A 72,089-nucleotide genomic window follows, 5' to 3' on the forward strand; every position below is an offset into this window, starting at 1 on the left:
ACAAACAAAACTAAACCGATTACAGAAACTGATCTGAGAAACCAATTTAGAGCACCCCCAATAATTTAAATGACAAAAACTAAAAAAAAAACTAAAAACCAACAGAAATACACAAACCTATTGTAACATCGAGAACAACAACAAAACATGTATAGAATTGAACAATAACGACAATCCATTCAAGAAAATCATAGAAAATAAATAAAAGAGGCGATCACTGTTAAACTTACCAAGTTCTTGAAATCAAGATAGTGAGAAAGTTCAAGTAGATAGTTTTTTCTTCTTGCAAGGGAGAGGGAGTGAGATTTGGAGAGACAGGTGATATTAGAAACGATGTCTGGTACCAAAATAAAGTAGGGAGATTTGGGGATAAAGCAAGCGAGAAGAAGTGAAGAAAATAATAGCTTCGTATGTCCTCTCTAGCCTTCTCTTTTTCCATCCTTTCATGCGCTCTTGTTTCCACCGTCTAAGCTATAGGAAGCTATATCAATATGCTTTTAACTATGTATATTAATTTGAGTTCCAATTAATGTTGAGGCATTTAATTATATTGATTCCTAATTAGTATATCACCTCCAGATGTTGCATCGTAGTGAGACCCTAAACCAAGACAACAACACGACCCCTTCAAACACTATTTTGTATCATAACCAAAGCTTTGCAGTACAAATTCTTCTAGTTTTTTGCAGTGAACATATAGGAAGAAATGTGGTTATTAAAAAAGACAAAAACTTCAAGTGTTAAGTAAATATTACCTCGAGAAAAAGAGTGCATACTGCTAAACATACAACATGATGATATTGTATGTTTAGCAGATTTTTTGAATCCCTTTCAGTATTCTTGGCTTCTTTCGAGGTTATATTGCTAACTTAAAGTCAATTGCTTTGTTTATGTTATCCAGTTGTAATGCTATTACATCTGTAAAAGTGACCATATCCGTTCAGAGAAATCTGTATGTTTGAAAGTTCATACGGTAGCTGCATTTGTTTCAGAGCATATGTTCTTATTGGTTCTTATTGTTGTTCATTTAAATTAATGCACAAAAAATTCAAGTTAGATACAACAGGGATGAAACAAACTAAATAAAAAAGAAATGTAACTTACCTGACATTGCTCAGCATCAATGTCACCTGGTCCTAGAAACCCATGAAAAATCGACATAAATCCATCAGATTCACTGAAAATAAGTAGATGTACGTAAATCATAGCCTCCAAACTATCCAGGGGAAAAAAAGGCCAAACAACTAATCAATGACCCTATGAATAATTTGATTAAACAGCATAGGAAACAAATTAAGACTAAAAGCTCTAAAATAAATCAGAAAAAAAAAAAAAAAATTGCTTTGGTGATGCTACATGGGTTGTTGAATCTGTTGCTCAAGTTATGTAAGGTGCATCTACAATTGTTAATACTCTTCTTTTATTGTTCTTTCGTATCATTTAGTTCTGACATTCGGGGAATCGGAGGTAGTCTAACAACTATATTAACGAAGTTGCAACCTTGACGCCATTGAATCTGTTAAGCTTGTTACTAACATAAAGACGTTGCAGGACTCTATCATTTTCCTTTTATCAATGGTGAGAAGCATAGAATGTAGTCACGGGAGAGCACGAATTGAATGGTTGTGGACCTAAGATCAAATTGTGTTTGACCATGTAGGAGCCAAATATGCAGATAGCCAATCCATGCAGGACTCAACTTAAGCAATATTCTAGGAATCTACTTACTGAACAATCTAATCACCAATTGAATTCTCCTACTGGCGATCGATAGACTCCTAGATGAAGATTCAAAATGAGAAAAACATAACGTTTAATTTATTGCCACTATGACTGCTCTGCGATGTCATTACCATCTAACATTGAAACACCAGCAAAGTGTACTGCAATAACTTCTTGTATTGTTATCAAATGTATAAGGTCCCCATGACCCATGTACAATCATTTCACCGGGAAAGCCGATCGAATGCAATGTCACTTTAGAGGCCTAAACAGAGCATGGTTTTACTCTAGGTTCAAATGACTGCAAAATTAAAGTTGAAACAAAAAATAGATCGCGTAAGAGCAAAGAACATAGAACGGCAAGGACTGGCAAGTGGAACTTATTAAATGCAAATAAAATTGATTTGTTTATGACCATAAGATGAAAAGCCTATCACAACCGCAATCAGAACTTGGTTATTTATCTAAAAATCAATTAACTTTTCCTTGTCCATTGGTAAGTTCTCATTATAGCAAGGGAGACACGGTATTCATTGGAAGAACTGAAAATCCGAATTTGGGCCTAAGACTGGACGATCAGGTCTCTACTCTCTAGGAGTCTAGGTACATTCTCAATGCAATGAAGACTAAGTGTTAAGAGTAATTGCCTCACACTTCTCGCATTGGGACTCAAATCACGAGGTAAATGGCTTTTCTTCGATTCCCACACACTCGTTATCATCATGCTCCATTTCATCTTTGAATATATATACCCACCAAGTCTCATCGACTAATAATCAATTTGAATAACTCGATTGTTGTTCGATTCTGACTATAGTTGGGTTGTTATGCCGACTATAACAATGATCATATGAATGGTACAAAAGATTCATTCTTAGCGTAGTCCAAGCGAGCCTCATAAAACGCTCTGAGCCACACGTGCAAGTTTCCTGCAAGATTGAATGTTGTCGTCCTTTCAACCCACTCCCTGGGTTAGGGATAGGGAGGCCTCTTAGAGACAGGCAAGGTATACTGATGAGTCACACCCTTAAAAAGAAAGAAAGAGTTGCTCGTCACTGAATAGGAAAAAAAGGAAATCCGCCGTTCTTGACGTTAGGAGCGAATGGCGTCAGGGCAAACCCTAACCTACAGGTGCCCGCATAAAAAAAACAGCTAATATCATTTTACAAGTCGTAAGATTGCCAAACCTTGTGCCCTCATAATGACGTGAGCGCCTAGTGATTTGCGTCAGTGTGAAGTCTCTCCCAGATATCGAAAGTTTGGGCTGCAAGTGGATTCAACAACGAAGTCGGTTAAAAGTTACACTTTTCAAGCTCAAGCAAAGAATAGATAGAGACATCCGTAATGCCCTCTCCTCCATGCAAATCGAATCGAACAAACCAATGAGCTTATTTACCACGATAAAATAGTCTATTTAGCCAGATATGTTGATATGACCGCGAAGCTTCCTTTTTAACAGCTAAGCTGGACTTTAACCAATGCACATGATTGCAAACATGCAATGAAGTTTGCCAACCCTTTTTAGCTAGGGATATGTCTCATAACTTTCGGATAATCCTACCCGCGTAGCTTCTAAAATAAAATTCTTCTTAATTTACTCATGGTGATTCCATTGGGCACTCATCAAATTGGATTGGGCAACCCCTCAAAAAAAAAGAAATTTTACAAATTTGCCATAAAGCCCAAGCCCAAAGAACCAATTCAACCGTATTGCCAAAACGAACCCTCCGGGTCGTTTTACGTTTTTTCACTCAAACGACACGACCATGTCGCCTAAGTGTAATACGGTCAAACGACTTGACCAAGTCGTTTTCTTACACTCAAAACGACATGGTCGCGTCGTTTGAGTGTAAAACGTAAACGACATGACCATGTCGCTTCGGTGAAAACAGATACGACTTAGCCAAGTCGTTTGAGTGTACACTCGGGCGACATGACCATGTCGTTTGAGTGTTACTTTGAGTTTGAGTTACACTCAAACTAGATGGCCAAGTCGTTTGAGTGTATACTCAAACGATATGGACAAGTCGCTTGAGTGTTACTCACACTAACACTTGAAACTATACGCGGCCATGTAGTTTTGAGTGTACACTCAAACTACGCGGCCATGTCATTTGAGTGTACACTCAAACTACGCGCCATGTCGTTTGAGTGTGCACTCAAACTACATGACCAAGTCGTTTGAGTGTATAGTCAAACGACATGGTCACAGTAGTTTCAGTGTTACTTACACTAACACTCAAACTACGCCGGCCATGTAGTTTGAGTGTACACTCAAACTACGCGGCCATGTCGTTTGAGTGTACACTCAAACGACATGGTCACGTAGTTTGAGTGTACACTCAAACTACATGGCCGCGTAGTTTGAGTGTTAGTGTGAGTAACACTCAAACGACGGGTTCATGTAGTTTGAGTATACACTCAAACGACATGGCCGAGTAGTTTGAGTGTACACTCAAACTACATGGCCGCGTAGTTTGAGTGTACACTCAAACGATATGGCCGCGAACGATATGGCCGCGTAGTTTGTGTGTTAGTGTGAGTAACACTCAAACGACTTGTCCATGTAGTTTTTGAGTATACACTCAAACGACTTGGACATGTAATTTGAGTATACACTCAAACGACTTGTCGCGGTTTGAGTGTACACTCAAACGACGTGGACACGCACTCAAACGATTCCAAATGCACTCAAACGATTTCAATTGAATTAGAAAAATTGAAATCCGATTTAAAAAATTGGGTTAGAAACAACACAATTACATCAATAAAACTACATGCACTCTACACTCTTTATCTGTTATAACATAGTATCTTTATAACCAAGTTAAAACATGTAATCAAACATGCTATAAAATATAAAATAATAATTTGTTTTATATCTAAACTTGTTATTATTATTATTTTTTCAATTGTGAATCATAAACTAGTTTGGGGTTTAGATTTCAGAGTTCAAGGTTTAGAAATTTCGTACCAACATATTTCACTTAATTATTTGAAATAATAATTTGTTTTATATCTAAACTTGTTATTTTTTATTTTATTTTTAAAATTGTGAATCATAAACTAGGTTGAGATTTAGGGTTTAGGGTTTAGAATTGTTTACAAATTTCGTGCTAACAAATTTTACTTAATTATTCAAAATAATAATTTGTTTTATTTATAAACTTATTATTTTTTATTTTCTTTTTCAAATTTTGAATCATAATCTAGTTTGGGGGTTTGGGGTTTGGGTTTAGGGTTTAGGGTTTACAAATTTCGTACCGACATAAAAAAAAATTTAATTTCAAACATATTTCACTAAATTATCTAAATCTAAAATAATAATCTGTTTTATATCTAAACTTGTTATTTTCCATTTTTTTTATTCAATTGTAAATAATAAACTAGTTCGGGGGGTTTACAAATATATTTCACTCAATTATTCGAAATATATCAAAATTTCAAATATATATAGAATACTCATTCACTCGGTTTAGAGTTTAGGGTTTACATAGAATACTCAAGTTTCTCTACATACTCAAGTTTCTACACACTCAAGTTTCTCTAAATGGAACATGAAGATGAAGAAGAAGTATTTGAGGTAATGTTTGATGTACAACAACAAATTAGAGAAGAACAACAAATTAGAGAAGGAGAAAATAGAAGATATGTTGAAAGTGAAGAAGTGGAACAAAATGTTGAAGGTCAAGGTGAAGAATTTGAAGATCGACAAGTCGAAAGCAAATGAAATTCGAGAAATCGTCGGCGACAAAATGCAAACCTAAATAATGAGGTAACACTTGATTAAAATGAATACAAAACACTTGATTGATTGAATGAATGAATGAATGGATGCAAAATGAATGAATGCAAAACCGAGCCCAAACGACATGGTCGGTCGTTTGGGAACAATATCAAACGACATGGGCCTGTAGTTTGAGAACACTACTGAACGACATGGCGGTGTAGTTTGAGAACACTACTGAACGACATGGTGGTGTAGTTTGAGAACACTACGAACGACATGGCTGGGTCGTTTCATTACACTATAGAACTACATGGCCGTGTCGTTTCATTACACTATGGAACTACATGGCGGTCGTTTGGACTCTTGATGAAACTACATGGTGGGTCGCTTTGAAACTAAATGCATTGTTTGAGACTCTTGTTTTATTCTTCTATATGTAGAATTCTTTGCCGCTATCCGGGGAACCGATCTTCGCAAACTTCGAATGATGTGGATTGTCAACCGATTTAAAGTGATACAACAGAAATTTTACTACTCTGAAGAGGTATGATTGAGTAGGCATTGATTTTTTTTTTTTTTTTTTTAATTTTCTAAATATAATTTTATTAGTGTATTAATAATAGTTGTTGTTTTTTTATGTGTGTAGGTCTTTCATACACGCGTGGCGAGGCAATCGATTGGGCAACCGCTAGAGGAAGACAAGTTAATGTTGTTGTGGTCATTGAAAAGTCGGAGTGTGCCAAAGGAAACCGAAAGTAGCAAGATTGAATTTGGCTGCGAGTGCTTCGGGTGTGTATCGGTCACACAAGAAGGAAGGCTAAGAGAAGGCTAATAAGAGAAGGTCGGGAACCAAGAAATCGGGATGTCCATTTAAGTTAAAAGGTATTTTCCAACGCGGCACTGTCGATAGTTGGAAAATTGTCGTTCTTAATGGTGTTCACAACCATCCATTGGCGAAGACCCTTGAAGGACATGCATTTGCTACTTTCGACTAACCGTTCGAGTTCGGTATTTGTCAGAGATGAGTAAGTGTGGAATAAAACCTAAACAAATATTGGATTCCATCAAGAATAGGTATCATGATAACATCTCTAGTATATCCCAAGTCTACACTGCAAGGCAGAAGGTGAGGAAATTGGATATGAACGGTCTCACACAATTCTGATTATGCGTGAGTTGTTAGCAAAAGAACATTATTTTGAGGAGTTGAGACAGGATGAGAATACCGAGGAGATAACGGGATTGTTATGGGCCCATCCAGAAGGTGTTAAGTTGGCTCGGACTTTTCCAACAGTTTTCATGTTAGACGCTACCTACAAAACTAACAGGTATCGGTGGCCTTCCGTACAGTTTGTAGGGGTGACTTCAACGTGGAAATCTTTCACCGTGTGTCAGTCTTTGCTTGACCGAGACAACGATTCGACTATGAGTGGGCCCCGCATCATTTTAGTGGTTTGCTTGGTGATATAAGCCCATCGTGATGGATCGTGGTCCGGGGGACTTAGCCCCGATGAGTGCGGTGACGGAGTTTTTCCTAACGCACACAAGCATCCGTGTAGATGGCATATCGCTACGTCGTCCCTTTCAAAATGTTACGATATTTTTCCAACTACTAAACTTGTAGAAGGCCCCATTTTAGTGGAACACTATAGTCAAATCGAAGACAGAGGGTTATTTTCCAGCAGATGGGATGCTTTGGAAAAATATTACGGGGTTGAAGTACTCCAATTTTGTTTGTTATTTGCGAGACTTGGTTTCCTCACGGGGATCGATTCATATGTTGTTGGACTGACCAACACATTCACTTTAAGGAGTACAACGACCAATAGAGTTGAAGGGTCTCATGCTCCGGTGAAGCGTGTACTAGGAAATGCAAACGTCATGATTTTTTGAGTATGTTTAGCTTAATCCACCCGATTCTAGAGATCCGGATGTCCGAGATTAGAGCTACCTTCGAGAGAAGTATGATTGTAACTTCGGCACCACCACCGATTCCTTTGTTTCGCGTGAACTTCGGAGGCCTTGTCTCCACGCAAGTGTTTAGACTTGTTATTTGAAGAAATAGATACCGCGCGTAAAAGCGTGTTAAAGATGGAGAGATAAGGTGTTGGTGCTATTTGCCTGCGAAGTCATGGACGCCATGTGCTCATGAATTAATTGAGTTTGAAGAGCAAGAGCGGTCCATCCCTTTGTCTGCTTCTCGACCCTTTTTGGAAAATATTATCCGCTTCTCCCAATGTGTCATGGGTGTTGGTCCCGATGTTGCACCTTCGATGGACTTGTTCATGAATAGGTTTGCAATGGTTTTAAGAAGAAGCGCAGGGGTTATGATTAGGAAGCTTATGGAGATTGCCGTACCGGAAAAGTACATGGCTAGTACCGCCTTGTGAGGAAGCAAAACCAAAGGTCGGCCGAAGGTAGGCTGCAAAGAGAAAAGCTTCAAACCGGAGATGATAACTCTTCAAAGCGAGATCCATCTCATTTTGAACATTCTCAACGCGTGACCATGAAGAGTGGGTCTCCGTCACAACCAAACACTACGCCCACCCAAAACACCCACACTACACCAAGAAAGAAGTCTTCTCCAAAACTACCAACCCAAAACATCCACACCACACTAACAAATAAGCCTTCTCCAAAACACCAAAAACAACCACACCAAGAAATAAACCTTCTCCCAAAAACACCAAAAACAACCACACCACGAAATAAGCCTTCTCCAAAAGTCAGTCACCCACGAAATGTGAGAGATGGCTTAGACTTTGGAAAGACGAGGGTCCTAAGGATTACGGGTTGGATATTCCTAAAGAAATCCATAAATACATTGTTAGAGTTCATGACCACGTTGGCGATGGCAACTAGGTTTATAGAGCTTTCTGCATTGCATTAGGAAGAAGTCAAGAAGAATGGCCACGATGAGAAGGGAGTTGTGCGAAGAGCTTCTTCGACAACCTCCCCTTTATTGTACTTTATACAATCAAAGTGAGGTTTTTATTCGATGAAGGAAATCCTACATGAAGAAGGTTACGCACCCTTAAATAAGTGGATGAGCATGCCTTTTCTTTGGATACTTATTTGCTTCAAGATTTAATGTTGTCCTTATGCATTTAGGAGCTCGTCGGTGCTTCCTTCTCATGCATGCTGAGAACCCAAGCAAATCCTGAGAGAGTGACCCAAGTGTTGGGTAGTGCACATGTTGGTGGAAATCATTTTGTCAATGTTGAACTTGTTGAAGATTGTCCGGTTCCTCGATAGAATCGCCAATGGCTTAGAGCTCGATATGATATTGCTGAAAGTTGGAATTTGGCCTTGACAGTAAGGCAAATTGCAATTTATGGCATTGAACATTCCCAATTTAATATGGGAAAATGAGCTCGTTGAAGACCCAACAGTACATGTTATCGACTAAGTTGTTTGTATGTTGTCGATATGATATTTTGATGTAATTTGTATTTTGATGTAATTTGGAACAAGTGTAATTTGATTTGATTTTTATGTTATCAATGTTAGGGCTTTTATTTGATTTGATTTGGAAATCGAGTAATCGACTAAGTTGATTCGGACGGCAATCGAGTGATTTTGAAATCGAGCGATCGACTAAGTGATATATTGATGTAATTTGATATTTTGATGTAATTTGGAACAAATGTAATTTTATTTTATTTTTTTGTTATTTGGAAATAATGTTAGGGCTTTTATTTGATTTGATTTAGAAATCGAGTGATCGATTAAGTTGATTCGGACGGCAATCGAGTGATTTGGAAATAGAGCGATCGACTAAGTTGATTCGGACGTCAATCGAGTGATTTTGAAATCGAATGATCGACTAAGTTGATTCGGATGGCAATCGAGTGATCGACTAGTTGATTCGGACCGCAATCGAGTGATTTGAAATAACGTTCGTATGTTGTCAATAATGACCCGAAACTACACGGTGAGGTCGTTTGGCTTTAATACAAAAAAAACCCAAACGGTCGTTTGGTCTAAAGGGAAAACGATGTGGTCATGTCGTTTGGCCTTTAGACCAAACGATCGGCCATGTCGTTTGGCCTTTAGACCAAACGATCCGGGCGGGTCGTTTGGGATTAAAAGCGAACGATCTGCCGCGGGTCGTTTTAGGTATAAAAGGAAAAACGATCTGCCGAGGTCGTTTGGCCTTTATGCCAAACGATCTTGGTAGATGTCGTTTGGAAGAAAAAATTTCAAAATTCGTTTTGTTTTACAACACTTTCATATTCATCAAATTCCACTTTTCCATTCAAACATCAAATATCAAACACTCTCATTCATCAAATTCCACTTTTTTCATTCAAACATTAGATATCAAACACTCTCATTCATCAAATTCATCCATACATAAAATTCCATTCAAACATTAAACCCTAAACTTAAACAAATTACATTCAAACATTAAACCCTAAACCCTAAACATTAAATTCCATTCAAACATTCATGCAAACATCATATCCATCAATTCATTCGAAGTTAACAAAATTACAAACCCTAAACTCAAAAACAAATTACATCCATCAAACTAAATTACAAAGTTACAAATCCTAAAGTGAAACAAATCAACTATAAGCCCACCAAATGTGTACTTGCACCTAGTCAAGTTATGCGCTGTTCGAATGAGGACCTTGCTTCCTCCATATCATTCCCACCAATTCAGACCTCTCTCTAGCAAACGACCGGTTTTATCGATGACGCCGTTCAAAAAAAAAAAAAAATCAAGATAAGTTACCAATCGAATGCAAAAATCACAGTTAGAGAAAACTCAATTAAAAATCACAATACTTACAATCGGTGAACGGTTAGGCAGCAAAGTGTCTCCGGGGAGGGATGAATCGAAGAAGCTTTCGGGGTTCACCAAAACTACATGAGAATTCCTCGCGATACCAAGTCATGTAGTTTTGATGACACTCCCATGGATAAGATGAAATAGGTCATCGGTTGCAGAGTTGGATCACGTGATTACGCCCGCGACTCGATAAAGTGGCCCAATATTGGTCCAAATCACCTCATACCCGCGTCTCGCCACGCGGTTCTTGTTCTCAATTTGGCATTGGAGGATCTTTAGGTACAAGTTGCACGTGACCCAACCGACGCGACCACCGCTTGGCGGCAGTAAAAACTCGACAATGTTGAAAAAACATAGCAATCCCTCAAAAAATGCAATGTCATCGATCGGGTTTTGTATCTCGATATTTTTGTAGGGATGCCAAACAACTGAAAACAAAATCAAATGTGTCATTAACAACTCTAATGATCAATTACTAAAAAATAAATATAAACAAACTTAAATACCAAATTGTCATTGAATTTAATACTTACATTGAACTCATTCAAATCATCAATTATCGCCGATAAAACTGCAATGCATACGTTGTTATTAAGTAATAGTGTGGAGCGGCGGGATGTGTCTATGAGCACGCAGGCGAGATATAGTTGAAATTTGGGATTTGTCATGAATACCGGAAAATACTCATAGATCCATGCCTAGATATACACAAATAGTTAACATATTGATAGAGTAATAAAATTAACATTAAAAAAAAAAACTCTAAAATACTCAAATTTTACCCTAGAAGAGTCATATAGCCCAGTAACCCCTTTCACCTTCGCGCATGTGGCTGCCGAGACCTCTATATAAAATGCCAAAATTGCCGCACCCCATGCATAGTCTTCTATCTCACTGAATTTCAACAACGGCCTCGGATAACATATAGGCACTCCAGTCCCGGACTTGTCAAGAAAACGGCCGCGACCAAAAGAAAAAACGAGAATAAAAGCTCTAACGGTCCGTTGAACATCCCGAAACTTCGAGGCCTTCTCTACCACATTCCCAAAGCCAATAGCACATATAGGGCTATCATGAATCTTGTTCGCAAAAATGCTTCCTGATGAATTCTAGCCTTACTTTTGAAGTGAACACGCTAGCTTCCATCTCCTCCCTAATCAAATCAATAGGGAGCCCCGCACCAAGATGTAAGAGATTTATCGATTGTTGTAAGTTCACTCACCGTCCCTTTAGACCGCACCTCTTCCTCCTAATCAGGTGACTCCACGATTTGGACAACATCGTCCAAAGTCACAATCATCTCCCCAACCGCATATGGAAGGTGTTGGTCTCCGGATGCCATCTCTCCCAAAAACGCGAGATCAATGGTGGATCCATATGCTCGTGATAACCTTCCACGAGATCAAACAACCCGATCCTTCTCAACCGCATCGGCAAATCTCGGAGACCTTTCACATTCATTTTGAAATTCCATTGGGATAACCCGGCTAAGTGTGAAACACACTTCAACGCTCCACGATCCTCCTGAAAACAACCGAGCACGATTAGATATATATGAACAAAACAAAATATTTTGTAAAAGAAAATCAAAGTACACAAGAAAAACAAAATATTACCCTTCTCTCCCAAACATCGCGAAGCGACATGCACCGCATAGTCATACAACAACTCGACTCATAACGGGCCTCCCCATACACACCTCTTTGAAACTCCAAATCATCATTGGATTTTCTTCACGAAATCCAATACCGGAGGTGCTTCTTCCACTGGTGATGCGTCTTCTACCACATATTCTTCAACATCATCATCCTGCTCATCCTCTTCCTCACTCTCCTCCTCACTCTCCTCCTCACTCTCACTCTCCTCTTCTACTATATTCTTCCCTTTGTCTAAACCTACATCTAAACCTACATCTAAACCTACATTAGTATCACTATCTACACTATCTATACTATCTTCACTAAACGAATCAACCTCAGGAACCTCAGGAACCTCTTTTTCCAAATGGTCCCCTCTACGCGCTGATGCCGTTAAGCCGTCTGCCCTATGTCTTTTTCTTCCAACTGCATCACCGCTAGAGGAACCGCCACCAAACAATTTCTTAACACCCTTGAATGTAGTTTTCGCTACATTCTTCACATTCTTTGATCGAGGACCCATCGCTACAAAGAAAAATAAAACAAGTATTAGTAAACCATATTTAAATAAACAATGTACAAAGAAAACCACTAGAAAAAGAGATCATCCCAATTAAGTTAAACTAATAGACTTATAAGCTTGCTATGATAACTCCAAGTATATATGAAGAAATAGAATGAGGCGTTCATGCTATCCAAATTCTATCGAATTTTGGGATGAGTTTCCTTTGTTTGGTCAACATTTAGATACTTAAACCTATCATAACCTGAAATCAATAATGACATCCTTCCAACAACCATATGTACATACCACCCTATAAAATATTCAACCCACAATACAATTTCTGTCCCTCGTCAAGCATAGGGAAACCACCCAAAAAACCACCTTGATTGTACATTCAATAATTTGATAACCAAAGAAAAAGCTTCTCACCTATAATGCTTTACCGCTTCAGTTTTGTTCCCCTGTATCCAGACCTTAAGCAAGTACTCGTAAAAGCTGCATGTAATCAAGGTCATTACTCATTAGTCAAGACTCAAGAACATAAGCAATATAAAAGGTGAGTAACAGAATGTACAGAGACACTAATCATAAAATGGTAAAAGTATCTTCTCTTATAACATCAAGCCCTAAAGGAAAATACTAGGTATGAAAGATGAGCACTATGAAAGTTTAGCAACAAGATGTAAAGGAACAAGATGTAAACCCAATACCTACACCAAACTTTCTCTTAAACGGACGATCCATCGGAAACTTATATAGTGTATTTGATTATTAGCTTATATAGTGTCGATTAGTTAAACAAATTAATAAGATCAAACTAAAAGGTTTTGAGACTACACTGTGTAAGCTTATGAAGATATTATATAAGTTTTCGACGAACACGTCCATTTAAGAGAAAGCTTGATACCTACACTATAATATAAACACATATTACAATTTAAAGATTCTCAAATACTAGAACTACTATATTTTTTTTTTATGTCAGCTGACTAAGGAATGAGCAGCATTTTTGTTGCCCATCCCTCTCGAATCGACAATTTTACAGAGAGACTGATATCTATGGAACTAAAACCTAGTACACTTCAGTTCACTTTAGTTCACACAATCGACACTTAGTACACTTTGTACCCTTAAAAAAAAATCTTTTGTTGTTCACTTTCAATGCATTGATTCTCTTTTTCAATTTCTATCGAAGAAAATATATAGAAAATTCGAGCTCATTTTCTCATACTATATAAAGATGAACAAGACAAACATCACATTCCCATAACTCATCACATTCCCATAATATATAGGAAATGCGATTTGGGCTTGGGCGGAGGCTGCCCAATGTAATTCTGGTGGCGCCCAATACAGCACTCAATCGTGGGGCAGTAGGAACGGGCAACCCCTAGTAAGTATATAACAACCCTACTCCAATTGTCGACAGCTACTGTTCCGATGTTATATAGACCCAACGCTAAAATGGCAGTGGTCGTATCAAAATATTCCCACAATAGAGATATTGAAAAAGAGATTCAGGATCTCTGACATCTTCCGTGTGTACTAAATAAACTCCATATTTAATAAAGAGTAAAACTGTAAAACAAAACAATCCCTATTTCCTGGAACCCGTGCTATCAACGAGCCCTTCCTTTTAGACTTCTCAAAGTATTGGATTTGCATTCTGAGACCTACCCTAGTGCAAACCTTTGTGCTGATTCTCCAAGATCGCAAAAAGGCATTTCAATTATAGACCTCTTTTTATCCTTTTTCCACCAAATGGTGGTGAAGGCGACCCCTTTAGCGTTTTCTATAAATACTTTCGTTGAGGTAAGGAAAATAACTTCCAAAATCCAAAGCTTACCCGGGCTATCCACCTTTCTTCATCCCTCTTTTTTAGGTATTCTTTACCTGGTCCTATACTCTTATCTAGTTTTGAGCTATGGGTTCAGGTACCACAAGCCTCCGTGACGGTCTTGGAGTGCGGCCAGTGAAGAAGGGTAGGAAGGTTACCAACCTATCAAAGGATGGATGACAGATTTTATTACGTCGAACATCTCCAACAAGCAAGAGGTGAAAGACCCTTTCTATGTATTGGACTTGGGAATTCTAGTGAGCCTAATGGAGAAATGGACGCTACCATGCCCATTGTCCGTCCCCTTTTATCTTTGTCAAATGCAATCCCCGAGCCCGCCTTCCTAGGTGCACTTGCGGCTCTAGGAGGCGGAGCTTTGATTGTGCTAGCAGCTGAAATTGAAGCCGTCTTAGCACTTGGAGTTTCACCAGATCGAATTGTTTATGCAAACCCCTGTAAAAGTGAGGCTCATATCGGGTATGCAGCTAAGCGTGAGGGTCAACCTCACCACCTTCGACTCACGAGAAGAAGTTGAGAAGATCTGAAAGTGGCACCCCAAATGTTCCCTCCCTAATTCACTCAAGGCCCCGGATGATGGTGGTGCAAGATGCCCTCTTGGTCCTAAGTACGGGGCATTGCACGAAGAGGTTACTCCACTTCTTCAAGCGGCTCATGCCGCCGCGTCCGTGGTATCCGAGTCTCTTTCCATGTGGGCGGTGGAGCCACACACTCCGCGTGCTTACAGCGGTGCAATAGCTGCTGCCAAGACGGTGTTTTGACACAAATGACAAGACTTGGCATGCCTCATATGCACATTCTCAACATTGGTGGTGGTTTCGGTGTTGGCCACCAATATGAGGATGCTGCGATCACCATTACAAATGCTCTCCGGGCCTACTTCGCTAACTATCACGGTTTGACGGTGATCTTCGAACACGGGCGTTTCTTTGCTTGAAACATCATTCACATTAGCCACCAACATAATTGGAAAACGTGTGCGAGGAGAGCTAAAGGAGTCTTTGGATCAACGATGGGATTTACGGGTCAATGAACGCATATTATCACGATCATGCAACCTGTGAAGGCTACTCCTTTAGCATGCTCATCTAGTCGTGCTAACCCAACATGTCGAGGGCTGAGGACATATGAATCAACAGTTTTTGGACCAACATGTGATGCACTAGACAGATTGCTCACTGGATTTCAGCTGCGGAACTCGGGTGAACGACCGGTTAGTGTTTCCCAACATGGGAGCCTACACAGGCTGCAAATGCCGGGATCCAACTTCAACTGATTCAAAACATCCGCTATCTCCACTTACCTCGCCTTTTCCACTCCAACAAGAAGCTAACATATGAAGCGGTTCAAGTAGGCAAAAACATTGTATCGGGTGGCCAAAGTAGCTTTCGGTTTCTTTTTGTCTCTTGCAAGGGAGAAACTCCTCTATAGTGGAACTAATAACGGCATCTATTTTTCTTTAATGAAATCTATTTCTGACTACTTTTCTCATTAACATTTTGACCATCAAAAAAATTAGTTCAATACTCTTTTTTTATATATAGATATTACTTCACAAGATATATACCAAGAACTTAACAGACTAAGAACTCAAGATTTTTTGATAGTTCCAAACATACTAATCTAAAAAAGAAACACACAAAACACAAAAACAAACATGATTTCGAGTCTGTTGTAGATGCTCAGGAAATTCAAAACCACTAAAATATTGTGATCAAAATTCAAAAGGGCTACCTCGAGGAGGGCTAACAATGGCACCGGAGAGTTAGGGAACCAAGTCAAAACAAGCCCTCGACAATCGGCAGTGTTGTAGATGCTCGGGAAATTCAATACTCCATTGACACCAATTCGTCTACCCAATTACTTCATTGACAGCCAATTCGTCTACCCAATTTTCAATATGTGTCTACCCAATTTTCGATTAGATTAGATTAGATTGAAAACCGATCTAATTTGATTAGATTGAAAACCGATCCTGTATGTACAGTCTCCAAACCCACCAGCACCTACATTCTTCTCGAGATTTGACGTAAATCTCTTAAGTTCATCAAGTGAAAATGATTTTGGTTTCTCGTTTGTTAGTTTATACAAGAAATCTTCGATTGGTTGTGAACCGTCATCGTGTTCCATCAATTTATCTCACAAAATATAGGTTGTAAACAACTTTAGTTTATACGAAGATACTCCCGAACTAATTAAAGAATATATATACAATATATCATCCATGAACACGGCTAAATCACGGTCAACTAAAATATTTGTATACAAATACAAATATTTCATTGATATTAAAATATTTCATCCTGATTTAGCCTTAATTTTTTGCTACAATGGAGGATGAGTTGATGACATCAATAATACCATCTATTTTTTTGTTTCAGTTCAACAAGAAAAATTAGATGCTCTAAGTTTAACCTAGGTGATTCTTGTTAATTGGAGAGATTTTGTGATATATTGAAAATGACCAAATTTGAAGATTGAAACGGAGTATGTACAATCGCAATACTCTTTCCTCTCGTTTCTCTATCCGTCCTCCGGATAAACCCGGTTTTGAGTTCTACTTTCGACAATAGATTGAAAATGACCAAATTATTCTACACGGCAAGACTAATGGAGATCTTGACAAGCAATGCTCCTATATATTACTACACCACATACCTTTTAGTTTATACAATTCCCAAAGATGATTTCAAACCTGGCATTTACAGTATTTAACTTTTACATCATCTTCCTACTCTTTAACCAGTTGATGTCCCAAACAAAACCTTGTATGGCCACCTCTGGAAATGAGACTGATCTTCACTCTCTGATCGCTATTAGAGATGGAATTCAAGGCAGCTTAAGCTCGTGGAACCAATCTGCTCATTTCTGTCAGTGGCAAGGCATTAAATGCGGCAAGCGTCATCAAAGAGTCATAAGTTTGGATCTTTCCAGCCAGAGTTTGGTTGGATCGATATCGCCTCATATTGGAAACCTCACTTTCCTAAGGTTCATCCGCCTATGGGATAATCAACTCTACGGTGAGATCCCACAAGAAATTGGTCGGTTGTTTCGTCTTCAAATACTCAATCTATACAATAACACTTTCGAAGGAGAAATTCCAATCAATCTAACCCAATGTACTGAACTCAGTTACATTGATTTAAGTGGGAACAATTTGGCAGGAAATATTCCGGCAGAGCTTGGCTCATTGTCAAAGCTTGAACTCTTGGTTATTGAAAGAAACAAACTGACAGGAGTGCTACCCTCTTCTTTAAGTAATCTTTAGAGTAAACTTCAAGTCTTCTCCACAGCTGAAAATAAATTGGTTGGAAGTATTCCAGCCAGCTTTGGCAGACTGTCAAGCTTACAAGAATTCCTTGTTGCACTTAATAGACTGTCTGGTGAGGTCCCTTTAACAATTTTCAACATCTCATCCCTGAATTACTTAGCAATTTCCGTTAACCAATTTAGTGGTAGTCTTCCATTAGACATGGGCATCACTCTTCCTAATCTCGTCGGTTTCTATGGTGGTATAAATCAACTTTCTAGACTACTCCCAGTTTCATTAGCTAATGCTTCTAAACTTCAACTATTTGATGTTTTCCAAAACAATTTCAAAGGACAAATTCCTAAGGATTTTCAATTCCCTCAAACTATTGAACAGCTAAATCTTGGAAGTAATCATCTAGGAACAGGAGAAGCTCAACAGCATGGACGCCTATTCATTCCACACTTTGCCGTAACTTATTCAGTCCACACTGTTGCCGACTTGCCGTGTCAAACAATATTTGGAAATTCGAGGAAACCCAAATACATATCAACAGCATGGAAGCCTAGAATACACACAATCAGTAAAAGACACAACAGATCCTATAAGTGAACATGCCATGCTATAATACCAGTTTAACTAACTATTGAATTTTTCCTGTTATCTCTTCTTACATTTTCTTCCTTATAGTTTTACTCCATAAACAAACTTTATCTTCATTTTGCAGCGACAATTAGTTGCGTTGTACCAGCTAAACACAGATGGTTTCATATAATTGAACTGTATAATAAAGAAAATTACGACACTCAAGTCCATAGTTGGGCACACAATGCTTTTTGGAGAAATTCAACAAGTACCTCTGTAGATGGGCACAAAGACGATTCCTCCGCAGATGTTTGGTAGTTCGTCTCTATCAATTCTTCAGTATAATCAACACTCTTTATTTGATAGAGAGTGTCTAACAGCTTCTATCAGCTTCTATCCCTTAACTGTCTCAACTCTTCCTCTTTATTTGCTTTCTACGCACAGATACCTGCAGTTCGAAACAACTGTTGATCGGGTCTGGAATTAGACCACAGCACAAGATCAACAAAGGGCACATTTTTTGGCCATCATGGAACAAGACAACCAGCAATTTTGTTCATCAACTGTACCTGTTATTTCGAGATTGGACCGCCTTGATCGCCTTTACTTGAGAACTATACAACACAATGATTAGGATTGCTTACGAAATAGATTTCTGAGCTATCAAGTTTTGGGGCACTCGAATTGTTGGAGATTTGTTGGAGATTTGAAATTCGAATTTGGGGTTAGGGTTTCGAAGGGTTTGGGCGAAAGAGACGACCGGTAATGGTAGGTTGTTGCCGGTTTCGATTTGGTGGGGGGGTGTATTGGGCTTTATTGTTTGGGCTTTGTTGTTTCGGCTTGGGCGGAGGCTGCCCGATCTAATATGAGTGGCGCCCAATACAGCACCCTTTACTCATTAATCCTTATCTTTTATTCTTCTGAAGACTTACCTGTTTAAAGAAGCCATGTACGAGGGCAACTGTCCAGAGAGTATTCTTTAGGTTATGCCCGATACCTCTTGTCAAATACTCATTACACACAAACATTTTCTCATAGAAGTTGCCATCCATCACCTTCACATAAATTCTTTTAAAGGCTCGCATAACATGGTATGAGTAGCTGAAAAAGAAGTCCTTTGTGAGATCCACGGTGCATAGGAGCTTCTTGTATCTATGCAATCAATAACCCCAAAAGAATATACTATTCCAAATATGAAATTAAGCTCTGATTTTTTTATGCTTGGTATGAGAATTCAGTTGGTGTTCCGCGAAATAGCGAGTTACATGGAAAATTAATAGTTAAAAAGGATAGAGAAGAAGATAATGAGATAAACTAACACATTTACCGACTTTCCAAAGAAAAGAGACAAAAAGGGGATATTCCATTAAAATCCCTTATATCGATCTTGAAAGCTTCATATCGTTATTCTCTGTGACAAAAAATCATAAAATCAAGAGAAGATGAGAGAATATAGTAATTAGGTATGAAACATAGTTTTCAATAATGAAATCGCCAATAATAATGGTAAGACGTACATCCTCCCTGCTTTACAGAACCCAAACACTATGTTCCAAGTCGGTTCTTTAAATTCCAGTATACCACAAACCTGAAAATTCACAAGGAAGCCAGAGTGGTTGAAAGACTTCAAGCCAATAGCTACAGCAAGCCAAGCAGATGCAATAGTTGGAGTTTTTGCTCCAATTAAACCAAAAAGCGCAAATTCCGGCCCCAGAAAACCAATAGACTGCACAATAGGAACATAGACAGTAACTCTTTTGGTTCTTGAGCAGGCGAGAATAGAGGAATAAGATCAATTTTTTGTGGCTTTCAGTTTAAGGGAGAGCAAATTATGGAGATTTGGGAGAGAGAAGAAGAAGGGAAGAAGAAAAGAGCCGGTTGGTTTCTTTAATTTAATTTCGGAATAAAAGGTATTTACTTGGGCAATTACTGAAGGTAAGCCGCGAACAATTGAATAAGGGAATAAGGGCGTATATTTGATTTCCAACCTGAATTTACACATATATCCTTAAGTGACTATGTAATCTTAAGGGTATAAAAGGTATTAAATTTTGAAATGACAAAGTAGTCCTTCTTAAAGGCATTGAATAATTGATTTAAATATTTTATCAAGGGTATTTGATGGTAGAAAAAAGGTTGGTTCAATTTAAATGTCCATGTTAATTATAGTATACTCTACTAATAGAGATATTTGTAAATTTTGAATTTGATATATGCTTGAAGTAACCCTGACATACATGATGTACAATCACACACTGCATACTATTTTATGTTTTAATTATTTATGGCTTTCCTGATTTTTTCTGATTTTTTTAATGAATTAATGATTTCATCCTTGCCAAATTAATTCCGAATTCCGAATTTGTAACTATGCTCCCCATTATATATCATCACTATTCAAAATCTAATTTAACTCGATCAGCATCAAACTGATGAAGTTCCTCATTTACACAAAATATAAAAGCTCTCTTAGACTGAGCATCTGCAATCATATTGGCTTGCCTACCAACATATACAAACCTCACACCAAAGAAAAGAGAGAATACGAATAGAATCTAGATACATATTCTCAAAACACCACATACGACTTGATTTTCCTGTCACAAAAATTAATAGCCAAAGTAGAATAAACTTTCAACTATAAGTTTTACGCACTCCATATTTCTTGGCGCAACAACAATGCTTATCTACTTGCCCAGATTTCAGCCATGGAATTAGTAGCTTTACCAATATATTGGACTCTTCCAAAAGAAACTTTTACCCTCTTCATTTCTAGCAATAACAAATATCCCTGCACAATGTGGATTAGAAGCACCATCAATATTAAACTAGATTGGTCCACCCATGGTATCATAATCTTATGCACAATAGATTTCGGTCTTGGATTAATTGTATTTTCTAAATAACTATAACACTTGAGATTATTTGAACAAAATACCTTAGCGAGGTTCAAAAGGATTGCCTTGCAAAGATAACATTATTTCTACTCTTCCATAAATACCACAAACAGTATATGTAAAACAATTTAGCTAAATAAGGGTAATATACATCATAAGTGTTTAAAAAATCAATAAACCACTGGAAATTGGAACAAAAGAGGTTGAAGTCTAGCATATATAGTCCTGAAATCTATACCAAATATCATGTACTTTAAAGCAGTTGAAAAATAAATGGAAAGATGTTTAATTAGCAGTACTGTGACATAAGCCATAATCCTTTCTGATGCAATGCGTGGTGGAGAAATTTAAAATTTTCATTCGAATCATTTGAATGTCACAAATAACATTATCTGGAACTCGATGAACTTCCTTCGAATCAATTGAAATTCACAAAGAACTCACTTCAAAATCGAAAGGCCCATCCAAGACTTGTTGATTCCACTAATAGAATACCAAGACATGGAAGATAAATAAGAGAAAACACTTCTCTAAACAAATTTTCATTAATCAATAAACTAATTTTCGTGTTGCAACTCTGAGCCACATATATAAGCTTCAAAACACTCCAATACATAAATAGAAACATCCAGAAAAGCCCTAAATTGATACTACTACCTTAAAGGACTTAAAACACTTCAAAAACAACTTTGGAAACTTCTTAAAACACTCTAGAATCCTAAATAATGAAAATACATAAAATAAGTAATTTCTAAGATCACATATGGGCTGAAACTTTGGAATTCCATCAACCTTATTGATTTTGACTTGCATCATTCTCCCGATCTTAGAAAAAATTCGTCCTCGAATTTTACTTGCGTAATTACTAATGTAGAATAGACGGATATACTATAGTCTTCCTCAAAAAAATTCGTTATACTTTCTAACATCCATAGCTTGTCAAAAGTAACTATTTTTCATAACTTTCACGATTAAAATTCTTGCTAAAACAAAGCAATGATTCTTTGGCATAACTGCGTCTTCAAAGCCTTCTAGGAATGGATCTTCGAAATCGTCAAACAATACTCTTCTATCACAGAAAAACAACTGCGCAAAACCTTCACAAGTAGATTTATTCTCCACATAAGACAAACTCAGATCCACAAAACTTAAACCAAGAATTTATTCATCATCAGGATATACGTCATAAACTGGTGGTAAATCCCAATTGACAAAGACCACTTCTTTTTCTCCAATAAAATAAATTGGATCTTTATTACCCCTTTTTTTTTTCTAATTTTTTGTTTCTTAGAAAAATTTATAGAAAGATAACTAGCAATACAGACTCACCAGAAATGACCGTACACTCTTGATACCAACTGATACAGGGCGTGGTGGAGAAACTTAAAATTTTCAATTGAATTAGTTGAACGTCACAAATAATGTTACCTAGAACTTGATGAACTTCTGAAATTCACAAAGAACTTACTTGAAAATCCAAAGCTAGGCATCCAAGACTTGTTGATTCCACTAATAGATGGAATACCAAGATAAGGGAGATAAACAAGACAAAACACTTCTCTAAACAAATTTTCATTAATCAATAAGCTAATTTTCGTGTTGCAACTCTGAGCCACATATTTAAGCTTCAAAACACTCCAAAACATAAATAGAAACATCTAGAAAAGCCCTAAATTGATACTACTACCTTAAAGGACTTAAAACTACTTAAAACACTTCAAAAACAACTTTGAAAACTTCTAAAAACACTCTAGAATCCTAAATAACGAAAATACATAAAATAAGTAATTTCTAAGATCACATATGGGCTGAAACTTTGGAATTCCATCAACCTTATTGATTTTGACTTGCATCATTCTCCCGGTCTTAGAAAAAATTTGTCCTCGAATTTTACTTGCGTAATTACTGATGTAGAATAGACAGATATACTGTAGTCTTCCTCGAATTTTTTCGTTATACTTTCTAACATCCATAGCTTGTCGAAAGTAACTATTTTTCATAACTTGCACGATTAAAATTCTCGCTAAAACAAAGTAATGATTCTTTGGCATAAGTGCATCTTCAAAGCCCTCTAGGAATGGATCTTCGAAATCGTCAAACAATACTCTTCTATCACGAAAAAAACAAGCTGCGCCAAAACCTTCACAAGTAGATTTATCCTCCACATAAGACAAACTCGGATCCACAAAACTTAAACCAAGAATTTATTCATCATCGGGATATCGTCATAAACCGGTGGTAAATCCCAATTGAGAAAGACCACTTCTTTTTCTCCAATAAAATAAATTGGATCTTTATTACCCTTTTTTTTTTTTTTTTTTTTTTTTTTTTTTTAATTTTTTTTTTTCTTAGAAAAATTTATAGAAAGATAACTACCAATACTGACTCACGAAAATGACCCATGAGACTCTTGATACCAACTAATACAGGGTGTGGTGGAGAAACTTAAATTTTTTAATTGAATTAGTTGAACGTCACAAATAACGTTACCTGGAACTCGATGAACTTCCTTCAAATCAATTGATATTCACAAAGAACTTACTTGAAAATCCAAAGTTAGGCATCCACGACTTGTTGATTCCACTAATAGAATACCAAGATATGGGAGATAAATAAGACAAAACACTTCTCTAAACAAATTTTTGTTAATCAATAAGCTAATTTTCGTGTTGCAACTCTGAGCCACATATATAGGCTTCAAAACACTCCAAAACATAAATAGAAACATCCAGAAAAGCCCTAAATTGATACTACTATCTTAAAGGACTTAAAACTACTTAAAACACTTCAAAACAACTTTGGAAACTTCTAAACACACTCTTGAATCCTAAATAATGAAAATATATAAAATAAGTAATTTCTAAGATGGCTGAAACTTTGGAATTCCATCAATCTTATTGATTTTGACTTTTATCAGTTTCAAACGTAAATTTTCTGAACATTAAGATTATCTCTAGCGAGAGTTTACTAGTAATAAGAGACCAAAGGAATTATAAGAGGTAAGCATTTGATATGTAGATTTAACATGACACGAAGAAGAATGGTGTGACCATCTAATATCATCATGTAAGTTATGAAATTTAAAGATAGGAATAGCCGCGAACTTTGTTGGTGTATAAAAAGTAGGAAAAAGAGTGGTCAGTAAATGGGTATCCCAATCTTTATCATTATTATTAGCTATAAGATCAGCAACCTTAAGATTCATCAGATGTATTGTTGGGGGATGAATATTGAGTTAGGACTTCCATAAAGTAGAATATGGAGTATAAGGTAAATTATAAGAGGTAAGCATTTGATATGTAGATTTAACATGACCTGAAGAAGAATGGTGTGACCATCTAATATCATCATGTAAGTTATGAAATTTAGAGATAGGAATAGCACGAACCTGTTGGTGTATAAAAGTAGGAAAAAGAGTGGTCAGTAAATGGGTATCCCAATCTTTATCATTATTATTAGCTATAAGATCAGCAACCTTAAGATTCATCAGATGTATTGTTGAGGGATGAATATTGAGTTAGATTAAAGATTTATTTGTAATCCAATGGCCAGTCCATACATTAACATATTCACCATTACCAATCCTCCATAGTATACCTGTTGTGTCTCAAACGTTGTTGCACACGCTCACCCTTTGTTCTCTCTCTCTATCACTATTCTTTTTATACTCCCTCTCTTACATCGCAGTCGTCCACCTGTCCTTCAATCCATCGCTTTCGGCTTTCCACGTGTAGGGTTTCCACTGTACCTTTGTATTCCGCGGTGCGATACCCTACTCCCGCGTCTTCTGCTTATCTTGCTTCGGGACCACACTTCCCAGAGATCCATTACTCCTCGACTCCTACTACTACTGCTTACGCCAGCCCTCAACCTTTGACCCTAGATGTCGAGGACCCTACTACTATAGATGCCCCTTCTCGATGCCGCGGCCTTTGCTGACAGGCTCGAGGTCAAGAACCTTCTCCCCTTTATCTTTATCTTGACTCGTTTGGCCCTTCATCAGTGTTTGCGTGTGCTGCAGGACACTTATTTCGCGCGCCATTTCTGCACCTCCTCGTGTTCTGAACCTCCACGTGTCGATCTCCTGTTGGTTTCTCTATCGTCCCTTCGTTTTCTGCACTTGGGTAATTACCGTTTTACCCCCGCACTATTTAAACTCCCGCTCCCATTCTCTCCCTTATTTTCTTCATTCAGTTTCTCTCTCCCTATACCTCTCTTCATCTCCCAAACTTTACTGCTTTTCCTTCCCTCGAATTCTTCCCATTTGGCATTTGCTCCGGTCTGATTTCATCACCGTTGGGCTTCGGTTCAGGTTCGTTTCTCTTGGTCCTTGTTCTCCTTACCTTATTGCTTGCATTATCTTCTGTTCTCTCTTTATCTTGCAACTGTTAGTGTCTTCTTCTCTCCTCAAGTATGTTCATATTTCCCTTGATGTCAGCGATGGTCTCTGAAAACCCCTCTCCCTCTCAATCCGATTGCTCCTCTTCTTCTCGGTCTACTGAGGTGGCCTCTCCACCCCCTATGACTGTTATGGCGGCCCCATCCACCTCGGGCCGCTTCCTTGCCCCACTACCGCCGCCATCCAGATATCGTAGACCTAATTTAAGTGCAATTAGGGCTGCCTACGGAATTCCAGCAGACATTCTGATAGAGCACGTGCCTTCGGTCACCCATTACCCCCACTTAGTATCTCCGCGGCCCGGGTTCTTGGTAGTGACCGTAGGGCAGATTGTTGCCGGGCTGTGGCTCCCCCTCACCTTGTTGGATGTGGAGGTGTGAACCATTTCAACATCCCTCCCTGCCAAGGCATCGGTAATTTCTGGTGAGTCATGTATGCCGCGAACTACTACAACAGAACCGGGGATCCCAAACTAACAAGTCGCGACATCATCTCCCAGTATTTCATAAAGAAGAGTACCAAGGATGTTGGTGTGGGGTACCAATCCTTTTGTGTCCGTCCCCAAAAGAAAACTTTCTTACTCAGCATCACCACGTCTGATAAACAGTGGCACCACTATCCACTGTACGTTTTCGGTAACTTCTTGCCCGCGGACCTCCCTGCCGAGGTGACACTTAATCATCTCATTTTTCAATCTAGTGGTGGTTTTCATCGTTGCCTCTACCCCTTTCGGCCTGGACTTCATTAACTAATATCCTCCCGTTTGTATTCCCTTGCAAGTTGGCAACCCAACTCTAAATCGAGGATATACGCAGGCTCCATCTGTCCGGTCATAGACTCCGCGAACTTGGTACTGCACAAGCTGATCGTTTGAACATTCACCCTACCACGGGCACCCCTTTGCTTGAGTCTCCGTTGCTTCACACTTTCTTGGGCTTTGTTGTGCCCTTTTACCGTCCATCCCTTCCCAAAGAACGAAGGCCCAGAGCATCGCCTTCCCCCAAAAACCGTTCCTGTTCTCACTCCCACTGCAGCCGACCTACTCAAGGCTCTTACCCCTCTTCCACAACCCCTGCATCCCGTGTCCCCCATCCCCCCTTGGCTCCTGACCCTTTACCTTCCTACCGAGCCATCTCTGCCTGGGAAGACCAATATACCCCTCCACATTCTCCCTCCACGAACATGGATCTTTCACAAATGAAGTTGTTTGATAGTGATGATGAAGTAACATAAATCTCTCCCTCCGCAGTAGCCATTCCTGCTGATGGGCCACCAAGTAAATGCCAGAGGACTACAGCGTTCGAAGCCCTGACTCCCGTCGTCCAAGCAGTGGACACAGAAGCTCCTTCCACCATCGTCCATCGACCAGGTAAGGAGACTGCTCTACCCATCGACTCCAGAACCACCCCTACTGATTTTACCCCTGTATTCAAAGTACGTCACCGCAAAGTCAATGTCGCGGACTCGGCTCTCGAGAATCCCGCTGTGGCCTCCTCCATATTCTACGACTCCTATTTACCAAAGGACCTGGCTTATGCTGAAGTAGGCACCTTTGAACATCATCGCACCTCCCTGTATATGAATTGGGAGAATGTACTTCCCCTCCATTTCGCTCCTGCTCTATCATCTCTCCTTTCTGATTTACCTGGTCTATTCTTACTTAGGTGAGTCTGGACATATCATTCATGATCCGCGGTCTCTTCAGTGCTCGGTCCAAGGTAGATTCCCTGGATAAAGAAGTAAGTGGTCCTGACGGTTTGAGAGCTACTTGCACCCGACTCCAGCAAGAACTAGAAGCCGCCGACACAGCTAAATCCCTGGCCCAAGATGAACTGAAGATTGCGGAAAACAATCACCAGCTGTATATGGACTCTGTCAATGACCGTTTGAGTCAGCAACGCACCTCCCTCCTCCAGCAGCACTAGGAAGATACCGCGGCTCTTCTGGACCAGCATAAGATGGACATGGTGACCCTCTAAAACCACTACCGGTCCTTGGCTGACAAGAGGGTAGCTAGGAAGATCCAGGAAGAGCATGCGTGGCTTCTAAAGGAGGGTCGCCTCCTTCTGAAGGTGCTGCCGACCCCTGCCGATGAGGATACGTTCACTGAAGACTAATCAAAGCCTAAGGGGTCGGCTGAAGCTGGGGGCTGTTGAAGAGGCTGCGGAAGAAGTTTGTGTTGAGGTCGCTACCACTTCTGTTGAAGATATCATCACCGATGATCCCGTCGATACCACTACGGAGATTCCTTTAGATCTCCTCTGAATTTGTCCTTGTGACCTTTGTATCTTGGCTATGTGTGTTTTTAATTTGGTGGTTAACTATCCTATAATTTCATACTGGTTTCTCTCCTTTGGAAAGGAGTGTTATTATGTTGTGTGACATTGCCCATGGTGTGTGGCCCATACCGAGGATGTTTTATGTTATGTTTAGTTAAGTCTTTTGCTGTCTCTAGCCTTGTGCAACCATCTGATGATCAATCATGGAATCCGTTTACCTTTTTATTTCCCAAACATGGGCTTAGTGCCCTCTTCTTTCCTCCCTTATCTTCTTTTCTTTCCTAGCAAATCCCTTATGCTGACCGTGCCATCTCATTAGGGCTGATAAGCCTGCCAGGGCACCGCCATGCCCCCGGGGTTGATTCGAACGTGGTGTCCATGAAGGGATCTTCCCCTGCTCATTCTATAAGGCTGATGAGCCTGCTAGGGCCCTGCCTTGACCCTGTGTTCGATTTGGATGTGGTGTCCGCGAAGGGCTCTCCCCGGCTCTCTCTAAAGGCGATGAGTGGCGGGGCACTACCTTGTCTTTATGTTTGATTTGAACATGATGTCCGCGAAGGGTTTATCCCCCCGCTCTCTCTCTGAGGCTAATGAGCCTGCCGGGGCACTGCCTTTGCCCCTAAGTTTGATTCGAACGTAATGTCCACGAAGGGCTCTTCCCCCCGCTCTCTCTGGGGCTGATGAGACTGCCGGGGCATTGCACTGCCCTGCCCCCTATGTTTGATTCGGACGTAATGTCCGCGAAGAACTTCCCCGCTCGATCTCTCTCTGAGGCTAATTAGCCTGCCGGGGCACCGCCCTGCCCCTATGTTTGACTGTTATTTGTTAATTCTTCATATTCGTTGCTCAAAAGTGCCGTTGTATTATATATGTGGAAACAGCCCAAGTCCTTTGCCCCGGACTGGTAGTACATTTAAACATAAAACTTTTTCAACATTCTTACATTCCAAGGTCTTTCTATCAGCTTTCCTTCCCTGGTCCGCAACTTGTATGTTCCAGCCCCTCCGACCTCCACCACAGTGTATGGTCCTTCCCAATTAGGCCCCAACTTTCCCTCATTTACCTTTTTAGTGCACAAATCCCCTACTTGGTATTTGCGCGGCTTCAATCACTTGCCGTATTGTTTTTGCAAGTGTCGGTGATATTCCTCTTGTTTGATGCGCGCGGTGTCCCATTTCTCCTCTGCCAAGTTCATGTCTCTTGCAAGAATGCCCCAGTTCAAACCACCTTCGACCGCCTTCGTGCGCGTCATGGGTACCACCATCTCCGAAGGGATCACGTCCTCTATTCCATATGCCAGTGAAAAAAGAGTCTCTTTCGTGGAGGTCCACGGTGTAGTATGGTACGCCCACAGTACATGACTCAGCTCCTCGGCCCATGCTCCTTTCCGGTCCTCTAACTTTCTTTTGAGATTGTTCATGATAGTCTTATTAGAGGATTCGGCCTGCCCATTACCCTCTGGGTTGTAAGGAGCCGAGAATCCCTGTTTCACATTATAGGCCTGCAAGAACTCTCTCACTTTCGACCTCGTGAACTATGTGCCATTGTCCGCGATGATGGAATGCGGCAATCCAAACCTATAGATAATGTTCTCCCACAAAAACTTGATCACCTGTTCCTCCTTGACTTGCTGTAAGGCCACGGCCTCTATCCACTTGGTAAAATAATCAGTAGCGGCCAGCATGAACCTTCTCTTACCTCTTGCCATCGGTAGCGGTCCCACGATATCCATGGCCCACATGGTGAATGATCATGGGCTGGACACACAGTGCAGCGGTTCTGCTGGTGCAAATATTAGCTGAGCAAATCTCTAGCACTTTCCACATGACCTCTTGGCAAACTCCACCGCGTCCCTTTTCATGTGAGGCCAGAAATAGCCTTGCGTTAACAGTCGGTGTGCAGTTGTTCTCCCTACCGAGTGGCTCCCGCAGTCCCCTGAGTGCAATTCTGCTAACACTTCTTGTGCCAGTCTCAGCCCTAGGCACCTCAGCAGTGGTCCATCGAAGTTCTTTCAGTACATCTCTCCTTCTACCAGAATATATCTCCGCACCGTTTGTTCCAATCTCCTTTCTCTCTCATCGGCTATCTCCCCTCCCAACAGGAAATGTTTGATTGGGCTCATCCATCCTCCTACCGCCTCCACGGTTTGACACACTTTGACCACTCTCTCGATGCTTGACTTCTCCAACTTTTTTACCCTTATGGTTCTTTCCTCCAACCCCTGCATTGCAGCTACTACGTATGCCAGAGCGTCCGCATGTCGGTTCTCGCTGCAGACCAAATGTACGAATCTAACTCTCGTGAACTTGGCTGCCTTGCGATGCACGACCTCCAAGTATTTGGCCATTCAAGCACATCTAATAATGAATCCTCCGTTTGCCTGACAGACCACTAAGTTGGAATCTGAGTAAACTGTTAACTCCTTCACCCCCAAATCCTCTGCCATTCCCAATCCCGCTATCACGGCCTCATACTCTGACTCATTATTGGTGGCCACAAACCCGAGCCTCATGGACAGCTCAATCCGGTCATTATCTGGAGTGACCAACACGACGCCTATTCCGCTGCCTGCATCGGTTGTTGACCCGTCCGCAAACATTCTCTACCCATTCCTTTTATCCCAGGGATCTGACCCATCTGGTTCCTCCTCCTGTTTGGGCTCCATGAGCATTTCTTCTCCCCACGTGGGATCCTCCGTTGGGAACTTTGCCAAAAACTCCGCTACTGCCTGTGCCTTTTCCGCAGTTCTTATTTGGTATTGCACTTCACAAGAGCTCAGCATCACCGGCCACTTGAGCATCCTCCCGAACTTCTCCACCTTCAGCGCTTGCTTGAGGGGTAGGTTTGTCACTACCACTACTTAATGTGCCTCAAAGTAAGGCTTCAACTTCAACGCCGAGAATATCAGTGCCAAGGCATATTTCTCCACCTTGCTGTACCGCGTCTCCACGTCCAACAGTGTTTTGCTCTGGAAATACACCGGTTTTTCAATCTTGTCTACCACCCGGACGAGAACCGAGCTCACCACGTATTCTGTAACTCCCAAATATAAGTACAACTTCTCCCTTTGTTCAGGCTGCGATAACAAAGGCGCCCGGCCCAAATACCTCTTTAGTTCCTGAAAAGCCTCCTCGCATTCTGGCGTCCACACAAAGTTGGGAGTGAGGCTCAACAGTTGATACAATGGCCTACATTTGTCAGACGACTTAGATATGAACCGGTTTAATGTCGCGACCCTTCCCGCTAGCCTCTGTACTTCTTTCACATCCTAGGGAGAAGGCATCTCTACAAGTGCTCTTATTTGCTCTAGATTAGCTTATATTCCCCGATAAGTCACAATGTAACCCAGAAATTTCCCTGTGGTCACCCCGAACGTACATTTCTCTGGATTCAGTTTCAAATTATGCACCCGCAATATGCATAATGTTTCCTTCAATCCATCCAAGTGTTCCTCTTCTGACATGCTCTTTTCCACCATATCGTCGATGTATATCTCAATCCCCTTCTGTATCTTGCTCTCAAACATTTTCTCCCCCAGTCGCTGGAATGTTGCCCCAGCATTCTTCAAACCGAACGACATTCTTGTGTAGCAATAGGTACCTCCCTCCACTATGAAAGATGTCTTCTCCTGATCCGGCCCATACATAGTGACATGGTTATATCCCATCGAGGCATCCATGAAAGAGAAAATCTTGAACCCCACTGTCCGATCCATTAACTCGTCCACCCGCGGCATTGGATAACTGTCCTTAGGGTACTCGGAGTTGACATCTGTGAAGTTAACGCACATACGCACCTTTCCATTCTTTTTAGGTACTGCGACTATGTTGGACAACCATTCCGTGAACTCTATTTCCCGGATTATGCCCGCTCCTTTCAGCCTTGAAACCTTTTCGCGGATTCCCTCTGCATACTTCGGCCTGACTCCGCGCATTTTCTGTCTTACCGGTTTATCGTCTTCCCTCATGTACAATCGGTGGCATGCGAACCCTGGATCCAACCCCGTGATCTCCTTAATTGTCCAAGCAAAAACGTCCTTATTCTCTGAGAGGAACTGTATCAGTTTGTTCTTCCACTCTTCCAGCAAATTAGATCCCACTGATGTGAACTTCTCCTCCTCCCCTGTTCCCACATTTACTGTCTCGATCTCGTCCAGTGTTTTTGGTACCGCCGACATCTCAGCCTCTTTTTCCGCGGAGGCACATTGTAATTGCTACGCCTATCTCTTTCTAGGTTTCGAGGCCTCTCTTTCGTCCCCTCAGATCAACCTCTTCACTGTTCCTTGATGATTGTTCCTCGCTGTCACTTGATCGCTGTGAACTTCATGCATCCCTGTTGGGGTGGGAAACCTGATCACCTGATAATATGTGGACGGTACCGCCTTCATCTCATGGATCCATCACCTCCCAAGGATGGCATTGTACTGTGAACATGCGTCTACCACCTTGAATCGAGAGAACACTGTCACTAGTCCCGTGGTTATGGGTAGCAGGAGCTCCCTAGTGGCTCGGTCATACTCCCGTTGAACCCGTACAAATTTGTCTGCGAAGGTCTCAGCTGCCACCTATCTATCTTCATTTCTTCCATCGTCCCTACGAACAACAAGTCCAATGCACTGCTGTAATCGATCAACACCCTTTTCACCATGTAATTCCCTATAGCCACTGTGATTACCAATGCATCCTCATACGGGGAGTCGACCATCTTCAAGTCCGCGTCCGTAAACACTATGCTTCCTTTTTTGGTCGCGGTCCATGGTGCGGGCCGTGAGTAACCGGCCTCTTCATTGACCTGATGTATGCTAGCTGTCCACCGTATCCTATCTCTGTGAGCATTGTGGCTCAAGATCTCCCCACTGAATATGACATTTATGGTACCCAATATTCTCCTCTTTCCCTTTCTCTTTGGTAAACTCTTTCAGTAGCCCCTTCCCTATCATCCTTTGTACTAACCATTTGAGGGCGTAGCATTCATTTGTCTCATGGTTCTGTATCTGATGATATGCACAGTACGACTTACCCGGTATTCGTATGGCTTGCTTCGCGGACCTTCATAGCCCTGCAAATTCTGAATCAGCGGCAATAGTTCACTCAACGGCCAGTCTATCGGTGTCGGCTCCATATCTCGATAGGGCTTCCGTTCTCTATTTTCCCTCCGAGCTTCAATTCTCCCTCTTTCCGGCCGCGAAGCGTAACCACGGGGTCCACTGCTTCCCCTATCTGATGCTTCATATCTCCCGCGGTCCTTGCTTCGATCCAGAACCAACACAGCCTTCCCCAGCCTCCTCGTCTCTTTCTGCATTGTATCCTCATACCTTATATATTTTTCCACCCTTGGATATAAGTCATGTAGTGTCGCGATCTTATTCTTAGCTCCGGACTCGTGTACCCTGGTTGCAGCCCCCTCTCAAAGGCAATCACCACAGTCCTTTCGTCCAAGTTCTCCACCTTCAGTGTCTCCGCCTTGAATCTGCATAAGAATTCTCTCACTGACTCCGCGATCCTCTGTCTTACGTTAAATATGGCTGTTATATCCACTACTCGCCTTTTTTTATGTATGAAGTGGTCCACAAAGGCTTGCTCTAACTCAATGAATTTGTTTATACTCTTCGAGGGCAACCGATAATACCAGTCCGAGGCTCCCCCCTTCAAGCTTGCTGGAAACATCATACACCGCAGTCTGCCGTATCTGGGTTCCTGCCACAGTGGCATCTGCTGTCGGAAGTGGTGGATGTGGTCTGCCGGGTCTCCTGTCCCATCATACCTCTCAAATCTAGGCTGGTTGAACCGATTTGGGGCCTCCGCCCTCCAAATTGCATCTGCCAATGGGTTGCGGTTCAATCCTGCCACTACTTGGTTCGCCGTTCCACCTATGCCCTTCGCTTGTTCCAAGCTCACTTTCAAATCATTGGCGATCATCTCCTTCACCTGCTCCCTAGTGAGTCCCAACACCCGTTCTCCCCTAAGTCAGACCTCCCCTCCTCCTCTCTCCCCATCTCTGACACCTCCCTCTCCGACTCCTCTATAGTCTCCCTCTCCCTCAGCAGTCCATCATTCTCTTCCCTCAACCTTGCTACCTCTTCCTTCAACTGTCTTGTTTCTTCTGATGTCGACACGGCCGTCTCTTCTCCTCCTTGCTCTCCCCCATCATCCCCTACCGACTCCACCTCATCTTCTACGACCGCCACCTTCCTTGGTCTTCCTACACCTCTCTTTGCTCTCATTGCCATATATACTAATGTTCAGATCTCGTTTGTCTTCTCCTCCTTGCTCTCCCCCATCATCCCCTACAGACAACGCCAAATGTTGTGTCTCAAACATTGTTGCACACACTCACCCTTTTTTCTCTCTCAGTCCCCCTCTTTGGAATGGAAAAGCCCCCCTTTTCTCTCTCTATCACTGTTCTTTTTATACTCCCTCTCTTATATTGCAACCGTCCACCTGTCATTCAATCCATCGCTTCTCGGCCTTCCACGTGTAGGGTTTCCACTGTACCTTTGTATTCCGCGGTGCGATACCCTACTCCTGCGTCTTCTACTTATCTTGCTTCGGAACCACACTTCCCAGAGATCCACTACTCCCCGACTCCTGCTACTACGGCTTGCGCCAACCCTCGACCTTTGACCCTAGATGTCGCAGACCCTACCACTACAGTAGAGTATAAATCTCTCAACACAATATTACTCTTACCATTGTTCCTTTTGTTTGATTAGTTGAATTCCATTTATGTTTTGGTAGTTTAGGAGTGGAACGAATCCGTACTTTTTATATTACTTCATTATTATTTGAGAGTAAGAATATTGATCTAAGCACTTATTTAGTTAATTGATTATTTCTGTTTATGCATAGATAGTTAGCTAACGTAAATTTGTCAATATCACTAGTCTATGGGGAAACGGTGGTTTTTCTGTATATTTAGCATAAGGGTCAATATGAGTATTGCCCTGTTCTTTAACTTTTGTTAGTTTCCCCTTAGGTTGAGGTTTAACTGATACTTCTACAGTGGTAGGATCTTCAGTTTCAACTATGGTAACTAGTAAGTTTTCTTTATCTTGTTTTGGGAAATCCTCAGGCATTATTACTTTGTTGTCAACCACTTTCCCTGATCGGAGAGTAGTTACGACCTTTAATTCTTCTTGTATTATGCTTTCACTACTAGAACTACCATTTAATTCAAAGGATGTGTTTGTTGATTATGGATTAGGTACAGGTTGACCTAGAAACACGCCTTTTTGTTGTGGTTTTTATTGGGCTAACTGTTGGATGGCTAATAATATATGTTGTTGAGCTTGCATGTATGCATCGAATCTATCAATTTGGTAAGGTTGAATTGCCACAGGTTGTGTAATAGGAACTATCTCACGTTGGTTATTAATGGGTGGATTTTGATAGTTGTTATTAACCGGGACTAAACTTCTATTATTATTATTATTATTATTACTTTGCCCTTGTCCTTACCTTGGTTGATATTGATTGTAGTTGTTGGTGGACCTAACATAAAAGCTAGATGTGCTACTTGTTGGTGATTATTGAGCCAACTAAAATTAGGATTTTGCCTCCAAGGTGCGTTAGGTATATAATTAAAAGCACAGACATCTTCTGGCTGTGATTGTGGTTGTTCATAAGCAAGAGGACAATAATGATCGGAATGCTCAAAGACAATAACAGTAATTACAGCGAAGAGAGTTGATATTCATGACGGGAGTTGGTTTTTCTTTTTGTCTTCTAATAGAAAGGGCATCTACCTTATGAGCGAGGGATTCAATTAAAGTTTTAAGTTTAGGATCTTGTTTAATCTCAAACATACTGACTACCTTAACTGTAAAAGAAGGAATGGAGCGGGAGTAATCGTTACTTCCCCAGTTGTTACTTTTCTTTGATTGATTATCTAGAAAGTTATAAGCATCTGTGGCTTCTTTACCTAGGAAATTATCTCCATTCATGATATATAAAGTCTCTTTATGATGTTGGGATAGGCCAAGAAGGCACAAACTAGTGTATCTTTACCCAGATTATGATGTGGACATTCTACTATAAGATCAATAAAACGATCCCAAGCCTCAGAAAAGGATTCTTGAGGCTTTTGGCGAAAGGAATGAATATTTTGTAGCATCTGATTAAAATTAGAAATATAATCCTCTGACAATAATTCTGAGGATGTATAGAGGTGTTACCTGGAGCGTCCTTGCTACGCGTATAAATAGCGTATTCAACAGCCTTGAAGCACGTCTACGTTACTTGAACAATTATACTATTACTGGTCCTGGTACACGGTGTGGATTGTGAAGTCCTGTAAAAAGATTAACCTTATTAGTTTTTAAAGTTTTAAGAATTAGGAAAAGGCTTTTTACTATGGGCTTCGTGTTGGGCCTGGATGTCAGGCCTGTGAAACAAGCTTTGGTATTGGGTGGGTTTACTAATTTAACTACGATTAATTGATTAATTTTTTTGGTATTTTTCTACCAAACCAACAGTCAGGTCACTTAGGAATTTGAGGGAGATTGTTCGTGCATGCATGTTCCTTAATTAGATAACCCCAAATTCTGTCAGTTTTCTAGACACCGTTTAGAATGAAGAAAAATAATTTTTAAAATTTTGTAATTTTAACATACGAGTATTGTACTGTACTCTTGAGATCTTTTTAGAAATAATATTAAAAAATTGAGTTACTGTATTTAACCCTAGTAAAGTCTTGTAACTTTAGCAACAAGGTAATTTGGTGTGGTCGCTTTCGAAGAAGGCAAATATGAGGTGCTACGTGTATTAAAACTAGGGTTTCAAATTTTCAGGGTTAGGTCACGGGAGGGCAGGGAGTTGGCTGAGTAACTCGTATGCTCTCTTACAAAAGCAGAAAAATTCAGAAAAAGTACAAACAGTGTTTTAGTGTGTGTTTTGTGAATAGTGAAAACAGTGTTTTCTAAACTAAATACGCGTAATGGAAACGAACTAGATGGCAAAAAACGGCGCCATTGATATGAAATGATTGTGATTATGTTTGATGAGTAGTAGATATATGAGATTATGAACAATAAATTATGGTGGAAAAATAATCATTAAATACTCTCAAAATTTGTAGAAATAAAGAGGAGTAGTCGTGTTCGCCAAACTCTAGTTGTACACTACTTGGATGCGAGTCTATAATAGAAGTATGTTTCACTAATGAGAGTCAAAACAGTAGATAGGAAGTCAAAACAGTGAATTTAGAGAATGAATAAAGGTATTAGAAGGGGTTTAATCCGCCACGCGATTCGATTGACTATTAGTTAGTATCGAATCGCTTGTATTGATCCCTAGTGAAGACCAAGTCCTCTCGAATCGAGGTTTCACTAGCATGAGAGTGTAGCTCCACCACAAATCTCTTTGGTGGTGGCTCTATACTCTAGTTCTCCGATATGAGCTCTATCTCTAGTTACTCATAACGAAGAACTTGACGTTATTTTATGCAACACAATACAAACTACTAGCTACTCATCATCACATGGCTTCATAAACCTCCTCTAATGGAGGTTTAGCCTAGTGTCATAGGAATCATTATACTAAAGCAATAATAATGAGAAATAATTGAAAAGACAATAATTAAAATTAAACTAAAGATTTTGATTGATTGGGAATTAATGGTGGCTACAATTCCTAAACCTAATTATAAACTAAAGAAACATAAACTTAATTAAAACTAAGGGTACGTTAGAAGATGAGAGAAAGTGTTTAGCCTTAACCCTCTTTATATAGGAGAGGGTTAGGGTTACATTTTCGTGCATGGGCAGAAAAGGAGGACTTTGGGCCTTTAAAGTGAGTCCAAAGTCCATTAGGTTAAGTCTAAAAAGGCCACAACTATTAGAAATTACTTCCATGCCCTTTTCGTCTATTTTTTATAGCTCTAATTAGGGCATGATTAGGTCCATTGGAAAGCTTATTCCGAGTCGGTTGTTTTGACATAAAATAGGCCTAATTCCGAGGCCTGAGTCCAAAGATATGACATGTTGAAATTCTGCTGACTTTTCTGTCTTTTTTCTACCCGGATTGACTTTGACTTCCCAGCTTTGACTAGGCTTGAAAAAGCTTTTCTCCATGATTCTTGGGCTTTAAATGTAGAACTTCCTTGGCAATCATCTTGACTCGTTTTCCATGCAAAAGTGGTATTTTTAGTCACCTAATCAACTTCAAGTCCTGAAATGCACAAAAACACGTAAAGAGTACTAACTCTTATTTATTATAAACTTAATTAGCCTAAATAGAGTACTATTAAGAGGTTTAAACTATACTTTTTGGTGCTTATCAGAATACATCTCCTTCGGTCATATAGTAAGAGAGAATAACAGGGCAGTAGATTATTTAACTTCTATTAGCCCGGAACATGATGCAGAAAATGTAACTTCTTTCACTTTTGTTCCACCCCTTGATCAGTCCCTTCATAGTATTGTGGAAGAGGACGCTCAAGGGAAAAACTATGTAAGAATTTCCTAATCAATACAACAGATGAGGGCCTGTCAATCCCTAGCTTAACTTAATAAAAATAAAATAAAAAAATCTTCCCAACAAGGATCCAATGTAGTTACAATGATACAATTCATTATTATCGAGAACGACAAAACGTGAACGTCTACGTCAATGAGATAGAAGGCAACGTATGGCTGATGAACATCAGTCCCTTGAACGTGAATGAAAGCGTGCTTATTATCAGTATCGAAATAACACTGTAGCTTATGGCCAAGACCAGTTCCAGTATGATACAGAGCATTCACTGCGTATAGGCCCTGATAAAGATAGTATCTCTATAGTTCTCGAATATTCCTCTCTCCGAGTGTGCAAGTTCTCCTTCTTCGTCTCCCGGCTTTCACTTTATGAATGGATGTTAATGGGTTTATGCAACAACAATTGCAGTTTACTTCGTTTCTTATGGGGAATGAGAGTTTAGATCGTAAAGGAAATGTTCATTTAATTGAATAAAATAGTGATAGTTTTTGGGGATGTAGTCTTCCAACAAATGAGTCCGGTCAGGTATTGTTTCCAACACTTTCTGGTTTGCATTTGATACTGTGTTTATTTCTATTTTGCAATTAATATCGCCTAATCGCTTATTGGTATTTGGTACTTGGGGTTGAAAAGTTTAACCAAATTACTATATAGGAAAATAACATTCTTTTTTTTAGAAAAGGTTAGAGGTTAAGGGTACCTCAACTTTTATAGATCATGCTCTCAAATACAAAGTACTTTTACAGTCTATCTCCACTATTTTAGTTAGCTTATGGTCTAGAGAAGGACTATAAATTACAAAATTGTCAACTTGTGACTTACAAAATTGTCAATTAGTTTGCTCAAATGTGCCTTCAAGATCTGTAATAATTGATGGGTTAACTAGTATTACCCGCCCCCCCCTGAATTTCCCCCTTACTAGATGGGGAAATTAGGGTCTCCCCCCTAAGTACACACACAAAAAAAAATCAACTTGGGTTGACTGTGTTTTTTTTGTGTGTATTTGGGGGGAAGACCCTAATTTCTCATCTAGTGGGGGGAAATCCTAATTGGCTCATCTAATTGGGGGGGGGGGGGGGGATTTGAGCAACTAATGGAGTCTTTACCAGTTTTCAGTTCAACACTAAAACTGGAACAATTAGCTTGCGATACACCTAGGAGTGTAAAAAAAAAACGTTGACCCATCATCCGGTAGGATATCCGGTCTTCACCCGCCACCCAAACTCTCACCGACCTGAAAATAGACCCGCCCCGCCCCGCCACCATTTTTACGCGATCGGGTTATGGGTGTAGATTCTATGCTCAAACCCGACCCGCTCTATGTCAAAAGTATTTCACCCAACCCCGTTGACCCGCACAATTTCAAAACTCTAACTCTAATATTTTTGTATTTTGTTTATATTTTCTTTTAACTTTTGTAGAAATTTGGGAGATATGAACACAAACTTTTAAATTCAACTTTCTAATTTTATAGAAGATTAATCATTCATCTTTGTATTAATTTCGAATTCATTTAGTTTATATTTTATTGTTTTGTACCATAGATCCTTGCTCCCATCTTCATTTTATCATTCTATGGAAAATAATCAATTTACAAATGATAAATCACAAAAAAAAAATTCAAATTTACAAATATGGTTTTGGGTTTTAATTCAAGTTTTTTATTTTTGTTTATTTTTAATTAATTGATTATATATTTTTTTCTCTATGTTGTGAATTGGAAATATATTACTTGCAGAATTAGAAAGTTTTTTTCTGGGTGAAATTGGTTTAAAATTATAATTTTCACCTGACTCGGATGACCTACCCAAAACCCGCCCTGTAAATTGACCCAACAGGTCGGGTGATGGTACTAAGACATGACACTTCAACCCGCCTCGCTCCGACCCGACCCATCACTATTTGACCCGCGGTTGACCTGCCCCGCCCCATATTACACCCCTAGATACACCTTTGGTTGTGTTTATAACAAATGGTAATGTCATTTTTCAAGAAATCCTCTGGAAACAAATGCATTAAACAACTTTCAAGCGTAAATGTTATCATGCTAATCCTAATATTTATGTTAAATGCTAGGCTCCTGGCTTGCTAGCTACATATGTCAAAATTATGCTCACATTTTAATGACGTCAATCCTTTCATGATCCATCCATTGAATGTAATGTATTTTGATCTTAAACTTTTGTTGTTCTCTTTCAATGGAAGGGAAAACTTTCTTTTGATCTGTATCAATGTTTCCAATTCCTCATTAGATGAGATAAATTTGCAGAGAGAGAGTTATGGAGGTGATGTTGTTGATATAATCCAGAGGTCATAGTCTCCCCTGTCTGCTTATGATATATATGTTGTGGCACATAATACTCAATGGCTTGTTTTGTTCATGTTGGGAAAAAAAATTCACATCCGTTTGTCCAACCCAAAAAGTCCAATCCAAAAAGATTTAGTACTAGGTGAGAGAGGTTTAACGATACTTCTTAGATGATAGCTCCAGTAAGTTTCCACAATCAAATTTACCAATTCAAGCAACTATTCTCTACAACTACGCTACCAATTAATATGTTGACACTGACCCATTCGTTTAGTAAACCATCCAATTTAGTTTCCCACCCAATTGAAGCACACCTTGCTTTATATATATATATATATATATATATATATATATATATATATATATATATATATATATATATATATATATATATATATATCTGCAAATAAAAAGAAAGAGATTAGGTAAAACACCTGATTAATGCGGAAGAAGATCAGTCAGCAACAAGAACACTTGATTAAACTGAACTTTTATTTATATTGATGGAAGTTTATATTACAGAGGGGAGAAAGAGAGCACTCTTATCACACTAAACAAAGAGAAAAATGAAAGGTAAAATGGAAGATGTTCCTCAATAAGGGTGAGGTATCCCTTTTATACTAGTCGGAACTCAAAATATAATTTGGAGTCCGCACAGGAAGTGGCTACGTGTGCTAAAGGAGTCGCAGTCGACTGGGCCACTTTGACAAGGCATACTTGTCTTTTACTTCTGTCTTGAAAGGATAAGAATCCTTATAATGCTCAACTTTTGACTTTAAGAAAAGCAAAAGGTAAAATGTCACATTCAAGGGTCCCATTTAGACAAAAGCATTGAAAATCCAGCTGTAAGGATTGAAGCAACATAATGCTGATTCTGTTTCTGGTCCTTATCATGGGCCATAATGTCTGCCATTATATGCAGGAGTGCCAAATTGGGTGCGTAGATTCTCAGCAACTTGGATAAGGATATCATTATCCACATCTTCTGCATCTGTGTAAGAGGAAAGGTACCCTAGATGATTAAGAAACTCATAAGGTCCTTCTTCATTAATAAGCTTGAAAATTTCCATAGCTTTTGGGCTAAGAGCCAAAGAGCTGGTTCTGCTGAATTGTTCATAAAATTTGGTTCTATTAGAATTGTCGAGAGGTTCTGTAAGGATCAAGAATCTATCAGATTCAGACAAAAGAGTGAACTTTGGATACTTTTGTATTGAATTATATCTGATAAACCACTTAATCTGATGAAGACCAATAGCATGAATTTCTGCCATTTCTCTAACTCTGTCTTCTGCTGTAATGGTATAAAATTTCTCCTTAGATTCCAAAAGAGAAAGAGCTCTTGATATATCAAAAGGTCTCTGTTTGTGAATTTGGACTATAAATACTGAAGGATAAGTTTCATATTCTGTGTATTCAAGACAAGCTGTGGTAAATTCATAGTAAATAGTTCCATGCCATTTCATCATAGTATTTTCTATGGCTTTGACCAATGGATAGGCCAGGAATGTTCTGTTATTCTTTCCTGCTTCCAAAGATACTTCTGTGCTGATGGTGATGGATTTAATAAATCCCATCTCTAATAATTCATCAATTAAATACATATCTCCAACCTGAAAATATTGCCAAAATGTGGACGGAAGGAGAATATGGAGATTTGGGTGCATACTGTGGGTTCCTTCAGTGATATGAGCAATTCCTTTAGTAATTAAAGGACAAGTCCCCAAAACAATTGAATTCCAATTAAGAATCCACTTCTGAAAATGTGAAGGAGGGAGATTTTGAATTACTTTTGGTAAAGGTGCTGGAAGAGATATTTTGGCTTTATTCCAAGAGGAATCTGAAAAGTTTTTGGAGAGAGTACTCCAAGACACACAATCAAGGGATCTCTTTGACTTACTGGTCTTATTTTTGAAGTCAAACCAAGGCTTGATTGAATTCTGGTTTATCTTGCTAAAATATTTAGCAGTAGTTTTAAGGATCTGGATAAGATTCCTCTTATTATTCTGATCAAAGGAATTGATAACATTGTCCAAAATGGACTTTTGAAAGCTAATAAGCTTCTGATGTGTAAAGAACTTATGTCTGTTATCATGGACATAAGGTAACTCTAGATCATCAAATCGTACTTTTCTTTTACCAGTACTGTTAGATTCTCTAGAAAGATTATGCGAAGAACTCGCAATGGTGCTGAAATAATCAGACTCCAAGGTTTTACCCTTGTTAATGCTGTCAGATATACCAACAGACTCCTTAGAATAATCCCAGTTAGGGAGGCCTAAATTGTCCTCAAGGATGTTGATGAACTCAACATCAGCAGTATCCTGTAAGGATTCAGAGGCCCCTAGGGGCTACTCTGTGTGCTGTCCATTTAATGGATTCTCCAATGAACCAAATTGGAGCATTCTGGATTCTGTAAAAGACATTAAATTATGTCTTAGATGCACAGGATATAATCCCGGAGAAATATTCTCTTAAATAATGAAGAGTATGTCATTTCCAAAATATTTGGATACTCAAAGAAACATCTGTTTTGTGAATTATATTTCACAATCTTGAATCTTCCTGTTCTGCAAAGAAGAAGAAATAAATTCGAAGACCAAAGGGTGATCCTCAAATACCATAATTATCAATTTTATTAATAGAAAAAATGGTATTTAGAAAAGGGGTTCCCAGTATAATTTGCTGGGTAAGATTTTTCATCAATAAAAATGATAGAGGTATATTAACCTTATTCTTACTAATAACAACCTTAGTAAGTTTATGTTTGATTGCAATTTTACTACCACTAGCACTGGTCATAGTTTGAGTAGTAGTTTCAAAATATTTTTGAGGAATTAATCCTTCCTGGTTGCAATTCATATCTGCACCACTATCAACTAAAGTAATATAGTCAGTAAGAATATATTCTTTGTTAATAATCAAAGTTATAAAAATATTTCATTTCCTAGAAAATGTATAGGAAATAAAGTTACAGTGTTGGAAGTTGTTGTTAGACTTTTCTATAACTTCCTTAGATTGGTGTTTCTCAATTTGAAACACTCTCTGTTTTAATTGAAGAATCTCCTTATTGAGATTCTGGACCTCTCTATGCATGTCCTGATAAGAAGATTTTGCTGGTCTAGGTTTATTGCTACCTAGGCGATCAAAGACTTCTTTCAGATTGTATCCTTCAAAAGGATCAACCACATTATCCTTTATTGTTTTAAAGCAAGTTTTAATTAACTTTAGCTTAGTGTCTGGGTTCTTAATAGATTCTATGAGATCTAAAACCGACTGCTGATCATGGGTTAAGACATTAATTGACAACCCATTCATCTGTAAGATAGCTTCCATGCTATCACATTTTGCTTGCAACATGTTACACTGACATGGTGCCTCAGCATCTGAAGAACTAGAATAGAGATCCTCTGAATCATTATCTGTTTCAGAAGAACTGGTGTTAAGTAAGATCTTACTTAACTGTAATCTAAGATCTTCATCAATCTCTAAATTATTAAGTTTCTGTTTGGTCTGACACCTGTTGGCATAATGACCAATCTTTCCACATTTTAAACAAGTAACATTAATCTTGTTATCATTATGTTGCTTTTTATAAAACTCTTTATTAGTCTTCCAATTTTTGTTGAAATCCTTTTTATTCTCTCGAGAGTATTTTCTCTTGTAGGGTTTCTGGGTTTTGTGAGAAGAAATCTTCTTCTTTCTCTTAGGAGGAATATCATAAGCAAATTGCTCACAAAATTTTCCTAATTCTTTTCTACCAGAAAGATTCTGCTTTTTAAGCTGATGCTGTAGCTTTAAATCACTACAAAGGCTAAGACCTTCCTGAATGACCTGATTAATGAGACTCCCATATGTGTGAGACTCATAAGAAATATTAGATCCTCCATTTAAATCTCTAAGTTTTTTCCTAACTTTTTCTACAAAGAAGTTAAGGAGACCATCAATAAACTTAGATTTCCAATGCTCACTATTAGCATCATGTAATTGAAGCACTTTGGCTAAGAAGACATCCTTATACCATCTAAAATGAGATAAGGTAGGACATCTAAGATTCTGGAGCATCTCTCTATTATTTTCAGCTGATAGGCCATCACGTCCAATAAAATGATGGACAATAGAAAGACATAAAGTATAAACTGCATCAGATATAGATATATCCTGGTTTGCTTCTGAATTAAACTCCAACTTGGTAGAGTTAAATATTTCAAATCTTTGCTCATTAGTGAGAACATTATCCCACCAACCTTTGAGAATACCAACAAAACCATGGGTAATAAATCTACAGACATCCGCATATGTATTACCATGGGCTTTGCAAACACTCACATACATGAGCATCTCCTGTAAAGTGTGATAAATCTGATAGTCAGATTTAGCATCAATATTCCATGTATAAATAGTTTTAGCCTGATAAGACGTTTGGTCATTAAAATAGGCTTCTTCATACAGAATGTCTTGGGGAGTAGGCCGAGGATAATAATTCCTACTATGGCCTACATGACCCATCTTATGAGTATTTTTCTCATAAGTGACCTTGTTAATATTGGGTGAAACAAAATTTGTTTTAGTATCCAAAATCTCATTTGGATTAATATCATTCTCAAAATTAGATTCCTAAGATAAAATATTAAGATTCAATTTACTTAATTGAGTATATAATTTCTCACTAAATTCATTTTTGGATGACGATTGATCCAACTTGAAGTTTGGAATATCCAAAGGAGGCTGAATATATGGTCTAATATGACCAGCAAAAATATGCTGTTTTAAAGAAATATTCTTTAAAGGTTCTTTATCCTTAGTTTTACTAGGATCTATCCTAGGGATATGTTTAAGGATGTTTTCAGGATTATTCTCAATTCTAATTAATTGAGCTCTAATAGTTTGTAAACATAAATTTGTATAATTATTTTGTTTATGAATTTTATTAATATCTTCAATGCGAACAGATTTGTGCACATCTTCTTGGGGCTTGATATAAGCCGCCGTCTCCAGACTGTCTTTCAGCTTTAAAGGTGTTGTCGGAGGATGAACGGCTGTCATCTCCTTTTCATCAATAGTTGTCCATTTCTTTTGATGAAATTCTAGAACACCAATATAATTTTCAACAGGAGCAAAATTACATTTCTTAATAGTAATATCCTCCTTATTATTGGCAACAGGTTGAGAAATAATCTCTTCTTGTACTTGGGTAAAGCTTACCTCTTTATTAGGTAAATTAATATCCTTATTAATTAAGGTATTATTATTATTATTAGATAACTCACTATTTACATTAGCCCTAAGCCTAGCCTCTCGTTTGGCTATTAAATAGTCAGTCATCTCTTTTCTCAGAGCTGCACGTTCAACTCTACCATTCAGGATTTTATGATCCTGATACTAAAGACAAAACCATTTTGCAAGAGTAGTTCGATTCCTTTGATAATGATCATAATAATCATTATAAGAGTGCTCTCTTTCTCCCCCCTGTAATATAAACTTCCATCAATATAAATAAAAGTTCAGTTTAATCAAGTGTTCTTGCTGCTGACTGATCTTCTTCCGCATTAATCAGGTGTTTTACCTAATCTCTCTCTTTATATTTGGTATCAGAGTCATGGCAGCTTAATTTGAGGTTAGTGCATAACGGTGAGGAAATGTCTTACAATTATATTTAATTGTTTTATTTCCTAAAAAGATGTAAGTAAGAGATATTAGTATGATTAAGGAAAAAGGCGTGAGGGTTACTCTTAAGGACTACTTGCTAAAAGGTTCGGTTTTCCGACCACAAGAATGTCCACCTGGATCCTAAAATACTATTGACTCTTCCTTTCCAGTATTATGAATAGTATCTTATTAGAGATGAAGTTAGGATCACTTAATTTCATTCTTGTTGATATAAGACTATTTGCATAAGCAATAGGTCATTATTGTTTCTTTGCGTTTATATTGGTAACTCTGGGACGTCACCCAAGTCGCGTAGGGATTATGCAGTGCCGTTTAGCAGGATATGCGTTTAGGCCGTTTGCACCCGTAAGGCGTTGACAGACGTGGTTTTACTTAATATAAACATTAAAGACTTGATTTTGATTGTACTGTTTATAATATTTGGAGAAGAAAACGATGTATCAACAATTGCATCATGAATAGTTTTAATACTATTTGGTATAGTTTTAATTCATTATACTCTAACTGTTTTGCACTAACACCTCAACACCTATGGCACAGTCATCAAATAATGATGATCTGAGTTCAATTAAGAACATAGAATTAATCGAGTATGATCTCGACACACAGGAAAAAAATGAATAAATTGACGATTCCTAATATGGATCCCAAGACCATATATAAATATGGTAGCTAGATGGAAAAATTAACCAGCAAAATTGCAGTAAAACCTATGGAACAAACTATTAGTTTACATTCCATGAGTAATAATTTGCATCTTTTATGTCCTCGGGATTTATATCCTTATGTGAAAAATTATAAATTTATTCATATAGGATTAATACAGGTTGCTTTTAGACCTTTGACCCTTTTGGGTATGAATGCTTGTATTCAAGCAACTCTCAGAGATGCTAGATGTCTCGACTATTTACTGTCCCTCATGGGAGCTGTAGAGATTAGTCTTTGTCATGGACCAATCTATTTTGATGTCTATCCTAATTTAAGTTTATCTTTATCGGATAGAAACCTTTATGATTCTTTATCATTACAAATTCAGGCTAAAGGTTATAACTTTTTACCTGGATCTGAGGTGATTGGAATCACTTACAGAATTCACTATAAGGTGTTACATACTTTAACACCAAATGCACGGTATAAAACTACACCAGGTAAGACTGTGTTAATTGACACAAATCTTTTAACTTCTAGTGTAGCAACACCCAAGATGATTTCTTGGAGTGAAATCCAATTTCCAAATTCATGGATATGCAGAAACGTTGTTCAACCACAGCCAATCATTAATAATGATTTAGATCAAATAATTCAATCAACAGAAGGTGAAGTTATATTGAACTTTAAGAAACCTTTTGTTAGTAGAAGTTTGTCTTCGAGATCCTTTTATAAGATCTCCATACCACAATCTTCTAGGCATTCAGTTTCAGATACTGAATCCATATCTCAGTATAATCAATCTGTAGAAGAGATTCGTATCTCTAATCAACAAATACCACATGGTATTTATACACAGAAAGCTAGGGAATCTCCCACAGCTTCAGAAATGGATTTTGTTTTATAATGGATTATACACCTTATGAAACTTATCAATTTTATAAATTAAAATATGAAGAGTTGAGTAAATATTTTACTCCTACAGAATTGAAACCTATGATTCGACCTTATAATTATTATTATGATTATCATCAAAGGAATCGAACTACTCTTGCAAAATGGTTTTGTCTGGAGTATCAGGATCATAAAATCCTGAATGACAGAGTTGAACGTGCAGCTCTGAGAAAAGAGATGACTAACTATTTAATAGCCAAATGAGAGGCTAGGCTTAGGGCCAATGTAAATAGTGAGTTATCTAATAATAATAATAATAGTAATAATAATATCTTACCTAATAAGGAGGTAAGCAATAATCAATTACAGGAAAAGAGTATTCCTCAACCAGTAATTTCTACAGATAAGCAGACTATTACTATTGAGAAATGTACTCCTGTAGACAATAAGAGGGTAAAATCTATTTCTCAGGATGATAATTTACCCTCAATCTGAGGGTAGACAAGATTTACCTAATACTGCAGAAAAAGCTCAGGTTAAAAAGAATTATGAACTCTGTAGATAATTATATTGGAGTCTTAGAATGTGATCAAAAGCATTCTTGTGTTCATCCTCCAATAACTCCTATAGTACCTTTAAATATAAAGGATAATATTGAAAAGGTGAAACCACCTAAAAAGCAGAAAGTATTAGTCAAAAAGACTAATGATAAAGTTAAGACTTATAAGAAACCAAAAAGTCTTAAAGAGAAACAACATTGGAAGAGACTCAGGCCTAAAGCTAAAGCTCTCCGATTTTGTCATAAATGTGATCATTATGGTCATAAGTCTAGTCAGTGTTCTACTAGACCACAAGACTATAGTAATCTTTTGAAGATAAGGAAATTTAAGATTAATCCACAAGATAAGATATATAATCTTAATTATTTTCAGAACTTTATGACTTTACAGAATCTTGGTTCTTATAATAATATGAGACTTCCTAGTAATCTTTATTTTAAGGGTAATTTTCGTATTACTAATATTCCTGATTTACAATATGAGGTTAATAACCTTAAAACAGAAATAAAAACCTTAAATATTAATAAGAATCTTTTGGATAGTTCTGTCTCTCAGAACTATAATAAGCTGGATAATACTATATTCCAAAGATGGAATGTTTATGTCACTTTGGTGATTAAAGGAGAATATGCTCTTACTAATCATATTGCTCTCATTGATAGTGGAGCAGATCTGAATTGCATTCAGGAAGGATTAGTTCCTACTAAATATTTTGAGAAATCTACTCAAAACCTTTCTACTGCCAGTGGTGCACCTATGCAGGTAGCATATAAGTTAGCAGATGTATTCATCTGCAAAGAGGGACATTGTTTATCTTCAACTTTCCTTCTAGTTAAAGATATGTCCCAACATACTATTCTAGGGAATCCTTTCCTTAATTCCATCATGCCTATTACCAGTATTATTGAGATAGGTATTCATGCAACAATTAATAATAGAAGAGTTATTTTTGAATTCATAACTCCTCTTGTGCAGAAGCAGATTGCTATGATTAATAATAATTTGGTAGCAAAAGAAAGTCAATTAAACTTTCTCAAGGAAGAAATAACTTCTTTGAAGTTACAGCAACGGCTTAACAGTAAGGAATTTCAGGATATTATTGATAAGATAAAAAAAACCAGTTTATCTCTGAAGTCTGCAGTGATATTCCCAATGCTTTTTGGGAAAGAAAGAAACATATTGTTTCTTTACCCTATGAATCAAGCTTTAATGAAAAGTTTATTCCTACTAAAGCTAGACCTAGTCAAATGAAATCAGATTATTTGGCTTTGTGTCAAAAAGAGATCCAGAGTCTTCTGGATAAGAAGTTGATTACTCTAAGTAAATCTCCTTGGAGTTGTCTGACTTTTATGTTACAAAGCAAAGCGGTTTGAAAAGAAAGAGGTGTTCCCAGACTGGTTATTAATTTCAAACCTCTTAATGATGCCTTACAATGGATTAGATATCCTATTCCTAATAAAAAGGATTTATTAGATCGCTTATCTACAACAATCATATTCTCGAAGTTTGACCTAAAGTCAGGATATTGGAAAGTCCAAATTGCCCTTGAAGACAGGTATAAAACTGCTTTTACTGTACCCTTTGGACATTATGAATGGACTATAATGCCATTTGGTTTGAAAAATGCTCCTTCTGAGTTTCAGAATATTATGAACGATATTTGTAATCCTTATTCGGATTTTTCTATTGTTTATATTGATGATATTCTAATTTATTCTAAATCTCTAGAACAGCATATTAAGCATTTAAAGATTTTTAAAGAGCTTATTAAACGGAATGGTTTAGTAGTGTCTGCACCTAAGATGAAGTTGTTTCAAACAACTGTTCATTTTCTTGGTCATAACATTAGTGAAGAAAAAATAATTCCTATTGACAGAAGTATTGAGTTTGCATCTAAATTTCCTGATGAAATTTTAGATAAAACTCAATTACAGAGATTTCTTGGTAGTCTTAATTATTTGGCAGACTATTATAAGAATCTTTCACAGGATACCTCAATTCTATACTCCAGACTAGGTAAAGTCCCAACATCTTGGAGTACAGCCCATACTCTTGCAGTACAAAAAATTAAGCTTAAAGCAAAGCAATTACCTTGCTTATCTTTGCCTAATTTTGAATGGTTTAAAATTGTTGAAACAGATGCTTCCAATATTGGTTATGGTGGTATCTTAAAACAGAAGAATCCTATTTCTAGTAAAGAAGAATTAATTCGCTTTTACTCGAACTTGGAAGAAAGCACAGATTAATTATTCTACTATAAAACAGGAGATTCTTTCCCTGGTAAAATGTATTCATAAATTCCAGGATGATTTATTAAATCAGAAGTTCTTGGTAAGAATTGATTGTAGTGCTGCTAAACATGTATTATAGAAAGATATCAAGAATATTGCTTCTAAACAGATTTTTGCAGGATGGCAAGCGGATCTTTCTGCCTTTGATTTTGATATTGAGTATATCAAGGGTGATTCCAGTTCTTTGCCTAATTTTCTAACTAGAGAATTCTTGCAGGGATTATGAGCACCTCCCAAAGAGGCAGAGGCCGTGGTTATACCATTAAAGGCCGAGGAAAATGCAAAGGAAAATATAATTTCCTTGGCAATACGGAGCAATTTTCTCCATTATCACAGCAGAAAGGAAAGTCAATGAAAGTGGCAGTTCTTACTCCTCTAACTCCTTATGTCCCTAATAAAAGGGCTGATCAGACAGTCATTTATCTTCAACCAGGTGATGAGCAGTGGATGCCTGATCCTTGGGAAATTCAAAGAAGATATTTTGACACACAATAGTATCCTGTTGTTGACGGCAAACATAGATATATCTATGAAGAAATTTTAGCTTTGGCTACTTCCAGTATGGATATTAACCATACATTACAGAAGCCTGATTTGGAATATAGTCCGATCTCTTACAGCAAGGCAATATTTAAGAGAATTATCTCTTACAATGAGTGGGGTTTGGATCCCAACAAGTGTCAAAAATTGAGTTCGACAAATATCCTTTATAATTACTGGGACTATATCTCAGCTTTTACTAATGTGTTTTTCTATCAGAATTCCTACAGGAAACATTCATGGTTCATCAAACTATGTCCCCAATCTATCAAGACTGATTATCCATATTGGATTTTCCAATGGTGGGAATATTTTGGTCCAGAATTGGAAATTCTTCCTGAGAACCTTTTATACATTTTTCTAAAATGGACGGACTATCATCCTCAACTGAAAGGTGATGATAAAATGCCAAGAGGGTTATCATCTTTAACCTTTTTTACCATATATGGTATACCATGGATTTTCAAGTGGGATTTTAAATGTGAATATAATCACCTTAAAATTCCAATTCTCAAAAGAAAGTTTTATTCAAGATGGTGGATTACTTTTCCAACAGAAGAAGCCATTATCAGCATTGAGAATGATTTGAAGTCATTCATTGAACAGACTCCCAGAATTAATCAGGCCGAAGAGGTGGATACAGGGAACCCTTTTGATATGATGAAGAATCTTATCAGATTTCAAAATCCTGGTTTCTCAGAAAGTCAAATCAATGACTTATGCATGGAGAAGCTTAAAAGTCATTTTTTGAATTCCTTTAAGTTACCGGTATAGCATCCCCCTCGGTACTAAGGAGATTTCATCTTGAAAAATGTAATGGTCTCTTCTCAAAGATGATGATGTTTCTATGACATCAATTAATAGTCAAGAAGAAGCAAATCAATTTGCTTGCTTAGCAGGAGAAGGTCAGCCAGAAGAGGAATTGGGTGACAATTTTGATCTTACTGAAGCAGAAGTTTTAGCTAAGATATATCCAAGTTCTAAATCTCTAGTAGAACCTACTGACATTTGGGCCAAGTTCAAAGAAGCTCTTAAGGCTAAACAGGTGCCCAAACCCATTTCTTCTAAATAGAAGTTCAAGGTTCTACAGCAAGTCTTCTAAGAAAATTAACAGATTTTGAAGAAGACATCAAACTGCATTATTCTCCATAAAGAGAAGACTTTATGGCCCAAGATAAGGACCAGAAACAGAATCATCATTATTTTGCTTGAATTCTTATCCTTATAGCTGGATTTTCAATGCTTTTGCCTAGGTGGGACCCTTGAATGGGACATTCTACCTTTTGCTTTTCTTAAAGTCAAAAGTAGAGCATTATAAGGATTCTTATCCTTTTAAGACAGAAATTAAAGACAAGTATGCTTGGTCAAGGTGGCCTAGTCGATTGCGACTCCTTCAACACACGTAGCCACTTCCTGTGCGGACTCCAAATTATATTTTGAGATCCGACTAGTATAAAAGGGATACCTCACCCTTGTTGAGGAACATCTTCCATTTTTACCTTTCATTTTTCTCTTTGTTTAGTGTGATAAGAGTGCTCTCTTTTTCTTCCCCCTCATAATATAAACAATCTTATAAATAAAAGTTCAGTTTAATCAAGTGTTCTTACTGCTGACTGATCTTCTTTCACATTAATCAGGTGTTTTACCTGATCTCTCTTTTTATATTTGCTGCTGACTGATCTCTCTTTCTATATATATATATAGGCAGGCCGGATCTTAAAATTACATATATATTTTAAGTTAAAATAAGTACGTAAGTAAAATTCTCACCTAGAAAATGAATTCAAACCTAATTTTTTTGTGGATATCATCTACTCACCATCAACATCATCTCTACAAAATTTCGACTCATTTGGAAATCTCTAACTTAGACAAAAGATGATTGTAAAAATACTATTTTCTGGACTATTAAATTTTTTTTAAAGATAACAACAATTTTTAGCTAGGTTAGAGGTTTCTAAATGAGCTCAAATTTTGTAGAGATCATCTTTATGGTATGTAGGTAATACCCACAAAACATTAGAGTTGAATTCATTTTCTAGGTGATATTTTACTTACATACTTATTTTAACTTTTAAAATAAGTATGTAGTTTTGAGATCGGGCCTGATATATATATATATATAGCTATAATAGTATAGATGGACTGTAAAGGTATTTGTATTTGAGGCCATGATATATAAAGGTTGATGTACCCTTAACTTCTAACTTTTTTCAAAAAAAATAAATAAATAAAAATTAATAGAGATAGAGATGGGGAGGAGACTTGGAAGTTTGAGTAGAGAGAGAGAGAGTGGAGACGAAGAGAGAAAGAGGAAAACCGATAAGTGTAAAGAATTTTCTTTTAGAGGCGAAATGACGAAACTGCTCCTATTGTTTAGATGCAAAAGACGAAAATGTCTCCGTAACTTACCGGGAAATTACTGTTCATCGACCCATAGTTTTCTAAAAAAAAAAATCATAATTATATATGGATGGGCAATTGGAAGAAACGGACAAAACTCACATGGTAGAACAGTTCTTGCACATAAAAAAACAACATAACTAAAGGTGACGCGTTGTGGGTTCATGTTGTTATTATAAAGTCGTCACATGACAAAGGCCAGGCAGGTCCACTTTGACGAGGAGAAAATCCATACGATTGCAGGATTTCGTACTTGTTTTTATGTTTTGAAACGCCAGTCTGGGATGCAATTACTTTGGATATACGGATACTTACTGAAAAATGATGACTTAACTAGATCTCGAGGCATGTGATCAAGCTTGGATACCACGACAGTAGAAAGCAAGGCCCAATTTTTCGGGATATTAGGATATATCGGAGAGGCCAAAAAAAGATATATATCGGATATATCTATGTCGTCTTTTTGCCTATTTTGGTGATAATATTTAAAAAATCAAAAATCGAATATATAAAATATCACCGATATATAATGATATATATCGGGATATATCGTTATATATCGGTCAAAATCAACAAAATCGGTCAAAAGTCAAACAAAAGTCAAACGATATATATCGAATATATCGGAATATATTATATATATCTTTATATTTTTACCGATATATATCGGTTTAAAAATATTAAATTTATATTTTGGATTTTTCAATATTGCTGAAAAAACGATATATATCGGCGATTTTTCGATAAATCGACCGATATTTTCGGCCTTGGTAGAAAGTAATTTCCTCTCCTGTACACAGCCTCAACAACGAACTTGTAACCTGTCTTTCTATTTCTAGCTAATATATCCTATTATTCAGGCCTAAATATGCCCCGCATGTATAGACAGACGAACAGGGCAAAGCCACAAATGATGCACAAAAAAAAAAGAAAGAAAGAAAAAGAAAAAGGAGGTTTAATTTTTTTTATTTTTTATTTTTTATTATATATATATATTTGAGAAATTGAAAGCACAAAAAACCCCATTATTCTTTCGTTTATCATTTTCATGTAGTTAGTATAACCCTATAAAGTGCATTCTGCCATTGTCAAACCAAAGATAACAGCAAAATAATGTAAAGTAATAACAATATTCAAGATATTACATTTTACCAAATCCAATTAGTGACTCTAATATTGATTGATAATCACAAGCTTTATAGTTATAACCAAGGCTGAAAATATTGCGATATATCAGAATATGTATCAGAAAAATAATAGGTCCAATATGCAGGGGCGAAACCAGGATGTAATATCACCAGGGGTAGTTTGAAATTCACTTCTATGATTTTTTTTTCTTAAGATAACCAATCAAATCAAACCATTCCATCTACTATTTGTGTCCAGTGGCGAGCCAGGAATTTGAGTGAAGGTGAGCCACCCAAACAACCAAACATACAAAAAATAATAATAATAATTAATTTCTTTTAACTAATAATTCAAACTTAACCCAATCACAAAACAAATATATTTCGAACATCAAATATCTTATAAAACGATACAATAGGAACATTGGATCAAGAGTCTCTAAAATGCAATGTCCAGAGAGGAGGGCAAGAGCCGGTACGTAGAAAGCAATAGACAACTAGACAACGTGAAATATTGAAGTGAACGGGTAAATGTCAACGCTAAGGTATGCAACCATCTACAGAAACTTGAGGCGGAGACTGGCAAACAGAGCATTGTTGCGAGAGTAAAAAATCTCAATAGGAGCATTTTTACATTTTAAAACCCACCGCTGAACAAATATATAATGAAAGCACTATTAGAACAAGATCACTATGCAAATTTCTTCTTAAACACCTACAGAAATAGCTACCAAACGTCCCATTAACCAAGATCACATACGGAGTTTACCAGCTTCACTAACGAGTAACGAGTTCATTTCCACAACCTTTGACCAAAAGTCATCATATCCACATAAAGACCTATTTACAGTCATTATTTTCCAACACCCTAGCATGGGTTGGAACATCTTCAATCTTCATAAGGAATACCAATATGGGATCTTGCATCTGCCATAAAAACTCATCCCTAAGTCCCTAACACAACCTCTATTAACTAAAAAAAGTAAAATCCACCATTTAATTAAACACACCTCAGGTCTTAGTCGGCAGTCGCAATAATGACAACCATAATTAACACTAAAACACATTGACTCTCCTAAAAAAAACTCATAAATACAACCATAAATGGACCTAATTAACCAGAATAGACAACCGACAAATTGCCCTTACAGTTGCAAACCTAAGTATTTAGTGAATTCACAACAAGAAATTAAGTAAGAGTTACCATTAAATAATATGGTCTAGAAATCAGTAAAAAAAAGATAAAAAAGAAGACAATAAATTAAATAATGTGAGTCTTACCTAGTTCCTCCACAAGAAGTCAAGAAGAGTATAAATCTTTTAGTAGAAAAATAATGAGGAAATTAGGGAGGAGAAGTGGAGTGAGTGAGGGGTTTCTTTTGTTTGGGTTTCTAGAGTTTTTTTTTCTTTTTCTTTTGTTTGTTTGTTTTTTTTTTTTTTTGGTTCGACTGATACCATATATATATTTTATTTTTCGGAAAGTTGAGGGTGAGCCAGGGCGTACCCTGGCCCCTGGCTTCGCCACTATTTGTGTCAAATAAAACTACACGAATATCTATTTGAGATCATATTTAACTAATATTATAAGCAAAAGAGTCGTTATTTTCATTATAATACTCAAAATGGACAAAAGAGTGAGTGTCATCACTACAAACCTAGACAACTATATATAACAAAGACATTTAAACAAAGTACAAAATATCATACTTGAGAAATTTTGTCTTGCGTGGCTTCTTAATAAATTCATCTACTATCCCATCCAAATCGACTTCTTCAACAAACTCTCGTTCAATATAGACAGTCATACAATCGGCAAGAAACACATCCCCCATCTTGTTACGAAGCCATATTTTGACGATTTTTATAGATGAAAATGCTCGTTCTGTATTTGTCGTGGAAACAGGAAGTGTTAAGATAAAAACGAATCAATCTATCAATCAAAAAATAGTGTTTGGACCTTTTTTGTTTCAACTAATCCTTGACATAACTCGGAGATTGTAGATATGGTAACCTAAGATAGTATATCATTATTAATAAATTGGTTCTATACATACACTTCAAAGAAAAAGGATTGACTTACATAAAATCATTTGTTTTTTTTTAATTTATTTTTCGAGTTCGAGTTCTAATGTAATAAACAAACACGAAATCATACAAGTATAAATAACTAGATGCGTAGTGTAATGGTGTAATAGTGTAGACATGTAGTAGACAGTAGTGTTATGATGTTGTAAGGTTATCCATAATCCACAATTCCACAAAGCAATTTTTTTTCTATTCAATAAAATCATAAGAATATAAATTTAACCCTTACTAATAATAAAACTTATAATTAAACTAACCTCAATGTTCAATACCTAATGAGAGAGATGAAAAATCATAAGGTTGGTACAATGGTGCGTGAGAGATCAATGCCTCAATGAGAGAGAGAAGAAACAAGAAAAGGAGTTGGAGTTTTGAGTCTGTTTTTCATTTTTTGTTTGCCCTTGTTTCCCCTGTTAAAGAAAGGGAGCCGGGGTTTTGAGTCTGTTTTTGTTTGCCCTTGTTTCGGTTTCCTTTAGTCAACCTTTTTTTTTTTTTTTTTTTTTTTGCCTAACTTTCAACTTTGACTTAATATATTAGTATATATACTTTTTTTTTTTTTAAGGAAATTTGGGAGGGGGCTACAACCCCTATTAGCCCTCCTGTTGGTCCCCCCTGCCGATATGGATAATTTTTATGTATCAGTATTGAATATTGAACCTTTTTCAAGGTGATACATATCCCATCTTTTTATATTGCCAATATATTTGATATTTTTTATATATAATTTGGCCTTTTACCGATATTTTTGATAAATAATAATATATAGCGGTATTTAACAATATATATCCCCAATATTTTAGTAAGAAATGAGGCTCAGCCCTTTTGTTCTAACTCGGTTGAGTATAAACTCCCTCCCATCGACCCATATCACATAACCTCCCTATTATTTAGGTCTTGTTAAATAACTTCCCTGTTTTCCAAAAAAGAAATAAAATCTGGTCTGTTTTTATTTCCCATTTTATTTTATTTCCTTTTTCACCCTTTTGTGATTGAAAATTTCCCGACTATATGTAAATGTATTTTTACATAGTCATATATATGTAAAACTATATTTGCATAGTCATTGGAGCGATAAAAACTTAAATTTACATAGTAACTTTTCGGTGTCAATCTGACATAATATATGTAAATGTATTTTTACATAGTCATATATATGTAAAACTATATTTATATAGTTATTGGAGCTATGAAAACTTAAATTTACATAGTAACTTTTGGAATTGAAAATTTTTCGACACCTGACAAAATATATGTAAATGTATTTTTACATAGTCATATATATGTAAAACTATATTTACATAGTCACTAGAGCTATGAAAACTTATATTTACACAGTAACTTGACCTATGAAAAATTAAATTTTCATAGAGAAAACAGATCGATCATAACTTATGCAAAATTATTTGAAATTAAATAAACAACAGCCCAAAAAATTTTAATTTTAGAATTGAAACAAATTTGACTTTCATATTCAAAATATTCAAAGAGATTTCATCTTTGAATTGAAAAAGTATGTAATTCTCAGATCCGATTTTGAGTGGAAGAAACAAAATTTTCAAATATTGATATTGTTTCTCAAATCTAATTTGTTTGGTTGGAGAACAACAAATTTTAAGAGAAATTGATTGAGAGAAAGAAAAAAAGAATTTCGTATTTGAAAAAAATAAAAGAATGAGAGAAAGTGAGATAGGAAGAATTTCGATTGTGGCAAGAAAAAAGAGAGAAAATAAATTTGAGATCTAGGGTTTTATGTGTGAGGGATATTTTAGTCAGTTTGAGTATTTTAGAAATATAAGGAGTTTTTATGAGTTAGTAAATAATAAAAGGGTTTTTATGCCGAGTATGTATCAACTATAGAGATTAAATCCAAAATCTGAATATTTTTGATGAGTAAACATATTTTGACCGGTAACCATAAAGATATGTTTCCTCGTTAAATCCCATATATCCAAAGGAAGCACGGTCCAAAAGCTTCAAACAAAACTACAGAGGTTTTGATGGAAAGTGCCATAGAAACAACCACATGCGCCTTGTTAGTTGTATATCTTTTTCTTTGGCAACATCACCCGCTAATCATTGCATGTGAACAAAAACAACTCTGTTGGGCCCACAACATTAACCAGTAGTCCAGTAGGCATATTCCAAGTTGCAAACATCTACTGCTAACAAATTGGACTGCACGGAATACGCGCGTCATATGCTGATACCCTTATTCCACAGTCACAGAACATCATATATAGCAAAAGCAAAGAAAAGCCAAGTGATCCAATTAGGAAATCCATACTAGCGCTCTATGATACAAGAAAATGGTCGGATGGTCATGTGGCACTTAGGTGCCGACTGAAATATTCCACTTTTTCTTTATATAAGAGTCCGGCTCCTCTATAACCGGGTATAGAGATGGTATCTCTGTTTTTCCCATTTTATGCCATCTGTCCATTCTAATAACTCGGTTAACTCTGTTAGGGCATCTCCAATGGGGGTGTAAACCGTATAGAGTGGAAATTTTACACCTCAAATATCAAAAAACTCTCTCCAATGGAGGTGCTATACCGTAGGTAATAGTGTATTAACTAATAGAGAGGGTGGGAAATTCCCTCGCCATTATTAGTTAATAAAAAGTCCGGACGTCGGCTTAAAATAACGTCTGTTTAATTTAAAAACTTCGGACGTCCACTTCAACACACGTTTGAAGCTTTATTTTTCTGTTTATGACGGTCTAAGTCCGTCGCTCCGATGATATATTAAACTTAAAAACACGGACGTTGCTTTGAATGACGTTTGAAAGTGGACCACTATTTGTTTTAAGCTTTTGCGACGGACCAAATCCGTTATTTTATATTATTTTGAATGGGCTGTAACAGTTTAAGTCCGTTGCTATCTATTTTTACACATTTGCCTCCACCTACCATTGGAATAGCCACAAATAGTAAATATACACTTTATGTATTTGGGATTTCTCTAGAGTGTATAATCCTAATGGCGCCTATGTGGAGCCTATGTGGAGGTGGATTTTTCCACTCTCTATTAGAGATGCCCTTAGTGGTATCTCTGTAACTGTTGCCCATTTTATGCCATCTGTCTATTCTAATAACTCGGTTAACTCTGTTAGTGGTGTCTCTATACCATTTTATGCCATCTGTCCATTCTAATAACTCAGTTAACTCTATTACTTACTCTTTACCAACAAAAACAAACTCTGTTACTTTCATGAACAAACCTCCCGAGTCCAGACCTGAAACTTGTTAGTCTCCTTCTTCAGTTCTTCATCAGTTCTTTCTGATCCCAAACTTCATTTTCCTCTGCTTAAATCTTATTTTCATCTTCATCTAACAGTCCTAACTCCCCATTGTTCTCCTTCTATGTGCCTCAAATTCTTCATCTCCCTCCATAGAAATCCCAGCCCCAAGTCCCCAACCATAATGTTCAGTACGCTCTTCAAAAGTTTGATTTTTTTTTTTTTTTTTTTTTTTTGCTTCAGTTTAGGCCCTCATTAGTGCTAGTTTCATTACACAGTCGTAGCAAATGAAACACTTTTGCGTCAAATATAGTTAATCTAATTACTACACTTGACATGAATTACAAGGTTATATGATCACTACAATTGCCATGAATTACTTTATAATTTGCTTCTACCGGCAAAATACACACCTTGGGCATTAGTCCTTCGCTGTTTTGAACTGTGGTTTGTACTAAACTAGTATAGCTTGTATGACTGCTTAAAGAAGAGTGAAAAAATCAAAGACTCGAGATCTCTACAACCGGGTACAGAAATCATCTCTGTAACCGTGTTATCTCGAGATGTGTGTGTGTGCCGAGATATGAAATGTGTGTGTGGTACAGAAATCAATCTTTGTACTCAGTTATAGAAATGTGTGTGTGGTACTGAAATCAATCTTTTTACTCGGTTATAGAGGAACCGGTCTCAAAAATCAATATTGCTGGAAAAAATAATTAAAGTTATGCATTTATTTATTCACTAGCAACCATGAACCATCTTTTCATCTTTGAATTTTCTTCCTTCTAGGTCTTTTTGATACGGTGGGGTTTTCAAATGCAAATGCTAAAAAAATGAAAAGAAAACTGAGAAACCAACGGAGTTTACCAGGTTGCTAAAGTGGACAGATGGAGCCAGACTCTTCATATAAATTATAACTTTTTTCAAGTGCCAACTAGATATGGACTTACAGATTATACTTATCTAAGTCTAACGGTAATCAATATCGAAGAAAAATATAATAATAATAATAATAATAATAATAATAATAATATAATCAAATGTTTCTTAATGTTTTGTATGATTTATTTTGGATATCAAATAAAATCTATAAAAAAAACCTAAAAAATAATTGTAATAGATATATAAATAAACTAGGTCTCGCCCATAAGCATTTTTCAAAAAAAAAAAAAAAAATGCTTGAATATTAATTTAAACCATTAAAAAAAAAGTAGACTTGGACAACATATGTCATAGGTGGAGTAACGTTTCCGTCTTATGATCCTCATATACTCTGATGGTGGTTTATGCTTTATATGCAAAAAACGATGATTGGATGCTTTTGGGGACCATGTAATACATTATGGGGCGCAGTATTGGCACCTCGATAAATGGGACTAGCATCCCTTTGACAAAAAGTAAAATAATAATGATTATTCCTTATATGTCCTTTTACATCCCACATGCCCATAGTTTTACGGCAGGCAGTTACCGCGAGATCTCATATCCCACGGCAGGCGACTGCTGCGAGATCGCACAATCTATGACATCGGGTTGCCGCAAGATCGCATATCCCACGGCAGACAGTTACCACAGCATATTTATTTTGTGGTTTTTATTTTTTTTCACTTCAAATTTTGCGTATTGAACATACACGACATATGGATACCTCATTTTCTTTTTTAAAATTTCTTTATACACTCCAAGAACAACACCTAAACCATGACAAAAAAAGTATATAATTGAGTCATAATTTTGCTATCTCGCGGCAAATATTTTCATATGTTATAAGAAAATTTTGTGATCAAATTAATGAAGAAGAGTTTTGATAATGAACACAAGCAAAGACTCCATTTTAGTAAACAAAATCATCTCGTGGCAACTAACTTTTTTTTTTATGGTAGCTATTAAAAAAAAAAAATTTAAAAGACCCATGGTAGCCACCTTCTGTGGGATATGGGATCTCGCGGCATCCCGATGCTGTGGATTGTGTGATCCCACGGCAGGTGCTTGTTATTAGTGTTTTTTGTGTATTTAATGGAGGAGTGCTAGTACCGTTGAATTGGTCAAAGGGGTGCTAGTCCCATTTATGGGGGTGCCAATACCGCGACCCTACATTATAGATCACATTTTCCAGGTTTCAAATATTGACATGATAATGTCAGAGACTTTGTATGTGATGCATTTTGGAGGGGGCGGGGTACATGTGAAGAAAGTGGCTCCCATCAATTTTCTCACTTATCCGAATGAAGGGCATATCGGCATTTCAGCCTACGGATCTCTTGATATACAGTTGGTATGATGGGAAGCATGCGTGTGTTGATGTAACTTGAGCATCTTTGCTGGGAGGGTTTGGGAATAGAGTCTTTTGAGATGGGAGAAGCAACTAATAGAGCAGTTGTAGGGAAGATTGAGAAACATGAGGAGGTTTGTAGGGCTAACCAACAATGTTTTATTTCTCTCATGTTTATACAGAAGTGAACCGAGCTGCGGACTATTTAGCTTCTTATCATGATGCAGCTAATTTTGTTGTACAATTTGTCCCTCCACTAGATCATAGACTGCAATGTATTGTAAATGATGATGCAAGTGGCCAAATATATGTACGAAATAGTTGAATCAATACAGGTGGGGGTTTGCCTAACCCTAGCTTAATTTTTTTTTAAAAAAACAATGTTTTATTTCATTCAGTTTTGACACTTTCGGTTTCTTAGCACAACAATCTGTTGAGCTTCTTAAGAGACTACATAAAGTTATAGACAATGAGTTCTAACGAGTTTGCATTTATGATAATAGGATTTGTCATTCAGAACGAGTTGGCAGCGCAACTTGTTGCATGCTTGTCACTCATTATCAATAAAATTTCCACTTGATTCAATTTTAAAAAATAAATCAAAATAAAATAATAATAAATAAATAAAGGGTATAGTAATTACGACCCCAATTAGTCGGCACAATCTAATTTAGCCCAAAATAATGAAAGACATTTGTCAAATTTTAGGGTATGGGAAGTATATTTTAAGTCATTCTATTTGATGTTATGTAATATAATTAAAACACTGCCGTTATGCACGAGGCAACACCTAATTGTTTGGCGGAAGATGGGTTTATGCACACAGTCGTGTTTGCATAGCAATGTACCGTGTGTTCACGAACTGTATTTGCATTACAAGTCTAGAATCATCCACGTGGCACCATATGATGAATTTAACTAAGTTGCATGGTGTATGTTCTAAAATGATAGCTCAATAGAAAGAGTTGCCCTACCCCTCCAAGTCTCCGTTCATCTGTCATTCAAAGTCTGTCCGAAAGACGTTGTCTTGTTGCGACAAATTGTTGGTTAACTATAATGTTGACATTCTTTGATCAACATAATTACTTTTATCATTCTTAATCCTAAATTAAGCTTCAAGTAGCCTTTTGGCTTAGACCATAATCTCTGCACAATTGTGAGAGTGTAAAATGCGTTGTTGCCCTATAAATTTATGATGACAATGTCAATTCAAAGGATTTCTTTCAGTAGACGGACAAACATTCACTTCTCCATGCCAACCATTCGTTACCTAATAGATCTTACACCATTTTATTTCCAAGTTAAGAAAGTTTGTACATTGCGGGAAAATGATGTTGTGGCCGTACGAAGAGCCACTGCTTGAAAATTAGAAGAATAAAGGTACAATTTTAGATACACGGCCAAAGACAAGCGCAATGGAGCATCACATTAGATATAATAAAAGGTCAAAGTTGACATACTCGTACTATTTTACGACTAAGAATATTTCCTAAGTTATAACATAAAATAATTTCCCATAAGCAAGGGACAATACCAAAGGTCTAGGGTTCGAACTCCGACAACAATATCAAGTTATTGATATCATTTACAAATAGTTAGGCTACTTTGCCAAAAATAAATAATGTACATATATTCTATTGAAAGAGAAACAAAAACAGGAAATGAAAAATAACATAACCATGAAATTTTGAAATAAATTTTGATGATCTTTTCAAGATTTTTACAAATTCTGAAAAGAAATTTTGCACTTTACCAAAAAAAAAAATAAAGAAATTTGGCCACGTATATATAATTTTACATTTTTATACAAGTGGAAGAATATGATAAGCACCTAAAACTGTAATATTAAACCCCGAGGGACATAGCATTTTGGTCGATTATGTGTTTAATAATCATGTAATAATTATATTTTCGTACTTTTGGAGGTTTCGCAATTAAAATGAAGATAGTGATAAAACATGCATCAAAGTCTGAGGAATCTGAGAACATTTGGAGTTTCCCACTCGACCGATGAAGCCGAAGTTTCCAAAAAAAACGCAGAACCGGTCGGACGAGCCCACATATGAAGAAGCGACAAATTTCGATGCTCAAATCGGATAAATCTAGAAGTCTTGACGCGTTGGCTAGTGAAGGCTGCCAAAAACAAGAATCTGAAATATTAGGAATTCACACTCAATCCCCGCGAAGCCCAACAAAGCCCCGACTAGAGCCAAGTTCCCAAAAGAAACGAGAACCCGGTCTGCGAAACGGGCCCACATATAAAGAAGCGAGGAAACTTCCGATGCTCAAATCGGATAAATCTAGGTCCGACGCGTTGGCTAGTGAACTGCGCCAAGTACAAGAATCACGGAATATTGGAATTCCGCTCAATCCCCGTAAAGCCCAACAAAGCCTGACTAGAGTCGAAGTTTCCAAAAGAACAGAACCAGTACAAGACGGGCCCACATACAAAGAGGCAGGAAACTTCCGAAGCTCAAATCGGATAAATCTAGGTGCCGACGTTGGCTAGTGAAGCTGCCATAGCGACGGCTGACGAACTAACTCTTGAAAGACAAAAGTAGTAAAAGCGCCAAATTTAAACCGCCACTGGACACACTAAGTGGACACACTCTGCGGGCCCAGAAGGCATGATGAGTCAGCATAGGCAGGTGGCAAATGATGGTTTCAAATTGATACCACCTGGCAAGAGAGAAGACACGTACCAATTCAAACCAGGTGGTTTGAATTAACATAAGCTAAAAACAAAACCTTAAAATGGCAAAAGGACAAAACTTAAAATAGTTGAAAACAAAGTTTGGTTTCGAACCATTCAATTAGCATAAAAACAAAACCTTAAATATTCACGGGTCACTCTTGTATCAGCTATATATATGAAGGGGTCGCCTTCATTATGAGTTCTTCAGCATATTAATGCTTTAGCTACGTTTAGTTTTTCTTCAGTACTTACCTTCTGCTATTTTTATTTCAGTAGCTTAATATAGTAAGTTATTTTACCCTTAATAACAGTCATTTCTTTCCTTGTTTAATTTCTGTCCGTTTTTATTTACTTAATGTATACAAAGAAAGTTTTATTATTCCTTCTATGATGATGATGAGCTAATCCCCCGGGGAGGGTTATCTTTGCTTCGTGAAAAATCGGATTGACTTCGTTAATATTCTAGAATCACTACTTAGGAATTAGGCATAGAATTATAACATCCGGTCCCAAAATGGTCGAGGCGTACAAAGTTGGAGTCTTGATGCTCGGAAACGGTCTGTAGCGCCAGCGACAAAATGTCTGCCAGCGACTTCTGCAGTGTCGAACAAACTCTCCAATTCGTCCAAATTGATGTGAACTTGTGCGGGAGCTGAAATAATATACCGAGAGATGAGGTATTATCGAAACTCCTTATGCTAGTGAAATCGACCTAGAGATGTGGGCATGCACTAGGGATCAATACTCGGCGTCGTCTCGAAGCGAGGCGAATTAGAGATGTAGTGATTTAGTAATAAAAAACTGTTGAAAAATGATTCTTGCATGAGCATGATTAACTCTCTCCCTGTTTCTCTACATTTTGTTTACCTATATATAATCGCCCGTAGTAATTTATTTTATTTGCATTACCGTTATTTTAATTAAAACCAACTAAAAAGAAACCTAAAAAATCTACTCACTTAAAAGTGTAACTCGGGTTGTGAACCTATCCGAGCCCTAAGGTTTGGGCGATCCCTTACTCGACCTATCCTACCAATCCCACGTGAGTAAGGTAACTTGACTAAAAAACGCATCTGACTATAATGGACGTTGGAATTTGGACTTTGGACTTAGACTGTGGACCTCGGACTTTGGACTGTGGACCTCGGACTTAAGGAAATAAGTAACTGAAAACCAATAAACGTGTGTAAAGATGTGTTTTTATCAAATGGCGCCGCTGCACGCCGAAGGACTCTGGACTTAACGTAATAACTGGAATACATCCATAAAAACCCCTCCCTTACCTCATCATCTTTTTAATTTTCATTTCTGTTACAATACTAACTCTTTACCGTAATTTTTTTCTACTAACAAATAACTGTGAGCCAACTTTTGTTTATTTTCATTAGCACAGATCTAAATACTCGTAGGAATTTGAAGTACTAAACGGACAAAAGAGTCTCTGACGACGAGGCCGAATTAGTAAGCACGCGAAACTAACCCGGAGTATCAACACTCCGGTTTTCGGTCTGAGCCACTTTCCTTTTCGATTACTCTTTTGGGCTCTTTGGTCTGTTTTTTTCTAGTAAGCATAAGCTTGGGAGTAGTCGATCGCTATCATCTGAGGAATCGCGGGGCCGTGGGTTTCAAACTCTTAAACTCCTCAAACTTTGTCGAGGATATTATTTGCTATAACCCCGTTTTACCTCGTATATTTGTATGTTGGAATGAGAACTCATTGCATGTAAAGGTGGTTAGTCATCACATATTCACGTAACACAATTAATATGATTCGTATATATTTTGATATATGCGTAGCACCAAACCACTTGCTTAGAATATTTTTGTATGTGTATGTTACATCAATTCACATACGCGGTATTCAATTGCATGAGTTCGTTCTTGACATTCCCCTAACTCACGTATAACTTACACATAGTTGCACGTATAGGTAATATAGATTTGCATGGGTAGACTTTCTGCGTAAACTAGTATATGTTAGTTAGTTTCTATTTTGGCATCTATCGTTTCTAATTGCATATTTCGTAATCAAGTCTCCATAATACACTAATCATGTAAATTAAAATAAAAAAAAAATTAAAAAAATTAAAAAAATTAAAAATTAAAAATTAAAAAAATCATAGTAATTAAAAATTTCATCTAAATCATCTTAATAACACCCCACATAATACACCATCATAAATCATCATCCTATTCCATCATTGCCTAGAAAACTTGAAAAAAAATTGAGGGTTGCCTAATTAAGGAACGTCTAGCGAACAACCTCCCTCAATTCTCTCCGGGTAACTTTGGTCTGGCGGAATATTCACACGCTATTATCCTAGCTTCCCCGCCGAGTTAGCAATGGCTCGGGAAGACGCGTGCTTCAACTTCCTCCTTCCTAACTTCTAAAAACTCCGGTCATTATTAGTTCCTTATGAGCACTAAATTAAAATTCATATTTGTATGAGACTACGATCCGGTAAACATAAGGAATTAGCTAGAACTTACATATCATCGTCGAAAATACAAGAAACAACTGTTTATGTTATCTCCTAGGCATAGTTCCTCCTCCAGTAAATCAACCTCGTCAAACATCTCCGTTTCCATTATCCCCTTTAATTATGGTGAAGAAAATCTCACGGTCGAAACCCCGCTTTCGGTTTCTATATTTTTTCACGGAAGGACACGCTTCTGCATTAAACTCGATCGCGATTGTAGGTGATTTTCAGTATTCCGCCAAACATTTTCGGTTTGTTACCTGTTTACCATGGTTTAGACCATGAAAAACCATACAATCATCTTAAATCCGGATGCAACAAGTAGTCACCACTTTTAGCCATCCGGCCCGCTACTAACGAACAAGTCTTGCTTAGGTTGTTTCCGCTTCACCTTAGCTGATAAAGCTTCAGTTTGGCTCGCCCGGACAAAGCGCCGCAATCCATTGACACATGGGCCAAACTTGTTCAAGCATTCATGATAAAGTTTTATACTTTCGAAGAAAACTACGAAATGCTTCAAAAGATTCAATTCTTTTCGCCCGGCACCCCGGGAATCCTTTTGGGCGTGGAGCGATTCTTGATCTACTTCTCGAATGTCCCCATCATCAACTTCGACACGCGTTGTATTAGTCCGTTCATTCTTTAATGGTCTCTCGACCATCAAAAGGAAACATTAGATATCATGAGCGGCGGTTGTTTCATGGACAAGGGCGCTTGAAGCATACACTTTTCTTGAGAAAACAGGCCTCACGAAGCACCCATTGGGGAAACACTGATTCTTCTAGATCTTCTAAAGACACTCCTACCAAAGTTACGTCTATGTTCGAGGTCAAACCCGATCCGGAATTAAAAACTCTAATCGAGTCCTTAAACAAAAAGGTCGATGCTCTTTCGGTACAAGTAAATGAACAAAACCCAAACAGTCATGGCATGGCCAACGCTTCCCCATGCCCTTTTTGCTTAAGTCCCGAAAGCGCCGATTCTTATTGTCCTTTGGTATACGAGTGTCCTCCCCAACCTCTTGCTGAAGAGGTTTGTGCTTTCAACATCCCTAACGCACCTTGGCGACAACATCCGAATTTAGCTTGGGCACCCCCGTCAACAACAAGCTACTTCAGTGGCAACAACGTTCTGTCGACCACCCGCGAACTACAATTCCTATCGTCAAGGAAATCCTCCACAATTTCAGCAAGGGCAAAGTAATTTTCCCAACAACGCAAATAATATGGGATACCAAAACAACCGCGAACCTTGTTCCCGTAACCAAGATATGGCTACCAAAATCAACCGCGTGAATAATAACCGAGAACTAGTTCTGCCGCTGCTCCCTTAGTACAATCCACGGCCGATAAAGCGGTGAAACTTTCCCCGACATACATGAATCAACAGAATCAAATCCTAGCTTCTATCCAATGGTCTCTTGGTACATTAGCTCGGGATAAAAGTCAAAAGCAGGCGTGTTCCCCGGCCAAGCGGTTCCAAACCCTAAGCTTACAAACACCGCCTTTGAACTCAACAATGCACGGGACCTAGTACTCCAAGCCGAGGTGAGGTAAATGCCATTACCACTCTTCGTTCTGGCGAACCATCGACAATAATATCGTTATGCGGGGCGAGGAATCGGCCGGAAGCCACGACTAACGTCCTTCCAACTCATACCTCGCGACCTATAACGGACGAAGTTGTACCATCAAAATCTACACCTCGTCCCTAGGAAAAGATACCATTGATCCTTGTGCACGCGATTCCGTCAAAAGCTCCGTTCCCCGCCCGTTTGGTAAAGAACAAACATGACCGAACATTTTGATGAGATCCGTGAAACCTTCAAAAATTTGACCATAAACTTACCTTTCCTAGATGCGCTAAAGCATTTGCCCAAGCATGCCAAGTTTTTGAAGGACATGTGCACCACCAAACGACGTACGAATGTACCTCAACAAAGCGTTCCTCAGCGGCGGTTTCCCTCGATTACCACTACCAATGGTGTGGTAAAGTCCTGTGGACCAATGTCGACCGTACCATGCACGTTGGGCGACAAGTATACCGCTACTGCGCTTTTAGACCTAGGTGCGAGTGTTAACCTACTTCCCTACTACTTATTTAAGCAGTTAGGTCTTCATGAATTGAAACCTACCAATATGACTCTGCAAACTCGCGGATCGCTTCCATCAAGTACCCAAAAGCATAGTAGAGAGCGTTATAGTAAAGGTCCAAGATTTTTACTATCCAGGTTGATTTTGTCATTCTAGATCTTGAAGTAGCACGTGACTCCATCCCTATCATCTTGGGGCGTCCTTTCCTTGCAACTGCCAACGCTCTTATAAAATTGTCGGGCCGGGTCAATGACATTGTCTTTTCGGAACCTTTCTCAATTTAACTCAACGTGTTCAAATTAATGAAACAGGTTTCCCGATCCTATAATGGAGGGCGAGATTAGCTTGGTTGATAGTGCGGAGCATGATTATTTCGCAAACTCTTTTCCCCGGACGCGATATACACCAATTTCTTTCTTTTGATAATCCGGAGTTTGACGATGACTTCGTACATAAGGGATGTCCATGCATTATTAGAGTCGATTACCACTATTTTGACCCTAATGCTTCGGTCTGCAAACTAATTCGAAGGACGGATTAAGCTCTTTTCCATTGAAGAGATGATCCCTCACAAATCCTTGATCCCCAATCCTCCAACTCCGGGTTTAAAACCTCTACCCCCGATTTGAAGTGACGCATATCTCGATTTCGATGGTAGTCACCCTATAATAATTTCTGCTCACTTGACTACGCATCTAAGAGACACGCTTTGATTCATGTCATTCATGAACACCGCTCGCTATCGGATGGTCCTTAGATGATATCAAGGGAATAGACCCTAGCATATGCACGCATCGTATACATCTTGATGACGGCACAAATACATCCACGAGAACCACAACGCCGCCTTAATCCCGCCATATGAAGGAAGTAGTGAGAGAGGAAGTTCTACGTTTACTTGATGCGGGTATCATATACCCTATCTCGGATAGTGGATCGGTTAGTCCCGTCCACGTTGTTCCCAAAAAGTCCGGCATTCAAGTTGTGCAAAATGAAAATGGTGAATGCATCTCCACTTTCGCATTCCTTTGAAATGGAGAATTTGCATTGACTATCGCCAAACTTAATGCGAGAACATGTAAAGATCATTTTCCTCTCCCATTCATTGACCCGGATGCTAGAACGTTTAGCGGTCATGCTTACTACTGTTTTCTTGATGGCTATCTCGGATACTTCCAAATTGTCATCGATCCCGCCGATCAAGAAAAAGACAACTTTCCGTGTCCCTTTGGAACCTTTGCATCTGATCGAATGCCTTTTGGTCTTTGTAATGCCCTGGCACTTTCCAACGCTGCATGCTTCACATTTTTAGTGATATGGTGGAACGTTATATGGAAGTCTTCATGGACGACTTTTCCATTTACGGAAATTCCTTTAACGATTGTTTATCCAATCTTTCCAAAGTCTTAACGGCGTTGCGGGGAAAAAATCTGGTACTCAATTGGGAGAAGTGTCATTTCATGGTTACCAAAGGACTTGTTCTAGGTCATATTGTTTTAAAAGACGGGATAGAGGTTGATAAAGCTAAAATTGTTAAAATTTCTTCGCTACCCTTCCTTCCCACGCGATTCGGGATATCCGTGTGCCTTTTAGGCCACTGGTTTTACAGAGATTCATTCAGGATTTCCTAAAGTTGCTCGACCCTTTAACCAATCTCACGCTTAAGGATGCAGATTTCGACTTCAATTTCAATTGCAAACAAGCTTTTGATACACTAAAACCGCCTCGACTACCGGCTCCTATTATTCAACCCTCGATTGGTCTCAACCATTCGAATCGTGTGTGACGCTTAGCGACTTTGCTATTGGTGCCGTGCTAGGCCAACGGCCGCGACGACAAACCCGTTGTCATTTATTACGCTTAGTAAAACTCTTAACGACGCGGCAACGTAATTATACCACAACCGAAAGAGTTCCTAGCTGTTGTCTATGCTTTGGATAAGTTTAAGCCTACCTAGTTGGAACATCGACCATAGTATATACCGACCATGCCGCGCCGCATTCGGTACTTACTTTCGCGAAAAAGGACGAAAACAACGATTGTTCTGTTGGATCCTTCTCTTACAAGAATTCACCACGGAAATCAAAGACAAGAAAGGAACTCAAAATGTAAGTAAGCCGACCATTTATCAAGACTAGTTGGTGACATCGATAGTGATTCCGAAGCTATCGGTGACTCCTTCCCGGGCGAATACTTGTACTCTATTTTCTCATCTCCATGGTACGCAGATATCGTTAACTACCTAGTTCTTGAGGAAGTCCCTCCTTTTGGTCGCGTCCCCGATCATAAAAGTTCTTATCCATCAGAAAAATATTATTTAAGGGATGAACCCTACCTCTTTAAGTATTGTTCCGACCAACTCATTCGTCGGCATTTGCATTCCCGACCGGGAACACACCGACGTTTTATCCTTTTGCCATGAACAATCTTGCGGAGGTCATTTCAAAGGGAAGAAAAGCTGCTGCCAAGGTGTTACAATGTGGTTTTTACGGCTTTACCCTTTTTCGCGATGCACACCGAACATTCGCGTAGCTTGCATTCGTTGTCAACACTTAGGTCGAATTACTAAAACGAAATATGATGCCCTAAATCCTATATTGATTGTGGAAATTTTTGATGTTTGGAGCATTGATTTTATGGGACCCTTCCCTATTTCTCA

At 37.9% G+C, this 72,089-nt stretch overlaps 1 protein-coding gene, 2 long non-coding RNA genes and 1 pseudogene across 5 annotated transcripts; 1 reads left to right on the plus strand and 3 right to left on the minus strand.

Annotated features, from left to right (window-relative positions):
- Positions 1-12,059: 12,059 nt before the first annotated feature.
- On the minus strand, positions 12,060-18,895 carry LOC147480665 (uncharacterized). Of its 3 annotated transcripts, none has more exons than XR_015205361.1 (4): positions 18,652-18,895; positions 18,355-18,546; positions 12,822-12,887; positions 12,060-12,412 (listed from the first exon to the last, which is right to left on the minus strand). It is a non-coding gene; the product is annotated as an uncharacterized LOC147480665 (long non-coding RNA). The 3 variants fall into 3 exon arrangements; XR_015205362.1 differs by having other exon boundaries at positions 12,061-12,412; positions 18,355-18,530; XR_015205360.1 differs by having other exon boundaries at positions 12,067-12,412; positions 18,355-18,888.
- On the plus strand, positions 14,317-15,580 carry LOC147480666 (ornithine decarboxylase pseudogene; annotated as a pseudogene).
- Positions 18,896-32,972: 14,077 nt separating the features above from the next.
- Positions 32,973-33,575, minus strand: LOC147480667 (uncharacterized). Its single transcript, XM_086578711.1, has one exon. It carries the CDS (start codon positions 33,573-33,575, stop codon positions 32,973-32,975), a length of 603 nt encoding a protein of 200 aa, XP_086434837.1.
- Positions 33,576-56,151: 22,576 nt separating this feature from the next.
- Positions 56,152-57,095, minus strand: LOC147480668 (uncharacterized). The gene is made up of 2 exons (XR_015206449.1): positions 56,910-57,095; positions 56,152-56,449 (listed from the first exon to the last, which is right to left on the minus strand). It is a non-coding gene; the product is annotated as an uncharacterized LOC147480668 (long non-coding RNA).
- Positions 57,096-72,089: the final 14,994 nt, after the last annotated feature.

The sequence above is a fragment of the Coptis chinensis genome, chromosome 8 (assembly GCF_015680905.1).
Source record: "Coptis chinensis isolate HL-2020 chromosome 8, ASM1568090v1, whole genome shotgun sequence".
Classification (NCBI taxonomy): Eukaryota; Viridiplantae; Streptophyta; class Magnoliopsida; order Ranunculales; family Ranunculaceae; genus Coptis; species Coptis chinensis.

Coding starts and splice junctions, on each gene's coding strand:
- LOC147480667 (XM_086578711.1), bottom strand. CDS start 33,575: ATGATCGCCAATGATTTGAAAGTGAGCTTGGAACAAGCGAAGGGCATA.